The sequence below is a fragment of the Schistocerca piceifrons genome, unplaced genomic scaffold, assembly GCF_021461385.2.
Source record: "Schistocerca piceifrons isolate TAMUIC-IGC-003096 unplaced genomic scaffold, iqSchPice1.1 HiC_scaffold_839, whole genome shotgun sequence".
Lineage (NCBI taxonomy): Eukaryota > Metazoa > Arthropoda > Insecta > Orthoptera > Acrididae > Schistocerca > Schistocerca piceifrons.
The window spans coordinates 738,336-810,424 of record NW_025729101.1 but is presented as its reverse complement, the minus strand read 5'-3'; the positions used below and the strand labels follow the sequence as shown (position 1 = coordinate 810,424).

Sequence of the window (72,089 nt, the reverse complement as noted above, 5' to 3'; positions counted from 1 at the left end):
ATTTAGACGAGGGTGTCGAGATGGGAGAAGGTGAAATAGGGCTGATTATGGGAGTAGGTGGCATACATGTTGAGGTGGAAGATGGATCGGGTGGCGAGGGATATCTGCTGGAGGGTATGGGGGTGCTGGAATGGGTGGACATTCTGGAGGACGACGGTTAGGAAGCTGAAGATGTCCTCAGCATTGGGGGGGAGGGAGGGGGGACGAAGGGAATAGCCAGGAGGGGTGGGGGCGTCCAGAGGACGGACAGGGATGGTGAGTTCCGGAGTGGTGGGTGGGGGGGGGGAGGGGGGGAGGGCCTTACGTTTTTGGGAGTAGGTTGGATGTGGGAGGCTACAGGTGTTTCAGGAGGGAACGGACTGTAGGTTGGGGCACTGCCGGAGGAAGTGCACCTGTTTACAGTGTGCGCAGACAGGGGCCTCGTAGCACTCAGATGTAGGATGTGCATTATAGCGCAGATACCTCTGGCAGTGGAGGTATTGAGGAGGGGAACGGGAGGTGTCGACCTTGTACCGTTGGTGGAAGAGAGGGCACCCTCCTTCAGGAGACAATCGAAGGAGGTGGCATGTTCTGAGAACACCCACATAAGGCAGGTGGGGCCGGTGGGGTTGAAGATGCGGCTGACTGCCCCTATTTGTAAGGATTGGTGCGCCTTAAACTCCACCAACACCTCCTCCTCCGTGATCGTCAGACTAAGCCGAGTGATCACGGTTAACATTGGTTATGGTGACACATTTTATTTGTAAGGCAGCCAGAGGTTTGGATGAAGTCAGAAAATGGTATTCTGGCTGTGAGTGCACAGTGCCCCATATCACTTAAGAAGAGTGCATTCAGCATGCACTACTACAGTCAACTTTTGCCAATCTACACAACCCTGCCCTCCGACATGCCACAGAACAGTTTGTTATTACACACATACGTCAACAAGTATCATAGCATCACCTACGACATCTGTTGTCCAACAGAAATACTATTTATGTGGTTACCTCTTTTGCCGTAAGGGTGGCCGATATGTTTCTTACACGATGTGGGGTGCTGTCAATGAAAGTGTGACATTTCTTTTTATATTACTGGTACAGAACAGAAAATAAAGATATTTTATTCTTATTTTTCATCAGTCAAAATTTATTGTGAAGTCCCCAGTATATGGGAATTAAAATTTTCAACAGACTGAAAGATGAGGACATTCTCAACAATAAACTCCGTCTACCGAAAAAGAAACCAAATGAGACTCTTGATACCAAAATTTTACCATTCAATGCATGAGTTCATGAAGGATAAACTGCTAAATCAAGTAGGATGTCACTGGTCAGTAGCCTTATTATGTAAATAAAACTCTTTATTAGGAAAAAGAATTATCAGTTTCAGAATACTGCTCCATATCATTATTTATACTTTTACATGAGTGAATTATTTGTATATGCTCCTGGACCATAATAAGATAATTAATAAATATATGTATTAGACAAATAAACCACTGTTCAGAGCACCATTAGATATTTGGTGATCGTTCTCCAGATCATGCTAATGCAAAAGCATAATTCTGTGTGGTGCAATATTGCATAACATGGCAGAAAAAACTGAAACTTCCCAAATAGAAAACAGTAATTTGTCTTTAAATGTAGATTAATTAGCTAGACTTAGATTGAAACAATGTTCATGTATTTAATTTTTTGCTAATATTGTGCTTATGTTATCTTAGACCTGTCCAGTCTGTCCTGTGTTAAATTTGGATCAGGAAGTTAGTACACAGCAGAGCCTGCCAGAGGCTGCGTCACACCATTGGCTGCATTATGGAATTCCACAGCAGCAGACTCAATGATGAAATTAAACTGTACACGGGCAGCGAAATGATAAAACAGAAAACAACAATTTTGTGTAAAATTCCTTGGTTTAACCATTCAACGCAATCTGAAATGGGACATGCGTGTTAGCTTTTTAGTATATAAGCTATCTATTAGTGAGTTTTGCAAAGATACTGTTGCTCTAAATACTGTATACCATGATTAATTTTTCTTGTACCTGAAATATGAAATTATAATTTGGGTATGATAGCTATGCACATGTACAGGCATGCGTAGAGGCCCAAGTATTATTACACACATATTTCAATACATTTATATCTAGATGGTATCTATGGTTAATAAGAAGATGGAATTTAGGACGAACTGTCAAATTCCTGTGCACAGTATTGGAAACAAAAATAATTTCCATATAGATTATGCGTCATTGCCTGGCCATCAGAATGGAGTTTTATATTCACGCATGAAATTGGATGCCCCCAAATATTTGAGACTGAAGTAAAAAGACTATGGTACCAGTCACTCCTCCCACAGTTTTCCATAATAGCTGGACTTAGGTACACTGTCATCATCGTCATCATGATCATCATCATCATCATCATCATTGTTGTGGGGGCTTCAGTTTGAAGACTGGTTTGGTGCAACTCTCCATGCTACTCTATTCTGGCAAGACTCTTCATCTCCGAGTAACTACTGCAATATACACCATCTGAATCTGCTTACTGTGTTCATCTTGTGGGGTCCGTATATTATTTTTTTCCCCTCACACTTCCCTTCAATACCAAATTGATGATCCCTTGATGTCTCAGAATGTATCCTACCAACCAACCCCTTCTTCTAAGCAGGTTGTGCCACGAGTTTCTTTTCTCCTCAGTTCTATTCAGTACCTCCTCAGTTACATGACCTACCCTTCTAATCTTCTGCACTTTCTGTAGCACAACATTTCAAAAGCTTTTATCTTCTTGTCTAAACTATTTATCACCCCTGTTTCAATTCCATACATGCCTACATTCCATACAAATACTTTCAGAAAAGGATTCCTGACAAGTCTGTACTCAGTACTAAATTTTCTTCTTCAAAACTGGTTTTCTTGCCATTGCTAATCTACATTTTATATCCTCTCTACTTCGACCATCATTACTTATTTTGCTCCCCAAATAACAAAACTCGTCTACTACTCTAAGCGTTTCATTTCCTAATCTAATTCCCTCAGCATCACCTGATTTAATTCACCTACATCTAGTTATCCTCATTTTGGTTTATGTCCTCCTTTCAAGACACTGTCCATTCCATTCAACTGCTCTTCCAGGTCCTTTACTGTCTCCAACAGAATTACAGTGTCATGGGCAAACATCAAAGTTTGTATTTCTTCTCCATGGATTTTAATTCCTACTCCAAAATTTTCTTTTGTTTCCTTTACTGCTTGCTCAATATACAGATTGAATAACATTGGGGAGAGGCTACAACCCTGTCTCACTCTCTTCTCAGCCACTGCTTCCCTTTCATGCCCCTTGACTTCAAACTGCCATCTGCTTTCTGTACAAATTGTAAGTAGTCTTTTGCTCCTTGTATTTTAGTTCATAACCAATAAAAAGTGGTCATAGTCCATATCTGCCCCTAGAAATGTCTTACAATTATATAATCAGTGTGAAACCTTTTGGTGTCTGTAGGTCTCTTCCACCTGTTCACCGTTCTTAAACCAAGTGTTAGCTACGATTAAAATATGCTCAGTGCAAAATTCTACCACGAGGCCTCCTCCTCCATTCCTTTCCTCCAGTCCATATTTCCTTTTTCTACTATGGAATTCCAGTCCCCCATGACTATTGAATTTTTGACTCCCTTAACCCTTTCGTGGGTAAAATTATTGAGCAGTTTTTTTTTAATGAATGGAGAGCAGGTAGTAGTTAACAGATAGATATATTTATCATACAGAATATCATATTTGCTCCAACTGTGAAAGTGAGGTCACACAACAAGGTGGGAAGTATTCTTCCCACTGCCCTTCCTTGGAGTTAAATGACAGAAACAACTTTTTCAATATACGTCATATTTATCTGATAAATTTACTTCTCTTGTTACAATGATGGTTCACAATTACTTGCCATGAAAGTTTCTGAAACATGGGTCTATGCAAAGTGGTATTTGACAATATGTACAAACACAGCAAGTGCTCTTTTTGGCACATCCAGTAGGTTCCTCCTAAAATGGGTTGATGCTCCCCAACAGCCACATGACGAATATCTTCAGGAACTTTACCCCATTTTGCCAGAAAGACAGGTTTTTGCCCACGCCTTTTTTGGGATGAGAACCCAGCGATCAATTATCTGGCTAGATGGATCCCGTATGTGAGCTGATCATGCTGTCCACTTTCTCTTTTACGTATTTTCCTCAGGATAAAACTGTTCACTGCAACAATGTCCATCAGGAAATAAAATATTCTGTGCCACCATTTTACAGAACGTCTGCCAATAGCATACCTTTCTCGTAATTGATCAAACTTATTGACACCACCCATTATTTTGTTGTATTCTGCCACAACTTCAAGACAAGAAATCTCTGTACTAGTACCATCCTTGTTTTTCCTTTTCACTGTGGTTGTTTCTCATGGGTTATGAATTGAGGGCAGGAAAGTGACTGGACCGTTATCCATCCATTTTACCGCAGAAATGGCTCCTTTTGTTTCAAACTGGAATTCTCCTCGTTCCAATTTTACGTTTTCCTTCATAAATTTGGGTACCCTATACTATAGCTTTGAGGAAAAAATCACAAAATGTCACGCAAACAGCACTGAAAGGCTGCTCCACAGAGCAACACTCAGCTATACAATGCCTCTGCGCGAAGGTACAGCAAAAATGGCGAGAACTCCCGATTGGAAGTTGTACCCTATACTGTTCACTAGAAGGTAGCACCATACGGAGGTGGGGACTCTGAATCCCATGGGATTAGGAGCGAGTTCATTGTAGTGGGAAGCATGTTTCCCATGGCTCACGAAACGGTTAACTATCTGAATAATTTCTTTTATCTCCTCATACATTTCCTCAATCTCCTCCTCATCTGTGGAGCTAGTTGGCATATAAACTTGGCAGGTGTGGGCTTTGCGTCTATCTCGGCTGCTGTTTTTAGCAGCTAGTATTTTTCATTATGCAGCATTAGGTTGTGCCCATATGTAGACAGCTAATTGTGTTTGGTGTTCCATCACATAACTTCTTCACTTGAAGATTTACAGAAACATAGCAGCCGAATAATAGTGCGAGAGGACCAGGAGTGGTGGAGGGATCAGGACTATAGGGCAAGTGCCTACGTGTCTCCCACTCGATGAGGCTGGCCTTCCAGATCGACCGGCATCTTGTGTCAAATCGAGACCGGCACAGAACGCTGCACGCTGTTCCACACTGGTGTTTTGCGGCAGACCTACCCTGCACACATTCTTCATTCTCTGATGGATGTCTGCATGTGTTTGCCCTCCAGTAGCCAAGAAAAGAGCAGCATCATGTCGGTCCTGTCTGTATGAATTTTGTAATAACATCACCATAATTCACATTCAGAGGTAATTCTGACATTGCGGTTATTACCGGAAGCAAGACTAAAGAAAAATCAAGACACGTTCGTAGGATTTGTCGACCAAGAAAAAACGTTCGACAATGTAAAACGGTGCAAGATGTCCGAAATTCTGAGAAAAGTAGGGGTACGCTATAGGGAGAGACAGTCAAGAACGAAGTGCTCGTATTTAAAAGGGTGTAAGACGAGGATGTATGCTTTTGCCCCTACTGTTCAATCTGTTCATCAAGGAAGGAATAATGGAAATAAAAGAAAGATTCGGGAGTGGAATTAAAATTCAAGGTGAAAGGATATGAATGATACGATTTGCAGACGACATTGCTATCCTGATTGAAAGCGAAGAAGAATTACATGATCTGCTGAATGAAATGAACAATCTGAGTACAGAGTACAGATTGACAGTAAATCGAAGAGAGACGAAGGTAATGAGAAGTAGTAGAAATGAGAACAGCGAGAAACTTAACATCAGGATTGATGGTCACGAAGTCAATGAAGTTAAGGAATTCTGCTACCTAGGCAGTAAAATAACCAATGACGGATGGAGCAAGGAGGACATCAAAAGCAGACTCACTATGGCAAGAAAGGCATTTCTGGCCAAGAGAAGTCTACTAATATCAAATACCGGCCTTAATTTGAGGAAGAAATTTCTGAGGATGTACGTCTGGAGTACAGCATTGTATGGTAGTGAAACATGGACTGTGGGAAAACCGGAACAGAAGAGAATCGAAGCATTTGAGATGTGATGCTATAGACGAATGTTGAAAATTAGGTGGACTGATAAGGTAAGGAATGAGGAGGTTCTGCACAGAATCGGAGAGGAAAGGAATATGTGGAAAACACTGATAAGGAGAAGGGACAGAATGATAGGACACCTGTTAAGACATGATAGAATGACTTCCATGGTACTAGAGGGAGCTGCAAAGGGCAAAAACTGTAGAGGATGACAGAGATTGGAATACACCCAGCAAATAATCGAGGACCTAGGTTGCAGGTGCTTCTCTGAGATGAAGAGGTTAGCATAGGAGAGGAATTTGTGGTGGGCCCCATCAAACCAGTCAGAAAACTGATGACCAAAACATAAAAAATCACATTTCCATACAAGTGTCAGAAAGACACAAAATTCACATTTATATCATTCCTACAGGTCTGTGCTTTTATACTCACCCTGGTGTCACACTGCATCACAGCAACACCTTCAAATTTAAACTTTTTGAGCTCCCCTTTTAGCTTACCTCCTGCTAGTATTAAACCCCCCCCCCCCCCCCCCCCCTACAACCCATGAGATATAAATCCATTTCCTTTCTTTTTTAGTTAGGGTAGAGACCCTGTTCAGCAAGTGACATTCTGTTAATGGAGCAAATGGTGCAATTCATAACTCACACAACAACTGCACTGTAGCAGCAAAAGTTTCTGCTGTAAACAGAGACATCTATCTGCAGACAGCAGAAGTGCTGTAGTTGGGAGCTACACCATTAGGCCTTATACTGTTTTGAGTGTGTGAAATACAACAAATGGGAAAGCAAGATGGCAAGAATACAATTGCGCCTACGAACACTAGAAATAACACATCCAGAATTTCTGATGCCCGATAAACTTGGCAAGCTGAAAATCTGCAAATAAATATAAATGGAAGATGGTGACATACAATAAAAGCAAAGAGAACACCATGGCCATGCAAAGGGACAATTTCTAATAATTAGTGACTCGCTGCTGAAAAATATTGCTGTCCCCAACTGCAAAATTGACATCAGACTGGGAATTACAACACAACAACTCAGCAAATATTTTAAAAACATGGTAAATTCAAAGCTTCAAAGCACACAAACACAAAACCAGATTTTGGAACCGAGACTAATTACAGTGGTGTCTTTATACACTGTGGAATGAATTCATTAAGGAGCATCAGTGATGAAGAAACTATTAACAAATCAAGAAATACAATTTGTTCAGCAACAAGTGTCTGTGCGGGATCCCAGTGGAATCATACAAAGATGGTCAGTGAGTGACAAATATATTTCCAAAATAAATTATGCCATCAAAGAACAGTGTGATCATCTTGGTGCTATTCTCATAGACCCAAACAAATTTCTGAGTGAAAACTGCCTTGGAAAGAAGGGCATGCATTTAAACAGAGTACAGTCTGTAACTCTAAGCAAAATGTTTACAGGTGTCTGCAAAATAATCAGAGGAAAGGGAAACTAATATGGCCTGAGAGGGATGAAAAATCAATTGCTGCAGTTGAAAAAGCAAAATATAAGCACCACACAAAAAAGGAGGGACTACAGAATATGCTCTCAGAATGCAGCTGACAACATGTAAGTTAACAAAAGAAAATTTATATAAAAGTACTACATCAGAATGTTCAATACGTTATTTACAAGAAACTAGTAGCAGAAATGAAATACAACCAGACATACTATTTATCAATGAACATGGTGTTCCTGAAACACAAATAACTAATTGACAATAAAGGACTATATCTTATTCAGTTACTTCTGTAGATCTAAACATAAAGGTGGTGGAGTTTCCATATATATTGAAATAGGAAAGCCCTTAAAGACTGCAAACTAGAGAAAAAGACTTTTAAATTACTGGTGAAGTGACCAATGACTAGATTGTTTTGTGTGTACAGATCACCAAGTGGCAAGATTAGCATCTTTCTGGAAAAAAATGACCAACTGCCTGAAGATGAATATGAATAAAAACATTTTTATATGTGGAGACAAAATATTGACATGGGCAAAGAATCAAAACCGAGAAAAAATTTTGAACAATTTTTAATACAATCAAATATCGAGGCAACAATACCTGCACCAACAAGAATGACTTCTCAAAGTCAGACAGTTATTGACTGCATAGTTACAAATATTAGTAGGTCTAACTATGAGTCACATGTAGTCCAGACAGAAATACCTGATCATTATGGACAGCTGATCTGCCTCTGCAGAAGTAAGGACATAATATCTGAACAAAAACAAACAACCAAAGAAATCAGGAACATCAGTGAACAAAAGATTAACATCTTTAGAACAATATTAAGTGGGGAAACCTGGAATGAAGCCCTACAGGCGTGGACTGTAAATGAAAAATTTGATTCACTTATGCCCTTCTTTCCAAGGCAGTTTTCACTCAGAAATTTGTTTGGGTCTATGAAAATAGCACCAAGACGATCACACTGTTCTTTGATGGCATAATTTATTTTGGAAATATATTTGTCACTCACTGACCATCTTTGTATGATTCCACTGGGATCCCGCACAGACACTTGTTGCTGAACATAGCTAACATACTCAATGATAACTATATACAGGTGGTAGAGAATCTAAAATTGGAAAGAAATATTCCACAAAAGAAAGTTACTAAGTTATCACAAAAATCAAGCAGAACCATGTTCTTGAAACCAGTCACAGAAGATGAAATGAGGAAAGGTATACAAAAACTGCAGTCCAAGAAATCCGATGGTGATGACAAAATATCAATTCATGTAATAAAGCAAGGAAGTGAGCAAATAATCTCACCATTGCTGGACATAGCAAACAGCTCTCTCAGAGATGGAATTTTTCCAGAAAAACTGAAGACAAGCAGGGTGTACCAGTGTACAAGAAAGAGGATAAGGATGACACCAACAATTACAGGCCGGTTTCACTGATATCAGATTTCTCAAAAATCCTGGAAATGCTTATGCATAATAGACTAGTTGATTATCTGACCAAATACAACATTCCCATACCATCACAGCACAGTTTCAAAAAGAGTAGATCTATGGAATCAGCAATTGCCAGTCTGACAGAATGCATTATACAGTCCTTAGATGAACAACAAGTTGTATCTGCAGTGTTTCTGCACCTCTCCAAATCATTTGAGACTGTTGTTGTTGTTGTGGTCTTCAGTCCTGAAACTGGTTTGATGCAGCTCTCCATGCTACTCTATCCTGTGCAAGCTGCTTCATCTCCCAGTACCTACTGTAACCTACATCCTTCTGAATCTGCTTAGTGTATTCATCTCTTCGTCTCCCTCTACGATTTTTACCCTCCACGCAGCCCTCCAATGCTAACTTTGTGATCCCTTGATGCCTCAGAACATGTCCTACCAACCGGTCCCTTCTTCTTGTCAAGTTGCACCACAAACTCGTCTTCTCCCCAATTCTATTCAATACATCCTCATTAGTTGTGTGATTTACCCATCTAATATTCAGCATTCTTCTGCAGCACCACATTTTGAAAGCTTCTATTCTCTTGCTGTCCAAACTATTTATCATCCACATTTCACTTCCATACATGGCTACACTCCACACAAATACTTTCGAAACGACTTACTGACACTTAAATCAATACTTGATGTTAACAAATTTCTCTTCTTCAGAAACGCTTTCCTTGCCATTGCCAGTCTACATTTTATATCCTCTCTACTTCAACCATCATCAGTAATTTTGCTCCCCAAATGGAAAAACTCCTTTACTACTTTAAGTGTCTCATTTCCTAATCTAATTCCCTCAGCATCACCCGACTTAATTCGACTACATTCCATTATCCTCATTTTGCTTTTGTTGATGTTCATCTTATACCCTTCTTTCAAGACACTGTCCATTCCGTTCAACTGCTCTTCCAAGTCCCGGCGAACCTCAAAGTTTATTTCTTCTCCTTGGATTTTAATTCCTACTCCGAATTTTTCTTTTGTTTCCTTTACTGCTTGCTCAATATACAGATTGAATAACTTCGGGGAGAGGCTACAACCCTGTCTCACTCACTCCCCAACCACTGCTTCCCTTTCATGCCCCTCGACTCTTATAACTGACATCTGGTTTCTGTACAAATTGTAAATAGCCTTTCGCTACCTGTATTTTACCCCTGCCACCTTCAGAATTTGAAAGAGAGTATTCCACTCAACATTGTCAAAAGCTTTCTCTAAGTCTACAACTGCTAGAAACGTAGGTTTGCCTTTCCTTAATCTTTCTTCTAAGATAAGTTGTAAGGTCAGTATTGCCTCACACGTTCCAACATTTCTACGGAATCCAAACTGATCTTCCCCGAGGTCGGCTTCTACCAGTTTTTCCATTAGTCTGTAAAGAATTCGCATTAGTATTTTGCAGATGTGACTTATTAAACTGATAGTTTGATAATTTTCACATCTGGCAACACCTGATTTCTTTGGGATTGGAATTATTATATTCTTCTTGAAGTCTGAGGGTATTTCACCTGTCTCATACATCTTGCTCACCAGATGGTAGAGTTTTGTCAGGGCTGGCTCTCCCAAGACTATCAGTAGTTCTAATGGAATGTTGTCTACTCCCGGGGCCTTGTTTCGACTCAGGTCTTTCAGTGCTCTGTCAAACTCTTCACACAGTATCGTATCTCCCATTTCATCTTCATCTACATCCTCTTCCATTTCCATAATATTGTCCTCAAGTACATCGCCCCTGTATAGACCCTCTATATACTTCTTGCACCTTTCTGCTTTCCCTTCTTTGCTTAGAACTGGGTTTCCATCTGAGCTCTTGATATTCATACAAGTGGTTCTCTTTTCTCCAAAGGTCTCTATAATTTTCCTGTAGGTAGTATCTATCTTACCCCTAGTGAGATAAGCCTCTACATCCTTACATTTGTCCTCTAGCCATCACTGCTTAGCAGTTTTGCACTTCCTGAGATTGACAGGAAGTGCATTTGAGACTACTGACCATGAAATACTGATAACAAAATTGGAAAGCTATGGTATGTGAGGGCAAGCAGGGACATGGATAGTATCATACCTATGCAACAGGAAGCAATATGTACCAATAGGGGATGCATATTAATCAGAAACCAAAACCATCAAATATGGAATGCCGTAGGTATCGGTAGTGGGGCCATTGCTGTTTAATCTGTCTGTTAATGACATAGATGCTGAAGAGAAAGAAGCGAAAATATTGTATGCAGATGACATGACAATACTCAGCAATGACCAAACTATAGCATAGTGCGAGAGAAGAGGATACATACCTGCAAACACCACAGATCAATGGCTTCTGGAAAATGGACTTATCAACCTAAAAAAAAAAAAAAACAGTGTTCACAAAGAAAGAGAAGGATCTAGAGGTGGATGAAATGAGACTAGAAGAAGTAGAATCCACTAGATTCTTAGGTATTACAGTGGATAACAATCTGTAATGGAAACAACATATTAACACTGCCTGTAAAAAACTCAGCTCTGTCACATTTATAATGAGGCAGCTACAGACAAACAGCTTCTGTGCACAGAATTCCAAGGACTCTTCAAACCATACCTGCAGTATGGAGTGGAAGTGTGGGGTAAGTCAAACATTCAAGAAATAAAAAGGCTGTTCAAATTTTAAAAAAAGGCAGGCAGGCAGAATCATATTAAGAAGAAAGACTTCTGAAACATGCAGAAACTGCTTCAAAGGACTAGGCATCTTAACTTATTCCTCATTTCACATACATAAAACTGTGTGTCACAAAAGACGGTGCAGAGTGGACTACAAATGCTAGTGTACCCACCTACAATTTCCCAGAGGAAGAATGACATACAAAGAATACCCCCCTGACTGACAATGCTTGAAAAAGGACCCCAGTACTGAGGTACCAAATTACTAAGAAGTCTGCCTAAAACACTGCGTGACAACGTACACGGCACTAAGTTTTTGAAGAACCTAAAAGACTATCCGGTGAAAAGGAACTTTACAGTGTTGGTGAGAACTGCCCACATTTAATTTGTAAATATTGTTAATTATAATCAGTGATGTTAGTATTTATTTTATTTATTTGCATTTTATGGCCTTGATTGGACCACTCTAGCCAACTTTATACAAAGAAGTTTCCAGTTTTCTGTCAGCCCAGTACTTCTTCATTCTCTCGGATCTTATCCTTCTTTCTTCATCGGAAATCACCCTTCCTATTGTCTATTTGTTGATTCTCATTTGCAGTCTGGTTTGTTTGTCTGTGAGTTTCCTGGTTTTGTCAGTTTTGTTTCTTAGGTCTTCCAAAGTAATCCGTAACTCCTCCATATCTTCTTTGATTTCTGTAATCCACTTAATGCTGTACTTACTATTCCACAATTTTTGTGTTACTCTCCTGATGATACTGTTCTCTGGTGTTCTGATTAGATGCAAAAGTGTGTTTCTTCCTGATTGTACTCATTACTGGTTCTGTTACCTTGTAGTCTGTTTCATTTGTAGCTACTCTCCAGTGTCAATCTTTCTGGTACGATTTGTTTACGCACGTTCTGATGATTCTTCTCTCTCTTTTGAGTATTTTGTCTATTTGTGCATTGTTAGTTGTTTTGAAGACGGTTTCAGTTGTGTATGTTATTTCTGGTTGAGTGACTTGTAGTGTTTTAATTTTGTTGCTATTGACAGGCTCTTTTTGGTGTAGGTGTTCTTGGTGGTATACTGTGCTCTAGTCAATTCGTTTATTCTGTTATGCCATGTCAGCTTTTCATCAAGGTTATACGTTATGATTTCTCCCAGATATTTAAATTTAACTACAATTTTGAATTCTTGGGTTCCTATGGCAATTTTGTTTATGAGTGGTGGGTCAGTTAATATGATATCAGGTGTGCCGCAGGGGAGTGTCGTAGGACCGTTGCTATTCACAATATACATTAATAACCTTGTGGATGACATTGGAAGTTGACTGAGGCTTTTTGCGGATGATACTGTGGTATATTGAGAGGTTGCAACAATGGAAAATTGTACTGAAATGCAAGAGAATCTGCAGCGAATTGACACATGGTGCAGGGCATGGCAATTGAATCTCAATGTAGACAAGAGTAATGTGCTGCGAATACATAGAAAGAAAGATCCCTTATCATTTAGCTACAATATAGCAGGTTAGCAACTGGAAGCAGTTAATTCCATAAATTATCTGGGAGTACACATTAGGAGTGATTTAAAATGGAATGATCATATAAAGTTGATGGTTGGTAAAGCAGATGCCAGACTGAGATTCATTGGAAGAATCCTAAGGAAATGCAATCCGAAAACAAAGGAAGTATGTTACAGTACGCTCGTTTGCCCACTGCTTGAATACTGCTCAGCAGTGTGGGATCTGTACCAGATAGGGTTGATAGAAGAGATAGAGAAGATCCAACGGAGAGCAGCGCGCTCCGTTATGGGATCATTTAGTAATCGCAAAAGCGTTGCGGAGATGATAGATAAACTCCAGTGGAAGACTCTGCAGGAGAGACGCTCAGTAGCTCGGTATGGGCTTTTGTTGAAGTTTCGAGAACATACCTTCACTGAGGAGTCAAGCAGTATATTGCTCCCTCCTACGTATATCTGGCGAAGAGACCGTGAGGATAAAATCAGAGAGATTAGAGCCCACACAGAGGCATACCGACAATCCTGCTTTCCACAAACAATACGAGACTGGAATAGAAGGGAGAACCGATAGAGGTACTCGAGGTACCCTCCACCACACACCGTCAGGTGGCTTGCGGAGTATGGATGTAGATGTAGATGTAGAAGACTGCTTCTTCAAAGGATATTCCAAGACTAAATTTCTGTGCTATTTCCTGCAGTGAGACAACTTGTTTGGTTTCCTGAATACTGTTGGACAAGATAGCAAAGTCATCAGCCAATCCTAGAAAATTTGAACTCATTTTGTCTTTGGGTCTTCCAATATGGATGTTTTCTAGGTTAATCTTGTACCTTTCCCTCGTGATGTATTCTAAAGCACAGTTCAACAGCAGGCGTGCCAAGCAATCTCCTTGTCTTAAACCTGTTTTTATGATGAACGGCTCAGAGAGTTCCCACCTGAACTTGACTTTCGATACAGTGTTGGTTGAGGTGAGTTCTATCAATTTGGTTAATTTTGCATGGAGCCCAAAATTTCTTAAGATTTTTAACACTGAAGGTCTATGGATACAGTCATTGCTTTTTTAAAGTCCACAAAGGTTTTTACAAGAGGTTTATTTCATTTCTTGTAATATGCTATGGCTAATTTTAAAGTGATGATCTGTTCTGCACAGCTTCTCCAAGGTCTGAAGCCTCCTTGGTATTCACCTAATTCTTCCTCTAGTTGCTCTTTGATCCTCTTGTGTAGGATTCTGGAGAAAATCTTGTATGTGCAGTCTAAGAGAGAGATACCTCTGTAATTATCTGGGTTGCTTTTATCTCCTTTTTTGTGGAGTGGATGGATTATGGCTGTGGTCCAATATTTGGGAAACTTTCCTGCTATCCAGATTTTTGTTACGGCTGTGTGTAAGGATGTTCAAACTATATCACTGCCACATTTCTGCAAAAACTTGGTGTTCTCCACATGCCTTATAATTTTTCATCCCTCCAAGTGCTGTTTCCACCTCTTGGGTTGTTGGAGGGTTTATGAGATCAGATGGAGTCTTGATGGGTGTACATGTATTAATTACTAAAAGTTCCTGGGGTTCTTCACAATTCAAAAGTTTACTAAATGCTTTTGCCATGATTTTAGCATTTTCCTTGTCATTATGTGCCATTTTTCCATCTTCCCTTTACAGCATTAACGTGGGAGGGGCAAATTTTTGTAATTGTCTTCCAAACATTTTGTAAAAGTCTCCGGAATTGCTTTTATGGTAATTTTCTTCTAAGGAGTCGATTAGATTTTTCTGTGATTGACTATTGGTTTGCCTGATAATCTGTGTGAACTTTTTCCTGATATTTATGAGGCTGGGTGCATTTTCTTCTGTTTTGTGTGTTTGAAATTTTATCCATGCATGATGTCTTTCTTCACGAATTTTGTCACATTCTGAGCTCCAGCAGAGACGTCTTTATGTGGGTTCAATGGGGCTAAATTTTCTGCTTGTTGCGTGAGTGTCTGAACCAGTTCTTCTAAATTATCTGTCAGTTTTATATTTTGTGTGTCTTCTCTATATTTATCATTTCTAATTATTGGTGCGGATCGAAGTTCCTCTTTCATTTATTGCATTTTGGTTTCTTTTTTAGTGGTGTGAACTTAATTTTGATTTTGACAATTTAATAATCTGGACGTGCATCTACCCCTCTTAATACTTTAACATTGTAGATTTCTCTGTAGAAGATTTTGTCCATAAATACATGATCCAGTTGCCATTCTCCTTTTCTCAAATCAGGATGTTTCCAAGTTTTAAGTTTGTTTGGCCTTCTTTTGAAGTATGTGGACTTTGAGATCAGTTTGTGTTCCCTACAGAGTTCAACAAGTCTTTGACCATTCTTATTTGTTTGTTTATGTAGAGCCCATTTTCCAATGATATCCTGGTATTTCTTTTCTCTTCCAAGTTGGGCACTTAAGTCCCCTAACAGGATCTTGACATTGTTAATATTTACGTGGTTTATTGTTCGGTCAATGAGATCCCAAAACTTTTCTACTCCTTTCCTAGACATTGTTAGAAAATTCTTTTCATTAGTAGAGGCATGGGCATTAATGATGGTATAAATTTGGTTGGATGCTTTTAAACTCAAAGTTGCAATTCTAGGTGAGGTGGTTTGAAAATCAATAATTGAATCTATTATTTTCACATTTACTATAAACCCAGTTCCAAATTGGGAACATTCTTTCATAACCCTTATTCCAGGTTTCCCATTGTAAATTCTGTAGCCTTGTGATTCGAATGGTTCTTCTGCAGTATTTCTCATTTCCTGTTTATCTAATTCATCTGTCAAATTCTTTAGTTTTCCTGCTTTAAGTAGAGAATTAATATTATGAGTTGCAATGTTGTTGATCTGATCTTGTTTGATCCTGTACTTATGAGCTGGCATAAGATTGGGCGATTGACAATGGTCCGACTCATTGATGCCTTCTAGGTGGCTACCCACCGAATCCGATGTAGCCTTCTTGGACAGGACAGTGGAAATTTTTTCCTAAATGACCTTTCGATGGTCAACTTTCGAAGGTAGTTAACCTTGGGTGGGGCAAGTATAGTTAGTATAGTAAGGAAGTATGTGATAGTGAAGGTTTTTGCATTTTTTGAAATTTTCTATATTACATGTACGTGCACTGTGCACCATGTAATCCTACAGGAACAAATAAAATTCAAAAGTTATTGCAGTTAAGGGACAACCCTGTGCCCTGTGGAAGGTCCAGGAGCAAGACGTGCCCAATCCACCCTCCCTATTCCAGTCCTTACCCAGTCCATCCCTACAACCCTTCCAATCCCAACCCCTTGCCACAGGGTTCATATCCACCAACCTGCTGTCCACCATTATTAACAGCCACCAACAAACTGTGGCTGAGAGCCAAGTAGACCACTGTGTGGCACAACATGCCCCTAAACATTACATGCCAGATTTCAATGGCTTCTTCACTACCCGAGCCACCTGTACCAACACCAACTCAAAGGAAGGCCTCGGCGCTTGTTGGTGACGTCACTAGGCACGGCGAACGCCAGGTCTGTTGCAGGCACAAACGCCTGGGCATGCTTATCACTATAAATCTCTCATTTTTGGACAAAATGTTTGGTATTGTTTTGGATTCTACAGTTTTATTTAGATGAAAGATTTTCTTACTATCGTAAAGCTACAAATGAAGATCATAGTACTGTATTACTGAATCCCGTCGAAACAAACGTAGATGAAAATGAGAAGATGCTTTGCCCCATTGCAAGCTTCAGAAATTTTACATTCAAGTAACTATATTTACTTGATCCATTTTGTTACCAAAACTTACCCCAACCCCCTTACAATTAACTTGTTTCTTCTATTTATTCATTTTTGTTTGACATTGTCACTGGAAATGTGAACTAATTTACATGTGTAAATGTCCAACTGTTGCCAGTCATTAGATTACAGTCGTTTTCAATGAAAGGAATTCTAAACAGGAAACAAAATAGCTTCATACATCGAAAATACTGCTGAGCGTAAACTTTTTTAAACATGCACATTAGAAAAGATAAATATTCCCCTATTGCAACTGAAAGGAGAAACTTTATAAGATAAAAAAATTTTATTTGATCAAGCAAGTATCTCTCTTTGCCTCTTCTTCAGTCCCCCACCCCCTCCCCCAACATGTACAATGGCAAGATATTTCGTTAACATTCAGTGCTCCCCACCCCATAGTCAACCAAGATACCTAAAGAAGAGCACCAATATGTTCACAGTTTCTTGTAAAAGCAACTCAGTACAAACGTAACTTCCTCGGATTTACAAATAAGGTAAAGAAGCACGAATTCTGTTGCTACTGGACCGTGAAGTTGTTTTTTTATGTCAATCCTTAAAACAGGTGGAAATTTAAGTTCAGGAGTACACTATTTGTTAAGAAGTGTAATGAATTGCACAATTAATTGATTGCAGAAATCTCTCAGAACAATGTGTGTTGGTCAACTACCGCCAATAGTTTCACATTTTCCTGTGTCAGAGAGGGAGACACCACCATTATGAGTATGCCTGCAACAGACCCGGCGTTCGTCGTGCCTAGCTGACATGACGTCACAAACAAGCGCCGAGGCCTTCCTTTGAGTCGGTGTTGCCTGTACCCTCGTCTCCACAATCAGATTTTCTGAACTGTGCAGATGGGCATTATCCTCACAACACGTTCTCCACTCCTGTAATTATCCCAGCCTCAAGCTGCAGTAACGTTCTGTCCCCACACCGTTCACCCAAAAGTTTCTATTCCCTCAGTCCTTATCACCTCCTCCCCATTCCCATCTCCTAAATTGTTTTTGCCACCCTCTGCCCATCTTCCCTGCTCGTCTCCTTTCTTCTCTAACTCCCTGCCCTACAAACTCCTGATGCTGCACCTGCTAGCACTATAGTACCTACACACACTGCCCAACGGCATTCCTCACCCGTACACTGCTATCCCTTACCCTTCCCCACCCTCCTCGAGATGTCTGCAACCGTACTGTGTGATAATTCCATTCCTGAGCTGCCGGAGATGGCAGTCTCATGTGCATGAGATGTGCTCCTTCGTGTGAATGCTTCTCTTTTTCCAACACAGGCTGTGGTCGGAAGCTTACGTGTGTCTTAATTGTGCGTCTGCAGCTTACTGTGTTATCTTTACAGTAAGAGACTATCTTTTCCTAGCTTGTTGGTATTCCTCGTACCTGAAATTAGTATTCAGGTACTTCTGTGATAAAGTGACAATCTTGGAGCTCCCCAGAAACTGGTGCCCATTCTGCCAAACACGTCAATACAAGAGCACCGCCCATAAAGGATGTTCTCATTTACAGTGATACTTGTCAGGCAGAACAGGAATTAGGACATCGACAATTTTTATGTGAGAAAAATAACATCAAAATCTTAGACCAAAAAGTTCATCACAAGTGGTCATTCCTATCTCCCCTCTCGAGGTGATTTTGCTTCAATACAAAACTACAGCGTTTTGTCCCATTGACTGATACATTATTGTTGCCAAGTCGAGGGGGGAAAAAAATCTCAAGATAATGTAATGATAAAGACTTCCTTGTCTGTGGAAAACTTGAATTCGGTCACCAAAAGGAAGACTGACACTGAACATTAACTAGTGCGGTGGCCAAAGATGTGGTGGATTCAGTATCAAAAGCGTAATCCGTTCACACTCGTCTCCGAGGAATCTCTTTGACTGCATGTGGAATTTTACTTCAAGCTGAAGTCTAAAATAGGTCACTCAGTTACTCTGTCCAAAATTGAACAATTTCATTGTTATACTTCAATAAAAGCTGTACACAGGACCACAGGCTATAATTGAAAGAAGAAAAAAAAAAGGAATGCGGGTGAACTTTTGCCCTTGTTTCCACCTGTTCATCACCACTACTTCCAGAATCTTCTTCCTTCCGTCACTGCTGAAGGCACTGGGCCACCGAATGGCAATGACAAGAGCGATGAGCACCAACAGAGATCTTGCAAATACAACATTGTTGACTGTCATGTGTATTTTCATAGAAAATAAAATATCTGTCTGCATAATAAGTGGTGTAACTTCCTGTAGGCCCTTGTCCTTATAACTTGATAAAATTTACTGCAATTGTTATGTTCACTTAGAAAAAGCTGTTCCCATAACATATGATAAAAAAGTTAAAAATTGTATTGTTGAATTTCCTACAACAAACCTAGTAAATCCCTTGACACCTCAGACCAAGACGTGGGGTTTATAGGGGGAGGGGGGACTAACACACATCTTGAGGTAATCCTCATAACTATCAGTCTGAGTCAATTAGTGCAATTCACAAGTTGTTAGCCACAGTGGCTGCTGTAAGCTCTGCCATAGAATTTTTGAAACATAAGATGTGAGTGAGTGAGTGAATGAATGAATGAAATAATAGCATTTCGTATTTTGGACTATTGCTCTGCTTGTTACTCTTACAGAAGGCATAGGGAGGGGGGAACATTTGGTGTTAGCAGAAGAGCCAACACCGTGTTGCAAGTGGAGACTGAAATGCAAGCGTTTTAGCTCAAGCAGCTTAGCATGAGGGGGGAAGAACTATACTGACGTGAAGTCTGGATCATGACAAGGAATGAGAATTCAGAAAGCGGACGTAATTAGTTTGATACTTAACTTTAATCCATTAATGATGAACGTCGCTCTGGACGGTACATGAGTCACAATATTATCTGTTCAGAATACATTCTTGAAGATAGTACTTATACGAGGGCTATCCGCAGAGTACATTACGTTTTGGAATTAAAAATAAATAAAGTATTGGAAATTTTTTTTATTATATACAGATGAAAGCCACACTTAAAAACTACTTTTCTACATAGTTGCCGTTTAAATTAAGGCACTTATCGTAGCGATGGACGAACTTGGAAATTCCTTTGTCATAAAATTCGGCCGCCTGCGCCTTCAACCACGTGGTTACCTCTTCTTTTGGGACAGAAACGGTGTGATTTTTGTGGATTTCCTGAGAAGAGGCACTACAATAAACTCTCAAAGGTATTGCCAAACTCTGCACAACCTCAGAAGAGCAATACAAAACAAGCGCAGGGGAAAGTTGGGCTCAAAGATCTTGCCGATTCACGACAACGCCTGGGCCCACACGGCAAATGCCACTCGTGGAGTTCTCGAATCTTTTAAGTGGGAGTTGTTTCTTCATCCGCCGTACAGTCCCGACCTGGCACCGAGCGACTTCCACTTATTCTCAGCAATGAAGAAGTGGTTGGCTATGCAGCGTTTTGATGACGACGCACAGCTTCAAGAAGAGGTAACCACGTGGTTGAAGGCGCAGGCAGCCGAATTTTACGACGAAGGAATTTCCAAGCTCGTCCATCGCTACCATAAGTGCCTTAATTTAAATGGCAACTATGTAGAAAAGTAGTTTTCAAGTGGGGCTTTCATCTGTATATAATAAAAAATTTTCCAATACTTTATTTATTTTTAATTCCAAAATGTAATGTACTTTGTGGATAGCCCTTGTAGTAACTGAATATGGTGCCTTGCTAGGTCGTAGGAAATGACTTATCTGAAGGCTATGCTAAACTTTCATCTCTGCGAATGAGAGTGTATGTAGACAGTGAACCATCGCTAGCAAAGTCGGCTGTACAACTGGGACGAGTGCTACGGAGTCTCTCTAGACTAGACCTGCCGTGTGGCGGCGCTCGGTCTGCAATCACTGATAGTGGCGACACGCAGGCCGACATATACTAACTGACCGTGGCCGATTTAAAGGCTACCACCTAGCAAGTGTGGTGTCTGGCACTGACACCACAGAACAACACATGTGATTTTTTATATATAAAGTTTCACCAACTGACAACCAGTCCACTTTCCAACCTAACCCCAGACCTTGGACTATGCCACAGATCTGTCTGTAACCTCAAATGAGATTCAGAATTTCTAAGGAAATTATTGACTTATTTCTGCATAACTAGTAAATGGTGAAGTAATCATTATATATCACTTACAAAGATGTTGATATGAGGCAAATGCCGCAGGCGTCCACACACCCATAATCAAATAGCTATGTCTGGTTAGTATGTGACAGCCACATAGAAGGTATTCAAAAGATAAATTTGAAGAAAAATAAAGAAGGGTATTCTTAAGTTCATCATTTAATAGTATCCAGGTGTCTTCATCATCAGACCGAAAACTGGCTTTATACAGCTCACCATGCTAGTCCATCCTGTGCAAGCCCCTTCATTTCTACATAACTACTGCAGCCTGCATCCGCTCTAACATGCTTACTTCAGTCTAGCATTTGTCTCCATCTACAGTTTTTAACACCACACTTCATTCTGTTATCTAACTAGCTGTTCCTTGATTCCTAAGCTAGCATTTAGTTTTTATGAAGTGATCAAAGCACAGTGGAATGGAAGAGAGTGCACATATGACAAGGGCAGTGTGTTGGCACACTCTCAGTACAGTGTTCACACCGCAGTAGTGAAATATCAAAAGCCGAAGCAAGATCATTATTCTGATCTTTGCATAAAGATATAAAAAGAAACTAAGTTCTCCTGGCGATATTTGGCCCTTATAAAATAGCAGGTATTCTGATCCCAAAGCTGTATTTCGTTTGAGTCCCTGAACAGTCCACAAAAAAAGGTTTGTACAATGCAGAATTGATAAGACATACGTACATTAACACTAAATGTCTAGGAAGACCTGTATCATTGAATTTTAGTTTCTTTAACTACCTTAGACTATAATTAAAAATAAATAACTATATAGCACAAGGGTGCAGTTGCTTCTACCAAGCAGTGAGAATCTTGTGTCTTGCTATCACTTTGTCAGTAAATTTTAGTGACTGTGTGTATAGATGGACATCAGATATCTATTCAGAGATAGCTACCCATACTGATCTCTGAAATATAACAGCATCACCTGCTGCAACTTCACCAAGGAAAGGGAAGGAATGTAGAAAACTGGGGAATGTTGATGATCATTTCAATATACTGTAAACACTTAACTGCATTCACCAGTAAAAACAGGTGATATGGAAGTAAAAGACCTATACAATAAAAATTTGTTATAAAATAGAATAATAAATAGCATATTAAACAATACCTATTCAGCTGCAGTTTAGCACAGGTCGAGGATTATTTGTAAATCTTTAATAACATGAACTTGGGGAAGATGACAGCATGTGAGCCACAGCCGTCAGGTAAGATAGGCTGTCCTAACATAAGTTCTAGCTACAAAAGGGAGTACACTACCTTGAGGATAGAAAAGTGGTTGAAGGGTAGAACGCTGCTTCACAATTAATGCCCCACAATACGATTCAGTTAGGTGGACTCAATATATACATTGGGCAAGAAGTGAAGGAAACAAAAGAAAAAATTTGGAGTAGGAATTAAAATCCATGGAGAAAAATTAAAAACTGATGACACTAATTCTGTCAGAGACTACAAAGGACCTGGAAGAGCAGTTGAACTGAACGGACAGTGTCTTGAAAGGAGGCTATAAGATTAACATCAACAAAAGCAAAACGAGGATAATTGAATGTAATCTAATTAAATCAGGCGATTCTGAGGGAATTAGATTAGGGAATGAGACATTTAAAGTAGTAGAGGAGTTTTGCTATTTGGGGAGCCAAATAACATGATGGTGGAAGTAGGGAGGATATAAAATGTAGACTGGCAGTGGCAAGGAAAGCGTTTCTGAAGAAGAGAAATTTGTTAACATCGAGTACAGATCTAAATGTCAGGAAGTCTTTTCTAAAAGCATTTGTATGGAGTGCAGCCATGTATCAATGTGAAACAGGGACAATAAGTCGTTTAGACAAAAAGAGAATAGAAGCTTTTGAAATGTAGTACTACAGAAGAATGCTGAAGATTACATGGGTAGATCAAGTAACTAATGAGGAGGTACTGAATAGAATTGTGGAGAAGAGGAATTTGTGGCACAACTTGTCTAGAAGAAGGGATCAGTTGGTACGATATGTTCCGAGGCATCAAGGGATCACCAATTTAGTATTGGAGGGCAACATGGAGGGTAAAAATTGTAGAGGGAGACCAAGAGATGAATACACGAAGCAGATTCAGAGGGATGTAGGGTGCAGTAGTTACTTGGAAATGAAGAAGCTAGCACAGGATAGAGTAGCATGGAGAGCTGCATCCAACCAGTCTCAGGACTGAAGACCACTACAACATGCCATCGAGGTAGGACCTATACCGTAAAAGAAGTAAAACGAGATAGAGGAACAATACCGCTGTAACAATTTAGAATTGTGGTGTTAGTATTTTTCTGCATGATTTAGTGTGTTCAACTGTTTTACAATGGTAGGATTCCATTATTTGAAGACTCACACTGAGATAGTAATGCGGAAGAATTTATCTGGATAGTGCAGCTCCTTCAAGTTACATATTTGGCGAAATGAATGAAAAACGGAGAGTGCACCTGAGTTTTGTTGTCTACATAAGACATAGAGAACACAAGTATCGAGTAAGGAGCAACAAAGAATTACAAGTCCCTCTTGGTCTTCAACTCCGCACCAAAACAATTTACGATTATGCAAGTATAGTCATGTACGTAAAACTTGCTTGCTTACAGCTTTAGCATAACCAAGAGTACTTGTTAGATGCTATAAAATCTAGAAGAAGGGCACATATTTACAGATAAGCTTCTGGATGATGAAATGCATGTATCCAGGCTTAGCAGGTTTTCACAAGCTAAATTAATTGTTAGTAATCGCAGTTTCGAACATTTTTATACGAGTGCTGAACTACATGGTTTGGTTTGTAAATGTTCTTATGGGAAGGTCTTTATTTTGATGTAATTAGTCTCTCTGCAATTCCTCTGGCCTAATGGCTCCAACCAACGTGGATTAATTTTCTATGCTGAAGAATGACTTACCTGTTTCATGAGTAACAACGATTAGCAGTAATTAGTCGAACACGGAATGTACTTTATGGTACAGACAAACGTACGTACGTACGTACGTGTGTGTGTGTGTGTGTGTGTGTGTGTGTGTGTGTGTGTGTGTGTGTGTGTGTGTGTGTGTTTTGCACATATTCCTGTTAATAAATTTAGAAGAGAACAAGATGGTATGAAGAAGATTAGTGTGAAAACAGAATTCTTCTGACTGGATTGAAAGTTAAATCCACGGACTAATTTAAGCCCATGTACACTTAACAGTTTGAAACAAACCTAAGATGGGTTGAAGATCTTTTAAAATATAGAGACTAATTCGCTGCAAGGTAAGGTGTTATGAATTTTAATTATACGTTTGGAACAGAATACCGAAGGAGCTACGACTCCCATAGCATCATCCATCTCAATGGGGAACTATTAAGTGTAACAGATTTCTACAGTGTAAAGTGATATGTTATGACACACACACACACACACACACACACACACACACACACACTCTCTCTCTCTCTCTCTCTCTCTCTCTCTCTGCACCTATAAATGAGAGGTCAAATTAGGGGTTCAATGAGAAATCGTTCAAATATCACTTGCAGAAAACATTCTTGGCAGATTAAAACTGTATGCTGTACTGGAACTTGAGGCCAAAACCTTGCCATCACGAGCAATACTCTTACTTATTCAGTTTTGTAGTCACGACTCTTTCTCCTCTTGTACTACCATCCAAATATCGCAGATATTCTTCTGCATACCTCACAGGACTAGCAACTACTAGAAGAAGTGAGACTTTTGAGAAACAGATTAGCCAAAGCCAAGGTGTAGTTTCCAGAGTTAAGTGTTCACTCAGCAGTTCAGAGGTTCTTTTTGTAAATGGTTTCCCTCGACATCTTTTTTCTTAGGTGTGCTAGGCCAGTAAAGTATGCAGGGAAGTCCTTTTTAACTTTGGATGGTAGGAGAAGTGGTAGTGGCAGAAGTGAAGTTGTGTGGGATATTCTGGAACGTGACTGGAGAACTCACAAAAAGTGAGGTTCGAGTTTGTATCCTGACATGGCACACAGTTTTAATCTGCCAGTAAGATAGAAAAAGGTGCACACACACTACTACACAGGGAAACATTTATTGAGCAAATGAACATACGTGGCAAATAAATATACATCAATCTATACAGGTGTTGACACCTCTGCTTAGAAAAGCTCGTGTAACAGAAGTTTATACAAAGCAATCCGAGCAATAGATTTTTACTTGGGGCATACTCAATCGGATGACTTCACTGGTAAAGTTGCACACTAAGTGGTGACATACAAGGAGAAAGGTTCAAATTATTCAGGTGTTCAAGTTCCCAACGGGCATCCACCTCCAACCCGTAAACTCAGAAAAGCAACAAAGCGCAACGTTGCGACCACTGGCTGAGGGACCTCCCGGCGGCGTCCTGTACGTAGGCCAGCGACAGAGTGTCCAGTCGCGGCAGTGACGACACCGTTCCGGAGAGTACGTCCACATCGTCCCCGCACCTTCTCGGACCAACGTCTCGAGCCGCGTCAGATTGCACGGGCTCGACAGTTCCGACGTGTCGGGCCAGGTAGAGTTCTTGAGGCAGAGGCGGCGCAGTCTGCGACAGTAGCGGAGGAAGCCCAGTTGGACCAGCTCCGTGTTGCAGAGGTTCAGTTCCTCGAGCAGCCGCAGGAACGGGAGCACCTCGGAGAGTTCGTCACCGGTCAGAGCGTTGTTGACGAGGCAGAGCGAGCGGAGTCCGGTGGGCAGGTGCTTCAGACCAGTCAGCACCACGTCCTCGGCCTCGACGCGGAGCTCCCGCAGCTGGCTGCAGAACCGCAAGAAGGACAGGTCCGAGAGCATTCCGCAACGGTCCAACTGCAGCTTCTCGAGAGACCTCAGACCTGCCGCGGCCACCTCCATATCCGCTCCCCCCACACGGCAGTCTCACAGCCGCAACATCTGCAGTTTCCCTAGGTGGCGGAGCTCCGCGTACGCAGCCGACGGCAAGTCGTCGCAACTTTCCAGTTCCAGTTCCTCCAGTTTATCCGAGCAGTGCCGTAGGAATGTCAGGTCGTTCAGACTGCGGCAGTGGATTCTCAGAACCTCCAGCCGGCCGAGCCCTTCCAGAGAGTCCAAGTAGTTCGCCGACAGGGACTCTACGTCGAGGCTCAGCTCTGTGAGAAATGGGCACAGCTCCAGGGCAGAGATGATGGCACATTCCGCCCTAGTGCCCGGCTTGAAGAGTGTCAGTGTCGGGTTCCCTCTGACGATCTTCAGCGTCCGGAGCGCCGTAAAACAGATAGGCGAACGAGAAGAGAAGACGATATCTGCTATGCTGAGATCAGTTGTCACGTGCATAGACCCTAGTCTCTGACAGTCCTGCACAGCTCGTATGTCAGACATGTTTGTCACTGACAGAAACAACTGCGGGTAGTAAATTTTCACCTCAAACATTTTGGCCACCTTGATTTCGATTTCCTGCAACAGCGGTACGATGGACAATACGGCGCACGTCTCGGCAGATTCTCTCGGACTTCTATTGCTGACGTACCTTTTCCCTTTCCACAGGTGGGTGAATCCTGTCACAATTTTGTACCACTGCTTGCACACAGTAGCACATCGGACCAACTCTGGGATGGGCAGATAGGCAAAGACGCAAAACAGTACGTCGTCTGGCGGGTTGCAGGCGAGTGTTGGCGATTCCATTTCTGTGGACAGAAAGTTAACAGTTATTTGTTAAGTATCGCTAAAGATTTCGTGCGTGTCACTTTTATTTAAGGTATGTAAGAGAATGTCAGGCAGGGCAATTTCATGTCAAATTATACAAGCCACAATAACTCAATCGTGAATTTCTGTGGAAAAAATGTACGTCAGACCTCTGTATCACCTGTGTTAATAAATAAACTATTTTCATTTTAAACTCATAAAAACTGCAACATATTCTTTGCTTAATGTCTTAGTAGTTACTGCAATCAAAGTGGGCAATATTTTTTTCTGTGTAAAGTGTCAGAAATTTTTCAACATTCTGCATATTTCACATCATTGAATTTCTAATGTAGAACATGCATATTGACAGTACTGTTTCCATCTTTCTTCCACTTATAACAAACGAATGAGAACTTGCACATGAATTGTTCTGCACAGAGTTTTGTTTTTTTGTTTGAACTTTTTGTCAGATACGATGTCAGAGAGGGAATACAGGAATGAAAGAATGATGTGTGCGGAAGATGAAGAAAGACAAGAAGATAGTGTTTGAGAGAGTGAAAACGCTTCCCAATTGTTGGAAATCTGTCAGCGGTGTTGCAGAAATACCTCGGTCCTGAACTAACTGTGTTACCATCACACCCGTTGTGCAGGAATGGTTATACTCACTACAAAAGAAATTTCACTGAACTTCTTGTTGTAGGCTACCTGAATAATCATCATCCCTGGAATGTGATCTGAGGAAGACAATGCAGATGTTTATATTCCTGAGTGTGAAGTAGTTGATGTGTTGAATGTTAGCATATCTTATTTAGCCTCTAATAGGTCCCCTTTTAAATGGCGAGGTAAGATAAGAAGCACAAGAACACAACAGTATGTAGAAAGAAAAGTGGAAGAAGTTGCACAAAGTTTTACAGAACCAACATCTACAATATTTACTGAAGTTTATAATGAGGAGGCACTTGATGCAGAACCTAAATATAGTGACAAATGCACTCAGTGCAATATGTGGTTTCAAAACCTAAATGCTACTATTTTATTACAATGAAATGAACACCCTCAGCTGCTTACAGGCGTTGACATATGTCAACTGGCACAGATGAAACTGTGTGCCCCGACCGGGACTCGAACCCAGGATCTCCTGCTTACATGGCAGACGCTCTATCCATCTGAGCCACCGAGGACACAGAGGATAGCGCGACTGCAGGGTTTTATCTCTGGCACTCCTCCCACGACACCCACATTCTCAACGTATTGTCCCACACTATATTCGTAGTGCCCCCGCCCATTATATTCATTACTTGCGGCACGTTGCCAATTCCCGTAAGAGTTCGGGCACTGTCTGTGCATTCAATGTTAACAAATTTCTCTTCTTCAGAGATGCATTCCTTGCCATTGCCAGTCTACATTTTATATCCTCTCTACTTCGACCATCATCAGTTTTTTTCTCCCCAAATAACAAAACACCTTTACTACTTTAAGTGTCTCATTTCCTAATCTAATTCCCTCAGCATCACCTGACTTAATTCGACTACATTCCATTATCCTCATTTTGCTTTTGTTGATGTTCATCTTATATCCTCCTTTCAAGACACTGTCCATTCCGTTCAACTGTTCTTCCAAGTCCTTTGCTGTTTCTGACAGAATTATACTGTCATTGGCGAACCTCAAAGTTTGTATTTCTTCTCCATGGATTTTAATACCTACTCCAAATTTTTCTTTTGTTTCCTTCACTGCTTGCTCAATGTACAGATTGAATAACATCGGGGAGAGGCTACAACCCTGTCTCACTCCCTTCCCAACCACTGCTTCCCTTTCGTGCCCCTCTACTCTTGTAACTGCCATCTGGTTTCTGTACAAATTGTAAATAGCCTTTCGCGCCCTGTATTTTCCCCCTGCCACCATCAGAATTTCAAAGAGAGTATTCCAGTCAACATTGTCAAAAGCTTTCTCTAAGTCTACAAATGCTAGAAACGTAGGTTTGCCTTTCCTTAATCTAGCTTCTAAGATGAGTCATAGAGTCAGTTTTGCCTCACGTGTTCCAACATTTCTACGGAATCCAATCAGATCTTCCGAGGCCGGCTTAACTACTAGTTTTTGCATTCTTCTGTAAAGAACTCACGTTAGTATTTTGCAGCTGTGGCTTATTAAACTGATAGTTTGGTAATTTTCACATCTGTCAACACCTGCTTTCTTTGGGATTGGAATTATTATATTCTTCTTGAAGTCTGAGGGTATTTCACCTGTCTCATACATTGCTCACCAGATGGTAGAGTTTTGTCAGGACTGGCTCTCCCAAGACCGTCAGTAGTTCCAATGGAATGATGTCTACTCCGGGGGCCTTGTTTCGACTCAAGTCTTTCAGTGCTCTGTCAAACTCTTCACGCAGTATCATATCTCCTATTTCATCTTCATCTACATCCTCTTCCATTTCCATAATATTGTCCTCAAGTACATCGCCCCTGTATAGACCCTCTATATACTCCTTCCACCTTTCTGCTTGCCCTTCTTTGCTTAGAACTGGGTTTCCATCTGAGCTCTTGATATTCATACAAGTGGTTCTCTTTTCTCCAAAGGTCTCTTTAATTTTCCTGTAGGTAGTATCTATCTTACCCCTAGTGAGAGAAGCCTCTACATCCTTACATTTGTCCTCTAGCCATCACTGCTTAGCCATTTTGCACTTCCTGTTGATCTCATTTTTGAGGCATTTGTATTCCTTTTTGCCTGCTTCATTTAATGCATTTTTTTATTTTCTCCTTTCATCAATTAAATTCAATATTTCTTCTGTTACCCAAGGATTTGTACAAGCCCTCGATTTTTTACCTACTTGATCCTCTGCTGCCTTCACTATTCCATCCCTCAAAACTACCCATTCTTCTTCTACTGTATTTCTTTCCCACATTCCTGTCAATTGTTCCCTTATGCTCTCCATGAAACTGTGGTTTAGTCAGTTTATCCAGGTCACATCTCCTTAAATTGACACCGTTTTGCAGTTTCTTCAGTTTTAATCTACAGTTCATAAACAATAGATTGTGGTCAGAGTCCATATCTGCCCCTGGAAATGTCTTACAAGTTAAAACCTGTTTCCTAAATCTCTCTCTTACCATTATATAGTCTATCTGATACCTTCTAGTATCCCCAGGATTCTTCCATGTATACAACCTTCTTTTATGATTCTTGAACCAAGTGTTAGCTATGATTGAGTTATACTCTGTGCAAAATTCTACCAGCCAGCTTCCTTTCATTTCTAACCTCCAGTCCATATTCACCTACTATGTTACCTTCTCTCCCTTTTGCTACACTCGAATTCCAGTCATCCATGACTATTAAATTTTCGTCTCCCTTCACTACCTGAATAATTTCTTTTATCTCATCACACATTTCATCAATTTCTTCATCATCTGCAGAGCTAGTTGGCATATAAACTTGTACTACTGTAGTAGGTGTCGGCTTCGTGTCTATCTCAGCCACAATAATGCGTTCACTATGCCGTGCTGTGCAGGTACTGCGAACAGCTGAGAGCAAGGGAAAACTACAGCCGTAATTTTTCCTGAGGGCATGCAGCTTTACTGTATGATTAAATGATGATGGCGTCCTCTTGGGTCAAATATTCCGGAGGTAAAATAGCCCCCATTTGGATCTCCGGCAGGGACTACTCAGGAGGATGTTGTTATCAGGAGAAAGAAAACTGGCGTTCTACGGATCGGAGCGTGGAATGTCAGATCCGTTAATGGAGCAGGTAGGTTAGAAAATTTAAAAAGGGAAGTGGATAGGTTAAATTTAGATATAGTGGGAATTAGTGAAGTTCGGTGACAGGTGGAACAAGACTTCTGGTCAGGTGAATACAGGGTTGTAAATATAAAATCAAATAGGGGTAATGCAGGAGTAGGTTTAATAATGAATAAAAAAATAGGAGTGCGGGTAAGCTACTACACACAGCATAGTGAACGTATTATAGTGGCCAAGATAGACACAAAGCCCATGCCTACTACAGTAGTATAAGTTTATACGCCAACTAGCTCTGCAGATGCCAAAGAAATTGAAGAAATATATGATGAGATAAAAGAAATTATTCAGGTAGTGAAGGAAGACGAAAATTTAATAGTCATGGGTGTCTGGAATTTGACAGTAGGAAAAGGGAGAGAAGGAAACATAGTAGGTGAATATGGATTGGGGCAAAGAAATGAAAGAGGAAGCCGTCTGGTAGAATTTTGCACAGAGCATAACTTAATCATAGCTAACACTTGGTTCAAGAATCATAAAAGAAGGTTGTATACATGGAAGAATCCTGGAGATCCTAAAAGGTATCATATAGATTATGTAATGGTAAGACAGAGATTTAGGAACCAGGTTTTAAATTGTAAGACATTTACAGGGGCAGATGTGGACTCTGACCACAATCTATTGGTTATGAACTGTAGATTAAAACTGAAGAAATTGCAAAAAGGTGGGAATTTAAGGAGATGGGACCTGGATAAACTGACTAAACCAGAGGTTGTACAGAGTTTCAGGGACAGCATAAGGGAACAATTGACAGGAATGGGGGAAAGAAATTCAGTAGAAGACGAATGGGTAGCTCTGAGGGATGAAGTAGTGAAGGCAGCAGAGGATCAAGTACGTAAAAAGACGACGGCTAGTAGAAATCCTTGGGTAACAGAAGAAATATTGAATTTAATTGATGAAAGGAGAAAATATAAAAATGCAGTAAATGAAGCAGGCAAAAACGAATACAAACGTCTCAATAATGAGATCGACAGGAAGTGCGAAATGGCTAAGCAAATGTAAGGATGTAGAGGCTTACCTCACTAGGGGTAATATAGATACTGCCTACAGGAAAGTTAGAGAGACCTTTGGAGAAAAGAGAACCACTTGTATGAATACCAGTTCTAAGCAAAGAGGGGAAAGCAGAAAGGTGGAAGGAGTATATAGAGGGTCTACACAAGGACGATGTACTTGAGGACAATATTATGGAAATGGAACAGGATGTAGATGAAGATGAAATGAGAGATACGATACTGCGTGAAGAGTTTGACAGAGCCCTGAAAGACCTGAGTCGAAACAAGGCCCCGGTAGTAGACAACATTCCATTAGAACTACTGACGGCCATGAGAGAGTGTAATGGTACTTTGACTTCCGCAAAGTTATAATTTACGATCGCGCACGCAGAAGAGCGCTGCGCCAGCGACCAATTTTATAAATAATTTTTTTTTTTTTTTACTTTTGCGTAGTTTTTTTGTTTTTAAGAACTAATGGAGGTCTCTCTCTCTTGTCTTGATACGAAAGACGTGTATTTTTCCGTGATGTGTTGAATGTGCTTTTGGTGAAAATTAAAATTACATAGCAAAGCGATGTTGTTTCAATAGCTAATGAGGAGAAGATAATAAAAGGTAACACTACAATTGGCGTCCTGGTGACAGGACTTGCAATCTTCGGATTTGATACAAGTGCAGTTTGGATTGATACAAGTGCAGTTATTATAAATTTTGGACATTTTGTCTAATTTTAACCACTTAACAGCATCAGAAAATGAATTTGGACTAAGTCTCATTCATTTCAATTGTAATGTTACGTGCATGAAATTTACAACAATATTGTTTTCCCTGTTATTAATGTGTGTTAATTTTCATTTTCATGCTGAGAAAATTAATTTGGTAAAAAAAAAAAAAAAAAAAAAAAAAAAAAAAAAAAAAAAAAAAAAAAAAAAAGGGAAAGGATAACGTTCCATAAAATAATTTGCACGGACGCGAAAGAAAAATTTTGGATTGAAAACTGTATAGTTGACGCTACATTTGCAACATAAGACTGAAAAAACTTGGTGAGTACAGAAATTTACATTTTTTTCCAGTTTCAAACAGCCATCTGTACTTCCTTTATTCCGATCCATTTATTTCGAAATTATTTTTTCAAATTGTAGTTAAAATTGATTTACTACTATTATTGGAAATGGTAAGTGTAGAGCATATTCACAGTCATTTATTTGTGAGAGGGAAATTTCAGTACCAGTTTAATAATTCAATTTCTAATTAGAAATCATATAGAAATATCCATTTCCATAAGAGAAATTTCAGATTTCAACATATATTTAAATTTTTATTTTTTTTTTACCATTGGAAAATTTTATTTGCAATTAATTATGAAAATCGCAAGATGGACGCTAGACGCGTAGAAATTGTTTCCGCGGACGAGCTTAGTGAAAGTGACACATTGCAAAACATGTCCGACAGTCAAATGAATATTGAACTTAATAGGGAGGATGTTCCAGACATAATTTTACCGGATCGATTAAGACAACAACCCCTATATTTAAACAGATATACAGGCGAATGGAGAGTGAGTACTACGCGACAAAACGTGACACTGACAACGTCAACTTCAGAACCAGACATCAATCAGACACGAAAAAATGACGAAACTAAGACACAGGACTCTGACATGCTCAGCCAGATTCTGAAGTTACTTGGTGACCAAAACAGAAAATTTGACAAAAGATTTGACGCTTTAGACGAGAAAAATGAAAATTTAAAACGTGACATTGGGAAATTTGACACTAAATTCGATGAACTGACACGGGACATAAAACAAAATTTTGAAAAACAATCAAGACAAATTGCCGACTTGACAGAAACCACCAGTAGTCTTGGAAGGAAATTTACTGACTTATCAGACAAGGTTACGAGACAAGAAAAGGTATTTGTGGAATTCAGTGAAGAGACAAAAACTGACTTACAACAATGTAATGAGAAATTGTTAACAGTAGTTTTTGAACAACAGAAAACCAGTACCCAAGTTAACGAATTACGACAGTCACACAATTCCGTAAAAACAAACCAAGAACGCTTAGACCTGACGATTACAGACCTTTCAGACAGATTAAATGATGTAACATTGGAGCAGAAATCCTTACAGGAAAAGTTAGAAAAGCTTGAAGACAGAGCAGATGTAGCATCTTTAAAGAATGACACAACTCTAGCAGAAAAACTTGTACATGAATGCAAATTATGTGATGATTATTTAGATGAGAAGTTTGAGACAATGACACAGATCATTTTTGATAAGACAAAGGAACAAGTAAAGGGAGAAACAGATAATATTCAGAAAGAGGTACGTAAACTTAAAGAGAATGTAATACCAAGTTCGTCAGTGATACCAAAACCCATAACAGACAACCAAAACATAAATGAGAATCATAATAATGCTAGACCCAGTACACAGTCGAAAATAGAATTACCAATGAGTGACACAAATCCCAATGAACCATTTTCAATGCTACCACAAGATCAAAATTACTATCAGACATCACCACATACTATGCACAGTTTGACACAAAATACAGGACCCATAATACCATCAGGAGTAGCTGATGAAACATTAGTACGACATGGATACTTTCAGACATTTTCATGTGATGAGAAAGACAAAGTGCATCCAATTGTTTTCATCCGCTCTTTTGATGGTATTTTCCCGAGACATTGGTTAGGAGCCGATAAAATTCGATATGTTACAAATTTGTTACGTGGAAGAGCAGCTAAGTGGGGAGCAGCAATTAAAAGACGATGTTTAACATTTGAACAGTTTGAACAAGCATTTCTTGAGGAATTCTGGTCGATCACAGAACAGCAAAGTTTAAAACGAGAAGTATACAATCCAGAAATTTACAACCCGAAGAAAGAGACTTTACGACAATACTTTGAACGCTACCTAGACAAAACATTATATTGGACAAAACCAGCAGATTTACCAGATGTAATTAGAACACTTAAAAGCCACTTACCATTTCCTTACCATGATAAATTAATAGGAGTGTCCGAGGACAACATAAAGAATTTTTTCAGTTATGTTGATGAGATAGATGTTGTTTACAGAGATGAGATCAGGAATTTCAATCAATTGTATCCAATCCATCCAAGCAATTCGCACACGCACAACAGAAATGACAGAGGCTATTGGAATCCGCCTCCGACACCACAACAAAACACTCAAAGAAACAATTCACACTACAGTGGGACAAATCCATTCAATATTAGGAGAAACAACTCACAACATTGGCAAGGAAACAGTAATTATTACTATAATGGTTATCCGAACAGTAATTACAATCAGAACAATAACAGTTATATTCAAAATAACAACAACAGAAGAAGGAACCGAAATTATAGAGATCAAAGAGGAGAGGATAACACGTACCATCCAGGATATTTTCAGAGAAACAACATCCAACAACATCCAAACATGTATTGCAGGAATAACAGTAATGACAATACCAGTTACAGTCATGGGCGAAATAATGTATGGGGAAATCACAATGGACAACCGCCACGACACACGCAATACAGCAACCCTCAATTTGTACCTAACGGAACACCCGATGCGACGCGGAGTAATGTCAACAACCAAACAGCTGATACTTGGGTGACGCGCGACAGAAATGCAAATATTATTGAGTTGGGCAATGAACCCAACCCACAGCAACAACCAAATTTGCCAGAAAACGAACGACGACCGAGCTAAGCGCTCGAGTTACGGTCAATAGGGAGCAGAGCGCAACGGAACCGACGATTTGTTTTCTCCGATATGATGACAGTAAGAAAATAGAAAAGGAATTATATCAGGATGTAGATTTTAATAGTACCAGTAAAACAAAGAAGATTATTCAGGCTATAACACGAGTTATCATTGGTAGTTATGAAGTGGAAGTAATGTTAGATACAGGAGCAGCAGCAAGTGTCATTTCAATGTCCTTATATAATGAACTCAAACAAATAATGAACATACAAACAGTGCCAGTCCAGAATTGTCACATTATAAGTGCCACCGGTAACAAATCAAAGAATGTGAAATTTCAAGTGCTAATTAACTTCACATTTTCAAATATACCACTCAATTACAGTTTTCTGGTAGTAGACAAATTAGTTATGCATTGCATATTAGGAATTGACTTTTTGAATGAATATCAAGCAATCATAGATTTAGGAAAAGGGAAATGTCATTTAACCGTAAACCAACAACAACTGACAATAGAGTTAACACAGGGTAAAAACTTAAACAGTAAACAAGGTAAATTTGAACAGTTACATTTTGTGTCTCCACCAGCAATAAACATATGTGATTTAACTTTTAATGAAGCTGTATCTCAGGGAATTAAACCTAATGATTTATATGAGAAATGCACAGAATCTGAATATCTGACGAAGGAACAACAACTTGAATTACTTGAAGTTTTGCAGCAATTTGCTGAGGAATTTGTGGAAAAACCTGGAATTATTAGAGGCTATACTTATGAGATGGATGTTAAACCACACAAAACATACTGTAGAACATATTATAATATTCCTTGGTCAAAGAAACCCGCAGTTTTGAAAGAGATTGAAAAAATGCAAGCTTGGTGTATCATTGAAAGGTCACATTCACCATATTGCAGTCTGATACTAGCAGTTAATAAAGAGGATGGTAGTGTAAGGTTAGTGCTGGACGCACGAGAAATTAACAAAGTTATAATTCCAATCAAGACACGACCTATTAATTTGGAAGAACAACTTCTAAAATTTCATAATGTACAGTATTTAACCAATATCGACCTCCGCTCATCATTTTGCCAGGTGAACCTCCATAAAAACAGTCGTAAATACACTGCATTTCTATGTGAGGGACATAGTTATCAATTTTGTGTTCTGCCCTTTGGTCTACGAGTGAGTGCTGGAGTATTTATTGAAGCCTTAGATGCTGTTCTTGGACCACAATTGTTCTCGCAAATCACAGTTTATGTTGACGACATTGTCATTGCAACCACTACTTGGGAAGAACATGTAAATCTTTTGAAGCAACTTCTGACTAAATTTTCTGACGCAGGTGTCACTATCAATTTATCAAAGACGACATTAGGGAGGAGAGAAATCAAATTCCTTGGTCACATCATATCAACTGAAGGCATTTATCCAGACTCAAGAAAAATTGATGCAATAAAGAATTTTCCATCCCCACAGAATCGTAAACAACTCAAAGCCTTTCTTGGTCTATCTTCATTCTTCAGGAAATTTGTACCCTACCACCTTCTTAACAGTCCACATCTTCTATCTTTACTCAAAAGAAATAATATTTGGAAATGGACAGAGTTCTGTCAGACAGATTTTGAAGCGATTAAGAATGCTTTAGTTAATGCACCGTTGTTATGTCATCCTGACATGACGTCAGACTTTTGCCTAGTAACAGATGCAAGTTCCTATGGGCTCGGAGCATTTTTATTCCAAATTCATGTAGAAAATGAACAAATAGTCATCAAACCTATAAATTTTGCTAGCCGCACGCTCACTGAATGCGAAAAGTCATATTCAGTGACCGAGCGCGAAACACTTGCCATAGTATGAGCATTTCGCAAGTTTCGCTACTTTCTATGGGGAAAACGTACTAAGCTTTATACTGATCATCAAGCTCTTTCTTTCCTGCTATCATGCAAGTTATTACATTCACGTCTTGCACGCTGGTGTGCATCACTACAAGAATATCAATATAATGGAAGGAAACATTCCACGTGGGAAAAATTATATATAAAAACAAAGATGAGGTGACTTACCGAACAAAAACGCTGGCAGGTCGACAGACACACAAACAAACACAAACATACACACAAAATTCAAGCTTTCGCAACAAATTGTTGCCTCATCAGGAAAGAGGGAAGGAGAGGGGAAGACGAAAGGAAGTGGGTTTTAAAGGAGAGGGTAAGGAGTCATTCCAATCCCGGGAGCGGAAAGACTTACCTTAGGGGGAAAAAAGGACAGGTATACACTCGCACACACGCACATATCCATCCACACATACAGACACAAGCAGATATTGATATTATATACATAAAAGGAGAATCCAACATTATAGCCGATGCTCTATCTCGTTTGCCACAAGGCCTACAAGAATTTTCAGATGTGACAGAACAAACATCAGATTTCAAAATTTTACTCATGTATGACGGTACATTTGCACCTTACTACAAAAACATGTGCAGGAAGTTAGCCATATTGCAGGACAATGATCCCAGGTGGATCCAGATAAAGAATAAATTACGTGCAGGAACAGACCCACATCTTGAAAAATATTACACGTTACACAAAGAAGTATTATTCCACCCACGAAACCCTGAATCACAGCATTGGTGTATTTGCTTACCTGAAGCTCATGTTGATGATTTTATTTTATTTACACACAGAACTTGGGGACACTATGGTGTAACCAAATGTACAGATAAGATTATACAATATTGCTATTTTCCAAATTTAAGGCGAAGAGTATTGAGTAATATTAGGAAATGCATCATATGTCAGAAAGCCAAATATTCTAATCGCACAAGCATGAATGAATTGCACCCAATCACACCTAAGAGGCCATTACAGCTAATTTCTTTAGATATTGCAGGACCCTATCCACAAGCACGTGGAGGAATGAAATACATCCTTGCTGTGTTAGATGTTTTCACAAAGTATTTAAAATTATATGCTTTACGTTCAGTTTCTACCACTGCTATTACCAGACGTCTATTAACAGATTATTTTGTAAGAATAGGAAAACCTGAAGTTATGATCATGGATAATGCAGCATATTTTACCAGTTTAAAATGGAAGACATTTATTGAAGAACAGAATGTTAAACATATTTTAATTTCAAGATTTCACGCAGCAGGAAACCCAGTAGAAAGAACATTTCGAGAATTTGGACAGTTTATGAGAACACACACACCAGTGAAGCACACAAAATGGGTAGAATATCTAGCACCATTTGAACAAATAGTGAACAATTTAACTCACAGTTCTACTGGATACACACCAACTGAATTAATTATGGATAAAACAGAAAGAAATGAATGGACAGACCCTCTACCTAAATTTACAGCAACAACAAATCATGTTAGTTTAGAAGAAAAGGTAAGACAAGCTTACACAACATTATGTGACAAAGAAAGCAGAAATATGACAGAGGTGTCAGGAAAGCCCAAACATTTCAAGTTGATGAGTTAGTTTTACTAAGAACACATCCTAAACCCAAAAAAACTGAAACATTTAAACAGGAAATGGCAGATCTTATACTCTGGACCATACCGAATTGCAAATATTCCACACCCTGGCTGTTATTCATTAGAATATCCATTAACACATAAACCCAGAGGTCTACATCCACACAGACATTTGAAAAAATACATACAGTAAAATGTTAGCTACTGAGGAGAAGATAACTAATATGATACACAGTTATGATGAGCCTACATTTAAGTTATACAGATACTTACAATCTAATGAATGCAGGTAAGTCTAGAAAGCAATGTGAACCATCCAATAGCTAATAAGATATTTGGTTATAAGAGGAGTTGCTACTGAGGCATATACACATTAGAGGAGGCATATACACATTAGAGGAGGCAGAGAATTAAACAGAATTATTTTCTTTAGGAGGCATGTGATAATAGTAATGTTGATATGAGTGATGTGAGTGACTGAATGAGATGAGTGAATGTAATTTTAGTTTAATAAGAGGACAAATAGTAATATGGAGAGAGGTAAATGGTATATAAGATGAGAAAATGGTATTATTATTATTATTATTATTGTTGTTGAAGTAAAAAGTAAGTGGTGATGAATAAGAGGAAAATATATATATAATGCTGAGGAATAAGTAGCCTATATGTTATTTTGTGAAGAATGAATAATGGATAGGTGAGAATGTTATGAGTAACTGTGAATATGTTGAGAGGAGAGAAACTAGATTTGAATGCTATATCACATGTACTCATGGAATACAGAATGAAAGTAGTGGAAAGAATATTATTTATTGAAAGATTGGTATGCCTGAGATAATAACTTATGTGGTGTCTTATATATTCTTATAACTAAAGGTGAAAGAATAGATTTATGTGGAAAGAATTATTTACAGCAGCCACTGTTGGAAATATACCAGAGGATTTAAATCTATAACACTTTAACACTAATCTAATGGGAACTTGTAATGAAATTTTTGGAGTTATGTAGGCTTGGACACTTCAGATTGGAAGAATTATTTAAGAGAACATATTTAGCAGTCATCTAATGACATAATTAAAGCTCATCTACTGTACTGAACTAATGCACCATTAAATAGAAAGGAGAATAAGGAGAAAACAAAACGTCAGTCCTCTGTTGCGGTTCATACTCTCATCCCTTCCTTAGAAAAATTTATACATGTTGATGAAATATTTGACATTATATAATTCATGATTATCTGACAGTATGGAGAGACATACACACATATTTATTTATGAATAGAATTTTACAGGTACCACAAGGTAAATACAGAATGGATATACAGCATGGAACGCAGCAGCAATTATCTAAGAAGATTTATTTATTTATTAAGTAAAACATTTATTTATATTGCTTGATACTCATGAAAGGAAGGAGATGAACTATACAAACTTTATAGGAACATGATTGACTTGAACTATATATATATATATATATATATATATATATATATATATATATACACTTACCACACTGATATACATACCTGTAGGATCCTAAGATATTTAGAGGGGCACCACTCTTAGAAACGGTAATAGAGGGGTACCACTCTTAGAAACAGCAATAGTGGGGACACCACACTTAGAAACGGTATTAGGTATAGGAACTTTTACGTTATATTAAGTTAACATGAATTTTATTTATCATATTTTATTTTGTGTAGTCCACTGTAGGGTATGACTTTACTAGTATTTATAAAGTAGTTAGCAACGATCCCATGAACCTATCCTCCTACAGAGGGCTGTCTTGAAGCTTGAAATATGTGTAAATTTTATTCCAGGGTGCGAGATGAATTTTAAGTTGAATATTCTAGCGAGTTGTCACAATTATCTTCAAATGTTGCAAGTGTAACGGGGAAATAAAAAACTAACAAATAAAATGTATATTTCAATCTGAATGTAATGTAATTCACATGGCAGCACAATGATATTGAATGTAACGTAAAAAATTTACTATATTTTTCATTTAATTCTGTATATGTAGTATATGACAATGTAACTATCTCATGTAATGATTAATTGTAAATATTTGTATATGTACTTACTATATCAAGAAATGTATTTTAAGGAGATGTTAACGAGCTGCAAAGGACTTGTGCATGTAGCACATGATTCATATAAATGGAACTGAAAATGCAAAGAAGAAACCAACGTGATGGAACACTGGTCAAGCAATATTTACGTAGTGTCAATATGCTTTGAAGTGTATGGTGTTGTGGAAGCCGGCAGGTCTTCAGGTTGGTGTAAAAGACAAGCTCATCACCTGTCGTAGGCAGTGAGGTGTTTCCTGTGCCCTCATTGACCATTTATACCCCGGTAAACGCCACCAAAATTTGACTGCTGGAGATCACAATTTCGTGTTGACACATTGAACAAACTTTGGATTTTCTTCAAGTCACACGCACGAGATCCAGGCAGTACACACACACTCAGAATCCGATACTACGTTTAAAGACATTGGAGCAATATAATAGAAACATTTACTGTTCGAATTAATTCCATTGTAAACACGAATCATGTGAACTGAATTCAAACGCTGTGCTAAGCAACGATAATACGCTGCAATTCAAAGACATTCATGTTACGACTCCTAAAGAAGATACACACCAAAAAGACGGTATACAAAGACCGATATGCAAAGTGCATTATGCTAAGAAATATTTTTTGTAATATGTAAATTTCTTATTTTCTCATATATGTATGTATCTATGTAAATTTTCTATACTGTATCTATGTAAATTTTCTATACTGCCACACTTTTTTTTTTACTTTTGCGTAGTTTTTTTGTTTTTAAGAACTAATGGAGGTCTCTCTCTCTTGTCTTGATACGAAAGACATGTATTTTTCCGTGATGTGTTGAATGTGCTTTTGGTGAAAATTAAAATTACATAGCAAAGCGATGTTGTTTCAATAGCTAATGAGGAGAAGATAATAAAAGGTAACACTACAAGAGCCAGTCCTGACAAAACTCTACCATCTGGTGAGCAAGATGTACAAGACAGGCGAAATACCCTCAGACTTCAAGAGGAATATAATAATTCCAATCCCAAAGAAAGCAGGTGTTGACAGATGTGAAAATTACCGAACTATCAGTTTAATAAGCCACAGCTGCAAAATACTAACGCGAATTATTTACAGACGAATGGAAAAACTGGTAGAAGCCGACCTAGGGCAAGATCAGTTTGGATTCTGTAGAAATGTTGGAACATGTGAGGCAATACCGACCCTACGACTTATCTTAGAAGAAAGATTAAGGAAAGGCAAAACCTACGTTTCTAGCATTTGTAGACTTAGAGAAAGCTTTTGACAATGTTGACTGGAATACTCTCTTTCAAATGCTAAAGATGGCAGGGGTAAAATACAGGGAGAGATAGGTTATTTACAGTTTGTACAGAAACCAGATGGCAGTTATAAGAATCGAGGGGCATGAAAAGGAAGCAGTGGTTGGGAAGGGAGTGAGACAGGGTTGAAGCCTCTCCCCGATGTTATTCAATCTGTATATTGAGCAAGCAGTAAAGGAAACAAAAGAAAAATTTGGAGTAGGTATAAAAATCCACAGAGAAGAAATAAAAACTTTGATGTTCGCTGATGACATTGTAATTCTGTAAGAGACAGCAAAGGACTTAGAAGAGCAGTTGAATGGAATGGACAGTGTCTTGAAAGGGGGATATAAGATGAACATCAACAAAAGTAAAACAAGGATAATGGAATGTAGTCGAATTAAATCGGGTGATGCTGAGGGAATTAGATTAGGAAATAAGACACTTAAACTAGTAAAAGAGTTTTGCTATTTGGTGAGAAAAATAACTGATGATGGTCGAAGTAGAGAGGATATAAAATGTAGACTGGCAATGGCAAGGAAAGCGTTTCTGAAAAAGAGAAATTTGTTAACATCGAGTATAGATTTAAGTGTCAGAATGTCGTTTCTGAAAGTATTTGTATGGAGTGTAGCCATGTATGGAAGTGAAACACGGACAATAAATAGTTTGGACAAGAAGAGAATAGAAGCTTTCGAAATGTGGTGCTACAGAAGAATGTTGAAGATTAGGTGGGTAGATCACGTAACTAATGAGGAGGTATTGAATAGAATTGGGGAGAAGAGGAGCTTGTGGCACAACTTGACTAGAAGAAGGGATCGGTTGGTAAATCGTAGAGGGAGACCAAGAGATGAATACACTAAGCAGATTCAGAAGGATGTAGGTTGCAGTAGGTACTGGGAGATGAAGCAGCTTGCACAGGATAGATTAGCATGGAGAGCTGCATCAAATCAGTCTCAGGACTGAAGACCACGACAACAACAACAACATCTTTTTTAAAAAATACTAATTCCCATCGAATGCTTACTCTGAAATTTTCTAGCTCATCTGGGATGTCAACAGTGGATCTTTCAGTTATAACATCATATGTATTAATATGTATGGAACGAAAGCTTCAAAAACAGTGAAATCGAGAATGCGATGGGTGCGCTTTTGTCACACAGCCTAAGTGCAGGGCACGTGACGTCCTTAGCCAATCAGAACACAGAACAGACTACATTACACGTTGTGTAATCAGCCAATCACATATTCAAGCTGCGAACACCCAAACGAGACCAAATTTTAAGCATGAAGCTTGAACAGACATTGGAAAGTAATGTAGAATGTACGCAGTAGCAAACCAAGTGATGCTGTAACAAATTTAGTTTTGAGGAAGTTGGATATATACGTTTCGCCGAAAGGCACGGAGTTTTTGTTGCCAGTCATGCTTGCAACATTCTTCAAAAGAATTATTGCATCACAGTTCCGCCGGACAGGTAAAGTTTACCTGCTTCAGCAAAAAAATAATTTACAGTAAAACTTAGTTAACACGAATCCGAAGGGACCGAAAAATCAGGAGTTCGTGTTAGAAAAATCGTGTTAAGTGAAAAACACAAATTTTAATACGTATACATGTACAGCAGTACACTAATGTGTAATACACTACTCTATGAATCACTTTATTGTAGACTTATAACACTATAAAGTGATTGTAAAATTACAAGTACTCACAAATTATGTACATTACTTTCTTGGAAAAAATTCGGTCATGGTTCGCTGACGTTCATGGGAACGATAATATTTTGTAATTTCACAACCAATTGTAACGATAGCGTCCGCAAACCCAGAAGTGACGTCGGATGTTAAAGCGAACCGTTATAAACAGTCCAAGGCTGTAAACGTCTCCTGACGGGTAGGTGGAATGGTATATGTATTCTCTTCCTCTTCACTTTCTTCTGATGGCCCTTCTTGCACCTCGTTCACAGCTTTTGGCACATCCGATTCCACAGAAGCACATACGGCAACATCGCCGTCTACACTAATGAATTCTTCGAAACTAATCCCAGGGTTCACAACGTCCTGCAGAACTGTCCGTTCATCAGGTGAAGTGGCATCTTCTAACTCGTGGACATCTTCAGAGTTACTACGTCTCCGAGCTCTGTTAAAGCATTTCCCTGTATGATGTGGCGATACTGAGTTCCAGGCTGCTGCGATGGGATTTTATTGCGTCAAGCAGATTCCAATTTGGGGTTGCACCATTGTTTTCAGCAGCACGAATTGCAGCTCTTACAAGTCGCTTGCGATAAGCTCTCTCTCATAAAGAGAGTATGCCTTGGTCCAAAGGCTGAAGGCGGCTTGTGGCGTTGGGTGGGAAAGACTGAAACTTTATGTTGAATAGGTTTAGATCATGAACGTTATGGGCAGTACATCTGTCCAATGTACGAAGAACATGTCTATTTTGAGCAACCATTCGACTTTTGAAACGAAGAAGCCACTTGCGAAATGATGTGCCATCGATCCAAGCTATCTTGTGGTGAGAGTGGATGCAAGGTAAAGTGTCCATATTTATGTTTTTTAAAACAACGTGGTTTCTCGGATTTACCGATAACCGAAGGACGAAACTTCTCCCTGCCGTCAGCATTACAGCAAAGTGCCACAGTCACACGCTGTTTGCTTCGTACTCCACTGTCACACTTATCACATTTTATCCCCAGGCTGTGATTTGGAAAAAGATTGTAGAAAAATCCAGTTTCATCCATGTTAAACAAATCACACAAGGCATACTTTTCCCTCAATCGGTTGAGTTAATGCAACCAGCTGTTCGCACTTTCTTCATCAAATTTATCTGCTTCACCACAAATGTGTACAGATGAAATTGAATGTCTTTTTTGGAATCGATACAACCAACCAGCAGAACAACGAAAGTCTTCGGTGCCCATATCTTTAGCAATATCATTTGCTTTTGACTGAATCACAGAGCCAGTTAAAGGTATGTTAGATGCAGTGGCGTAGCATGAGGGGGGACTTTGAGACTTAGTTCAAATGGTTCAAATGGCTCTGAGCACTATGGGACTCAACATCTTAGGTCATAAGTCCCCTAGAACTTAGAACTACTTAAACGTAACTAACCTAAGGACATCACACACACACCCATGCCCAAGGCAGGATTCGAACCTGCGACCGCAGCAGTCCCGCGGTTCCGGACTGCAGCGCCAGAACCGCTACAACACCACGGCCGGCTTGAGACTTAGTGCTTAAAAAAGATGCAACAGTAATTCATAACAAAAATATAAACAACTTTCTACTAAGAGCACTAAATGTGCGAAGACATGTTTTGTAGCCCGCGCCGCCGCACCCTGAGTATTGGTGTATCTGCCTGCTTGAGACTCGAATGTAGACTTGGCCACTGTTTCTATACAGTGTATCGGTACGTGGAACTGTTTCAGTGTTTCGGAATGGTTGTGGTTCACTGTTTCGAAACAGTGGTGTTTCATTCTGCCCCTGTCTCGGACCAGATTCGATCTCGAGCCAGACACAGAAACTGTATCGTTGTTTCAAAATAAGGCTGTTTCAGTCCACCTGTGCCTGGAACGGACTAATTGTATCGAAACAGTGATGTTTCATTCCACTCTGTGTCGGACGAGATTCGGACTCGGCACAGGTACTGAAACACAACATACTACTTCATGAAACTCTTTCAAGAGTGTCGAAATCTTTTTGACAAGCAATAGCATGAAGCTTAAGATATCCGAAAATAAAGCTTCGTTTCTAGCTGACTGTCCTGTTTCGAAATGGCGTAACATCTGCTTTATAAACACTAAACAAACAATAAAACAACGCATACTATTCACATTCAAAATAATAAATATGTGAAAATCATTCAGTTAAATTACACTTTTTTTATAACATACGCTTCTCTGTTCATGTACAGTAATCATATTAAGAAACGCAAGTAAGCCTACAACATTTTGAATAAAAAAGGCGTAGAGAGACAGTTATTAGACATATACATAAATTTGATGTAGGTATAACTGCAAGCAATCTGTTTGACATATCACTGATAGTGTAATGGTGTACGGGAAGGGCTGGGAAGCATGGTGAATTTATAGTAATGGTTCGAAACACCTTGAAAGACAAAAAAATTTCTGTTATATTTTGTTATTTATTCGAATTATTTGGCGTTATTTGTGAGTCTATAGTCACTGTGCCTATTATCCACAGTGATTCCCTTTGTGTAGATGGAAATTAGCAGGATGGGTATATTACCCATACTAACGGAATGTGTGTTTCTGCAGTTTGCTCCCACCTGCAGTTCCGTTCATGGTGGTTCTTCTGTCTTCAGCTATGGCTGTCCTCAGCCAATCGAAAAGTATGAAAGTCACGCGACACGAAAGCAGCGCATTTGCTGCAGGAAGCACGAAACTGCCAAGACGCCTAAGTGATAGTTTCATACTTTCTGCGGCATGATTAGCGCTCTCGCACCTCATTTGTGTTTATATGGACATACTTATACAGTAGACATTCAAGGTGATAAAATGTGTAGGTTTATTAGAATACAAAACACAAACTGTTTCACTGTTTCGAAACAACGTATCGGAACATTACATTGTAGTGTTTCATTTGTTTCGAAACAATTACGTGTTTCAGTTTGCCCATCTCTACTCGAATGCTCTCAGTCCCTGCAACGATCTGTCTGCGCAAATGTCTGCGCACATCACATCTGCGCAGACAGATCGTTGCGTGTGGACAGAAGATTTGCACCAACCTGAGGTGTGTGCAAACCTGCAAGTTGGAGTTGGAGGTTTGAGCGAAACCTCTCAAATCTGTGGGTTCAAAGCACATCTGCGCAGACAAGTTGGAGCGTGTGGAAAGGAGATCGCCGCAAATCTGGCGCGAAACAGCTGTTTGCTCAGTCTAGTGTTTGTATTTGTGCGCACAGGGCCTTAAAATGGCTGATACTCGTCAGTGTTCTCGAGAGTTTGTAAGTGAATTCATTGAAATATGTAGAAACCACCCATGTTTGTGAAAGATTAAAAGTAAAGAATATAGTGACCGAGACAAAAAGACACCAGCATACAATGCTCTAATTGAAAAATTGTGGGCAGTTGACGCCTCGTCAAACAGAGAAACAATAATAAAAAATATAAATTCGTTGCGAACTGGCGAAATTGTTTGCGGATGGATGTCGAAACTTATAATTATCTCTTAAAGCTTGAAACCCCTCATATTATGAGAAAAAATACTTGTCTGAGAAGGGCAATTTCTCCTCTTGAACGGCTGGCGGTAACATTAAGATTCCTAGCAACAGGAAGGATCTACAAGGATTTGGAATTTTCAACTGCAATATCGAAACAAGCGTTGAGTGAAATAATACCCAACACATGTGAAGCTATTTACGCTGTCCTGAAGGATGAGTTCATGAAGGCAAGTCAAGTAAATTAAGTCTGTCAGCGAACTGTTTACCGAAAAGAGTTATCCAAAGTTCAGAAATCTAGAAGATCTGGTATAGGAGTAGATCAAGTATACCAGCCAACGTTATGGTATTTTGATCTGATTGGCTTTCTTAGGGATCAAGAAACACCAAGACCAAGCAGGAGCACAATTAAAGATGAAATTGGAGTGTCAATGTGCGAGGAAATGGAACACGAGGTAATGTAAAACACAACAAGTTCGCCCTGCAACTCTCGAAGTAATTTACGTGAGAAAACTGCTTTCGCTTTAGCAGCCACTATCTACACCATTTTGACCGCTTTCTCTGTTTCCTGCGGTTGGTCTGAATGTTTTTTGCAACACAAGTTGCCAACACAGACCACAACAGAACTTCCTCTATTTCTATATTTCAAAATAACTGAATTAAATTTTTGACGTTTACGGGGAGCGTAGTCGCTAGCCATTGATAGTTTTTTTCTACACCGATAGATGGCGGGCGAGTAGTAGATTGGGGTTTGTGTCGTGTGAACACACTACATTTGCAGTGATCATTTGCATGTACTGACATCTGCGCCGATGTCTGCGCAGGCAGATCGTTACGTGTGGACCGGGCTTTAGTGTCATTCTCGGCTCCCCCTCCCCTCCCCCCTGCCCCTTCCACGAAGGCCGGTGCGCTGCACTTGCTAGTAGAGATGGGCAAACTGAAACAGATAACTGTTTCGAAACAAATGAAACAATACATACATTCGAGGGTTGGATTCCCTCTCTTCTTCATCGAAGAGTTTCACTGCCTGGGCTACTCTCAGGGTGCACCTTCGACGTGGAAGATTCCCGCCGTTTCCTTGCCGTGTCGTCTGCTTGCCGTCCATACTGCTCGCCGTCCGGCCCTCCTCGCCGCCGCCTGCCGGTGCTCGCCGTCGCCGCCGTTTGGTCGCCGCCTTCCGGTCCTCGCCGCCGCCGCCGCCGCCGCCGCCGCCGCCGCCGCCGTCGCCGCCTGCCGGTGCTCGCCGCCGCCGCCGCCGCCGCCTGCCGGTCGCCGCCGTCGCCGTCTGCGCCGCCGTTTGGTCGTCGCCTTCCGGTCCTCGCCGCCGCCGCCGCCGCCGTCGCCGCCTGCCAGGGCTCGCCGCCGTCGCCTTCCGCCTACCGGTGCTCGCCGCCGCCGCCGCCACCGCCTGCCGGTCGCCGCCGTCGCCGTCTGGTCGCCGCCGCCGCCCTTCTCTCGCGCCGCCGCCATGTCCCAACCCACCACCACCATCACTATCATTTTCACCTCTCCCTCCGCTGCTCCAACCACCATCACATGGAGCTCCTCCTCCACCCCACTTCCCGTCCTTCCTTCTCTCCCTGTCTACCCCACCCCTGCACCACTTTCGGCTGTAACCACCCCCAACTCCTCCTCCCCTATCACTGTCACCCCATCGACAGCTACTGACTTTCAGCCGCTCCCCGCACCGCCTCCGACAGGCTCCAAGCCAGCACGGATCTCTGCTCGACGTTCCACAGTCTCAGTGACAGCCACGCCCCCTCCGTCTGCGTCATCCGCTGCTCAGGGTGGTCATGCCCCCCGCCATATCCCCCTGCAACCCGTACCCCTGCCCCCTCTCCACCCAGTCGTGCCCACGAAACCTTCAAAGCGCCCGAATGTTGACCCTTCCCCCGCAGTCTCCTCCAAAAAAACCCCCAACCCCCGTGACCCACCCACCCCCATGGACGCGGCTCCGACCCCCGCCCCCGCCCCGCCTGCCACCCACACCTTTGTCCTCTCCAATCCTGACCCTCAATTCCTTGATGCCCACTCCCTCACCCTCGCCATCTGGAAATACTACCCCAATGCTCCCATCTCCCAACTGATTCCTCGCAAGGACTCGCTCCTCATCAAATCCCCCAGTGCTTCCCACCACACCGATCTCCTCTCCCGCATCCCCCGTATCCAATTTGGCCAACGTGCAACCCTCACCCCCTACCACACCCCGTCCTCTCCCCGTCAGCCTCAACCTCTCCGGCGTCCGCCTACCTTCACCGCTGTGATCACGAAGCTTAGCCCCGTGATCACGGAGGCTGAGGTGTTGGCGGAACTCAACTCCCGGCCCGACATTGAAATCCGCTCGGCCCGTCGCATCTTCAATGATGGCGGGCCGACTTTTCTCATGCGGATATTCACCGAATCCTCCTCCTCCATTGACCGCCTCCTCACCGAGGGAGCCCTCATCTACAATCAGCGCCATAAGGTGGACCCCTCCCGTTCCCCCGTCCAATCCTACCGCTGCCAACGCTGTCTCACCTACAACGACCACATTACCTCTGCCTGCAGGAACCCCCCTACTTGTCCCCACTGCAAAGCTTCCCACTTCCTCAAGCATTGCCCCAACCTCACCTCTCCCCCCTCCTGCAACACTTGCAACGAACCACATCCTACCTACTCCTCGAAGTGTAAAGCGAAACCTCCACCAGTAACCCCTGAGCTCACCGTGCCTGTCCGTCCTGTTGATGACCCCATCCACCCCAAAAACTCGCTCCGCCCTCCCCCTACTGCTGAGGACATCATCCGTTTCACCACCATTGTGCTCCAAAACATCCACCCCTTCCAGCGCTCACACACTCTTTCCCAAATCGCCCTCGCTGCCCGTTCCATCTTCCATCTTACCACCTATGCCACATACTCCCACAACCAGGCCCACTTCACCTTCACCCCCCTCACCACCCTTGTCTAACTCTCCACTCCCATGGTACAACAACCGTATCGTATCCTGTACCACAACATTCGCTCCCTGCCCACCCACAAACTCCTCTTCCTCCACACCCTACGTCAGCACCGCGTGGATGGCTTCGTCCTAAATGAAACCTTCCTTCAACCCCGTATCTCCGTCTCCATGGCTCCTTACACTCTACACCGCACCGATAACCCGTACCCTCTCGCGCGTGGCGGAGTTGCTATAGGCCACCTCAAGCACCTCCCTGTCCGGCCCCAACCTCTCCTTAACAATCCTGCCGAGCATCTCACCCTCAGCCTCTTCTTCCCCACCCTTACCATCACCTGTGCCACCACTTATGTCCGCCCTCGCACCCCCATCCCGTACGATTTCCTGGCCCACATTGACCGCACCTTCTCCACCTACGTGATTGCTGCCGACCTCAATATCCACAGCCGTGATCCTGCCGACATCCGGCGGTGGCATCAGTTTCTCACCACTCTCCAGGGAGACCTGGTTCCCCTGCCTCAGCACACCCAGCCCGAATCCAACACCACTCCTGATGTGGTCCTTGCCTCTCCAAACCTCCTTGGGCGCATCACCGCGGATGTCCTTGACCTCATTGGCAGTGACCATGCTCCTGTCCTCCTCACTATCTCTAACGGCCGCCATCCCCGCCACACTCCTCGCCCTGCCGTCCCTCCTAAACTTGTCCATGATTACTCCCGTGCCAACTGGGATGCCTACCGGGATTCCATTCACACCCAGGTTGATGGCCACGACCTTACCCTCCAGTCTCCTGATGACATCGCTCGCGCTGCTGCCTTCCTGCACCAGACATTGTCTGAACCGTCACCACCCATATCCCCACCAAAGCCATCCACCCTCACTGCCCCGCCCTGCCTCCACAGGTCGTCCTTCTCCTTCGAGAGTCCCGCCGCCTCTACCGCTCTTTTCTCCACACTCGTGACCGGGATACACTTACCCGCCACCGGCAATTACAGCGACACATCCGCAACCAGCTTGTTCGAAGAAACGCCGAGCCTGCCGCCAGACATGTACACAACTCAACACCATGCTCCCCATCAACTCTTCCAAGTATTGGTCTGCTTTCCACCGCCTTACTGGGAACCGCCCCACCCCCCAGTACCCTCTCCTCCTTAATGACCGTCCCTTTCCTGACAACCTCAGTAAGGCCAACCACTTTGCCTCCCACCTCTCTGATGTTTTTTCCCTCCCAGATGATCCCCACTTTGATTATTCCCTCTTCCCTGATGTCATGGACCGTAGGAATACCTCTGTTCCTCCCCTTGCTCTTAGCTTCCAGTACTTGGGCCACACCCCACCTTCTGCACTTAACACTCCCATCACTACACAGGACATCAGCCTCACACTCCACACTAAACGCAACACTGCTCCCGGCCACGACTGCGTTACCTGCCGCCACCTCAAACACTGCCCTCCCTCCTTCCTTTCCCTCCTTGCCACCCTCTACAATGTCATCCTTGCCACTGGCTTCTATCCCGACCGGTGGAAAACCTCCCGTATCCTGATGTTCTCCAAACCCAATAAGCCTCCATCTGATGCCTCTTCCTATCGTCCTATCTGTCTCACATCGGTGTTCAGCAAGCTCTTGGAATCCATCCTTTCCCGGCGCATCCATCTCCACCTCCACCAAAACCACCTCCTCCCAAACACCCAATGTGGCTTTCGACCTTCCTTCTCTGCTGATGACCAACTCCTCCGCCTCACTCATCTACTCTCCCTCCAGCTTAACTCCCGTCGCTCCGCCATTTTTGTCTCACTTGACCTCGAAAAGGCCTACGACCGTGTCTGGCATCCCGGTCTCCTGTTTAAACTCCAAACCTACGCCCTTCCTATCAACTACATCCATCTGGTGGCCTCCTTCCTCTCCCACCGCCCCTCCTATGTTACCATCCATCATGCCACTTCCCACACCTTCTACCCCTCTGCCGGTGTGCCCCAGGGCTCTGTCCTCTCCCCTCTCCTCTACCTCCTGTACACGGCAGATATGCCCCAACCCCCCCCCTCCAGTACACCTCTTGCAATATGCTGATGACACCGCATTCCTCGCCCTCGCTCCTACCCTCCAACGGTCCCAACGCCTTCTCCAGAATCACCTTGACCTTTTTGCTGCATGGTGTAACCAATGGCTCCTGAAACACAATCCTTCCAAGACCCAGGCAATCATCGTAGGTCGTACCACTCGCTCCTTCCGGCTCATGGATTTCTCCCTTACTGTCTGCGCACATCCTGTCCACCTCACCCCCACCCTCACCTACCTTGGCCTCACCTTTGACCATCACCTCACCTGGATACCTCATCTCCGCTCCATCCAATCCAAAGCCCACAACCGCCTCCGACTCCTCAAACTCCTCTCTGGCCGGACATGGGGGTTGCACCCCTCTACCATCCTCCACACCTACACATCCTTCATCCGTCCCATCCTCTGTTATGCCAGTCCTGCCTGGATATCTGCCCCCCCAAATTCTATCAGTCCCTCCAGATCCTTGAGCGTCATGCACTCCGCCTCGCCTTCCGTATCCGCCTCCCGTCCCCCACGCGGATCCTCTATGATCTCATTCCTTTCCCCCATCTGCTCCTATTCCTCGAACATATCCGCATCCTCTACACCTCCCGCCATCTCGAACCCCCTCACCCCCTGGTTGCTCCTCTCCTCTCCCATCCCCGCCCCCTGCCACGTCTTCACCGTTGTGTCCCCCCTACCCTCCATCTCTCCACCCTCCATCTCCTTTCCCAAGGTGGCTTCCGTCACCTCCCCCTCCCGGATGATGCCCTCTCTCCCTCCATTTATCCTTCCTTTCAACTCTGATCCTCAATCCCCCTCCTTTCCTCTGTCCTTTCCCTGGGCTCCCTCTTCCCCCTCCCCTTCCGTCCTGTTTTCTCCCCACTAACCCTCTCCCTACCTCCCTTCTCCCCCCCCCCCAGGCCTTTTTTTTCCCCTCCTCTGCCTACCCCACTCCCTGTCGCGTCTGCCCCCCCCACCCCTCTTATTGGTCCTCATCCTCCTTCAGCTCCTTTCCCAGCTCCCCCCTTCGCTTTTAATCTCCTTTCCCCCCTTTTTTGTTTTCCCATCTTCTGTCCAGTTTCCTCCCACCTGCTCTCGACTGTGGTGTCACATTTGCCAACTTTTTAGTGCAGTGTTCCAGTGACTATTCAGTGTTGTTTGACTTTCTCGTGTTGCGAACAGAAACCATGCTGTCGCTGGGTGTGAATTTTATGTCCTTTGCGAACAGAATCCAGACTGTCGCCGTGTTTTTTAATTGTCTATTGTTTTCCCTGTCTGCTTCGTATGTATTTTTCTTAGCATCATCATCCCTCTGTTGTTGTTTTAAGTTCCACGATTTCTTTTCGCCTTGTTACTCTCTAAGTCTCCGATTTTATCGCCTGTTTTTTACTATTTGTTCTCTTGATCTTTGTCACAAAATCTGTCGGCTGAAGAGCGGCATACTAAGCTGCTGCCAGCCCGCCCCCATCGGGGGGAATTGAAATTCAATAAATAAAAAAAAAAAAAAAATGAAACAATACAATGTAATGTTTCGAAACGCTCTTTCGAAACAGTGAAACAGTTTGTGTTTTGTAATAGTACTGGAGGCGGGAGCAAACTGCAGAAACAACGGATACGCTACTGGGATTCCCAAATTTCGTTAGTATGGATAATATATACCCGGCCTGCTAATATTCATGCACACATTTGGAGAATAGGCACATTGACTATAGACTCATGAATAAAGCCACATAATTCGAAAAAATAACGATATATAAGAGAAAAAAATGTTTGTCCCTCGAGGTGTTTCAAATCATTATTATAAATCCACCATGCTTCCCAGCCCTTCCCATTCACCATTACATCATCAATGATCCGTCAATCACATTGCTTGAAAGTACATCCAATTTACGTATATGTCTAAAAACTGCCACTCTACGCCTTTTCTAATTCAAAATGTTGTAGGTTTACGTGAGTTTTTTTAATGTGATTACTGTACATGAACAGAGAAGCATATTTTATAGGACATGTGTAATTTAACTGAATGTTTTTCACACTTTTATTACTTTGAATGCGAACAGTGTGCTTTATTTTATTGTTTGTAAGTGTTTATAAAGCATATATTACGCCATTTCGGAATAGAGCAGTGAATTAGAAACGAAACTTTATTTTCGGAAATGTTAAGCATCATGCTGTTGTGTGTCAAAAAGATTTCGACACTCTTGAAAGAGTTCGATGAAGCAGTATGTTAAACGTATTTCCGTATCTGTGCCGTGCCTGAATCTCGTCCGAGACAAAGTGAAGTGAAGCATCACTGTTTCGATACAGTTAGTCCGTCGAAGCACAGGTGGACTGAAACAGCGTTATTTTGAAACAACGATACAGTTTCTGTGGCTGGCTCGAGATCGAATCTGGTCCCGTTATCCGACACAGTGCGGAATGAAACACCACTGTTTCGAAACAGTGAAACGTAGCAGTTTCGAAACAGTTCCACATATCGATACACTGTATCGAAACATAGAAACAGTGGCCAAGCCTACTTGCTAGCAGGTATCGAGACTAGTCTCTGCCGCTTATGCTGGCTTTTAACACGGAAGTGAACAGTCGCACGGTTTGTGTTCATAGGCATTCTTGAGTGATTGTAGTGCATATTTGCGTTGTGTCGCCAACATGAGTGAGCCAGCAACTGAACACCTTATAGAACTTTTGTTAAAAACGCCTTTTTCTACATTAATGCACTAAAAAAAGTGCGAATTGAAGAACAAATGGCCTCCTGTATTTTTTTAGTGAAGCCAAACAAGAACGCACTTTTCAGACAGCCTGGTACGAAAAGTATGCTTGGCTGACTGCGAATGCAGTTAATAACATATTATATTGTTATACGTTTCTTCTGTTTGGTGGTGAATGATGCAATGAGGGCATTTTTACAATAAAGAAATTTTACAGGAAAGCACAAAAGCATCAGATATCAAAACGTCACCTGCAGAACAAAGAATCATTTCAGTTATTGGACAAAAGTAGAATTGAGCACGCCCTTTCTGAAGCCGCTCGTCTGACAGCAATAAAATTCAACAAACAAGTTGCACCCAGTAGGAGAGTATTGGCTCGTCTTAGTCAGGCAATTGTATTTCTTTGTAAACAAGAACTAGCGTTTCGCGGCCATCGAGAAGACGAATCCTGCAGCAACAACTGTAACTATCTGAAATTGTTGGATTTACTAGCTCAAGGAGAGCAGGTAATCCGAGACCATCTATCATCGTCTTCAACCTTTAAAGGAACTTCTCCAGATATACAGAATGATGTAATGGAAATGATAACTCTGGCAGTTAATGAGAAAATAAAATCTGAAATTCAGAACTGCAATTTCATTTCGATTTAGGCTGATGAAACATTAGACGTGTCATGCAACAGTCAAGTGAGTATAATATTCAGGTACTGTATTGCAGACAAAATTGAGGAAAGATTCGTTGGATTTTACGATGTTTCTGGAGATAAAACTGCTGAAGGTTTGTCAAACATTATTCATGCAGTGTTGAAAGAATGGAATGTGGAAGGAAAAGTGGTTAGTGAAACATATGATGGCGCTTCAGTAATGGCAGGCAGAGAAAGAAGACTACAACAATTGGTGAAGCAGTTCTGTCCCTATGCACTGTTTATTCATCGTTACGCACACCAACTGAATTTGGTACTGTTACATTCCTCCGAAATCATACGAGAAGTACGTATCTTTGTAAGTGATCTTACTGCATTCCATTCGGTTTTCAGCAAATCATCAAAACGAACTGTATTGCTAACTGAGAAGTATTTAAACTGCCACATGCGAGCAACACTCGCTGGAACTTTCGTTCCAGGGCAGTTTCAACAACATCTAGTCATTTTTCAGGGCTATAAAGTGTTTTTTAATTATATATTTTATGATACAGACTCTCTGTGGGACCCTGAATCTTTGAGCTGTGCTGTGGGAATGAAACAATGGATGGATGATCCTACTTTTGCCTACTTGCTTTGCTTCTACCGAGGGTGCTTGGTTTATGTTGATCATCTCTTTAATGTTCTTCGGTCAAAATCTGTCAGTATAACTGCTTGCCAAGATGAAATAAGAATTGTTTTGAGAAACTTACGACAATGAAGAACAGAAACAATCGTTGATGAATGCATTAAATGCAGCTTGTGTTTGAATGGCAACTTATCATTCTGTGACAGTCAAAAGACATCTCTCAGGACACTAACTTTTGAACGAAAAGTGTTTCCCGAACAATCAAAAAGAATTCCCAAAGTTGAAACTGCTTCAATTATTAGAACAGTACCCTTTTTTCAAACAAGAACAACTTGAAAATGAACTGTGGAACATACACGCTGATGAGAAAATACACTATCTCCAAGAATCCTCTTAAAGTACATTGTCAACAATGATTTAGACTCCGTTTATGAAGTAACAACGAAGTATCTGCGTTTGGTTTTGACCCTACCTGCAACTACAGCAAGCAGTGAACGAATCATGAGTACTCTTAAACGAGTGAAGAATTATTTAAGGAATTCACTGTCCAACATCCGGCTACGAAAAAACAATTTGTGAAACTGTACCACGTTAACCAAACATTTGACGGTGTATAGATCTAACTGCCGTTTTCGTCACAGGCGTCTAAAGCTGGCGAAATGAGGGATGCTCAACTACCGGACCTACCGATAGATGGCTCTACCAGATGATTACTGTCGTCTGTATTGCCCGCCATATTCGAATTTGGCAAGAAGTTTCTCTCGGTCTGTACGGTGTATAAGGAATTATGGATTATCGAAATGGTGATTTCTTGTTCTGCTTTCAATTGTACGAAGCGGTGGAGTAAGGAGAGTGACTTACCATTTCACAGGTAATAGGACTACGGATGCAATGCGATAAAAATACAGACTTAGTGCGTTTGCTAATTCGATGTTTTTGACCAGGTTTCCTCTAAAGCACCCAGAGCTACTAAAGACGTGGATTACTTCCGTGAAGCGGATGGATTTTAATCCTACGTCTTGCAATTACTTTGCGGAAACCATTTCCGACAAGATGATTACGTAGTGAGCCCTGGAACGTGGAAGAAACGTCTCAAACCCGAAGCAGTGCCATCAGTTTTTGACTTTCCGACACATTTGATGCCACCAAATAAACAGCCATGACGACATGTTGTTAGGATTTTGAGTGACAACGATGATTCTCCATTTGAGGTAGCTAATTAATTTCCTTGCTATGTGTGTGCTTTTTACTTTTGTGAATTTATTTCGTACGCTACATAGGTCTAAGCAATATTGTAATACAGGTCCATATTTTTGTTTTTAGCGTTCTGTCATAGAACCCGTGCTCGATTTGCCCATTGCAGATGCTACTGATTGCGGGGAGAAATGTTGTCAATGAGAATTCTTCTGTGGAAAGCATGTCCCACTTATCCAATGCAGAAGCTGCGAATTGTGTCGAAAACGTTAGTATAAGGATGTTTTCATACCCCCATCGTTTTCTTATAATATTTTTTCATCAAGCCTCTTTTTTTTTTTTTTTTTTTTTACTTTATTGTTATTTTAAAACCTGTACAAATCAGGTAGGCTGGCAGCAGCACACTACGCCACTCTTCAGCCATAGCGTTTACAATAGTATAAGAACGGAGAATGATAATGAACAAAGTGACGGGCAAAAGAGAGAGGTCACAGAGACACAAAAAACACGGAGTCGTTCACACGTGACGATAACAACACTGAAAACACGTTGGCACGGCGCACAGAACACTGATGAATCTGACGGTACAAGTGAACGTAGTAGTGGGACGGCGGACACCTAAAACACTAACGACGTCACACACACGAGACACAGAAGGCGATGATCTCCGGCGCGCGAATGTTCACTATGCGTGTGCGAGTCCGGGGATCCGCCAAGAGAGAAGGAGGAGGAAGGGGAGTGGGAGAGCGAGAGGGGAGAGCAGGGATGCCACGGGCAGGGGAGATAGGGGGGGAGGGAGGAAGGGGGAGAGGAAGCCCGGGGGAAGAGGGGGGAGAGAGGGTACGGGGAAAAGGGAAAAGAAGGGAAGAGAAGGGAGGGAGGGTGCCGAAAGGAAAGGACACAGGAAGTGGGGGACGGGGCAGGGTCAAAGTTGATAGGAGGGGTAGATGGAGGGGACGAGGACATCATCAGGGAGAAGGAGCTGGCGGAAGCCACCTTGGGAGAGGGTAAGGAGGGTGGAGAGATGGAGACCGGGCGGGACGTGGGAACACAGGCGCGGCAGCGGGCGGGGGTGTGAGAGGATCGGGGATACGAGCGGGTGAGGAGGATCAAGTTTACGGGAGGTGTACAGGATCCGTATCCTTTCAAGGAAAAGGAGGAGGTGGGGGAAGGGGATGAGATCATACAGGATCTGCGTGGGGGAGGAGAGATGGATGCAATAGGCGAGGCGGAGAGCGTGGCGTTCAAGGATTTGGAGGGATTTATAAAAGGAAGGGGGGGCGGAGATCCAGGCTGGATGGGCGTAACAAAGGATAGGGCGGATGAGGGAGGTATAGGTGTGGAGGATTGTGGAGGGGTCCAGACCCCACGTATGGCCGGAAAGGAGCTTGAGGAGACGGAGTCGGGAACGTGCCTTGGCTTGGATTGTCTGGAGATGGGGAGTCCAGCAGAGGCGACGGTCGAGGGTGACGCCAAGGTACTTAAGGGTGGGAGTGAGGGCAATGGGACGGCCATAGACGGTGAGATAGAAATCCAGGAGGCGGAAGGAAGGGGTGGTTTTGCCTACAATGATCGCCTGGGTTTTGAAAGGATTTCATCAAGCCTTGAGTTATTTCAATCATATATAACGAAATTATTTCTTTATTTCAGAGTGCAGTTGGTTCTTCAGTAATTGATTGTGGTATACCATCGAAAGTAGAAATGGAAGACATGGCGACGGAAACTCGCATTATTTTTTTTCCCTCAGATATTGTGCACGAATTAAAACGTAAACTAAAGTGTGTCCGTGAAAAACTTCGAAGAAGAAAGTGTTTTCCATGGATGACATCATAAGTTCATTGAAGGAGAAGGGGCATCTTCCTGAGAAGTTACATAACTTCCTCAATCATCAGAAACGAACACAAGTGGAATTAGTGTGCAATGTAGTGAACATCTCTCTCTCGTCAAAGGGTAATAGATATACAACAAATGTGAAAATGTTTGCTATGACTGTGTACTTTTATTCACCAGCAGCATATGAATACCAGCAAAAATTAATGCCTCTGCCCCATACATCATTGATTTCCAAATGGGTGGCAAGTGTAGACTGTGAACCTGGCTTCTTAAAAGATGTTTTCAAGTACATTGATTTGAACCCAATTGTAAGGGACCAGTTCAGCGATTCATGTCTAATTGTAGACAGTGTGGGAATTAGGAAGCAGTTGGTATGGGACCAAGGAACTAAGCAGTGCACAGGTTTTTTAGACTTTGGTGGGGAAGTGCCTCAGTCAAAAGAAGTAATAGAGGCATCTGAGGCTCTGGTTTTCATGCCTGTCTCTATTAAACGCAAATTTAAATGCCCGATTGCATATTTCTTTATCAATGGTGTACAGGCAAATAATCAGGCCACACTGATAAAATCTGCTTTAGAGAGGCTGCATAGTTCTGGCATTAGGGTTTGGTGTGTTACATGTGATGGCTGTAAGGTAAATATAAGCACTTTACGTTCACTTGGCTGTACTTTAAATTTTTCCAAGGGTGATTTTAAAAGCTACTTTCCTCACCCTGTGGAAAAATACAATGTTTATTGTATCTTGGGCATGTATATAATTAAGTTTGCCAGAAATGCTCTAGCAGAAGTATCTGCTATTGAGTCTCCAACTGGCATTATTAGATGGCATTTCATTGAGAAATTGAACAAGGTACAACAAGAAGAAGGTATGACATTTGCCAACAATCAGGACAACGTATAAGTAGTGTAAATAGAAAAATGAATGTTTCATTAGCTGCACAGACCTTTGAGTTCTAGCGTGGCAGATAGTATATAGTTTTTGAGGAGGGTTGGTGATCCAAATTTTAAAGGAAGTGAAGCAACAGTAGAATTTTTGTATTATATTAATAGGATTTTTGATATTCTGAACTCCATAAATCCATTAGGTAAAGGGTATAAGAGCCCCCTGAGACTTGACAACAAATCTTATTGGCTTGGTATTTTCAGAGACACTGAAAATTATATCAAAAGCTTAAAAATCATTGGTGTTCCATTGCTGCTCCATGCAAGAAATACTTTTTCTTTTGGGATAATTTTCAATATCTAATCAGTCAGGCACATAGCCCTGGCAATTATGCTTTGTGTTGAATCTCCTCTGAAGTATTTGCTAACTTATAAACTGTCACAAAACCACATAGAGCTTTTTTTTCCAGCATTCAGTCCAGAGGTGGTTGGAACAACATTACAAATGCATACCAGTTCAAATGTGTCATGAGAAAGTTGCTCTTGAGTAACCGTGTCACTGCAATGAATGGGAATTGCTCAAATTTTAATGTGTGTTGTTTGCCACCTGTTTATGATTTTCATACAAGAAAGCATGTAGTTCAAAATGGTTGAAATGGCTCTGAGCATTATGGGACTTAACATCTATAGTCATCAGTCTAATGAACTTAGAACTACTTAAACCTAACTAACCTAAGGACATCACACAACACCCAGTCATCACGAGACAGAGAAAATCCCTGACCCCGCCGGGAATCGAACCCGGGAACCTGGGCGCGGGAAGTGAGAACGCTACAGCACGACCACGAGCTGCGGACAAAGCATGCAGTAGAAAGTGATGAAAGTGCTGCAGAAAATGAAGTAGAGAAGTGGTGTGCAATTCTTGATGATAAGATTAAGTTCTCATTTTTCAAGCAAAACATACTCTATTATATTGCAGGGTATGTGTCATTGCGCCTTTCAAGGCAGATCACATGCAAAGACTGTCTTCACATACTGAAGCCATCAGTAGTTAAATCTGCATTAGAATGTATTTATCTCTATGCTTTTCCCAATATGGCCAATAAAAATGCATTTGTAAATTTTGTTAACTGGGGAAAATTGGTTAAAACAAGTGACTGCGTGTACTCTGTTGTAGAATACTCAGAAACTGTTTCAGATGTTTGTGATTGCTGGGGATATGCGACAGAAATATATACAGGCCAAGATTTTGCATTGTGTTAAAATTAAATTTGTAGATTACCCATCTCCTGCTCCTGCTCTTGGTCATGGTTACCATTATGAAATTGGGATTGAGGACTTACATCAGACTCAACTTGTTTGTAAGATTGCCCTGTACTCCTGTATACACTTAAAACATATGGAAAAAAAAGCCTGCTGAGAAAATTTTAAACAACAAATCAAGTATAAGGCAGAAGTTAAATAAACTCATATTGTTTAATCATGTATAGTGCTCAAATTGGAAAAGATTATGTATTGGTACATTTCATGCAGATGGGTGTGACATTTTGACAGATTTTTTAAAACTATTTTGTCCATAGATTTGTTGTTGTATAACGATGAACTTCAAAGGATGAATCAAATTGAAGTAAAATTAACTCTTTACATACTATGTAGATATTGTAACAAAATTATAATTGTTTATTATATAAGCTTATTTTAAGATGTTTGGTGTTACAAAACATGCACTTGCATTAAAAACAGGTGATTTGTGTGAAATTAATGAAAAAAAAGTTCTGACACTTATTTGACAGATAGCTTTCAGTGTGAGAAAATATTTCCCTCAATAACTATGTTAACTTGAATTTTTCACTTTAAGAAAACATTTTAATCACAGAATGGGTGTGATCTAATGGAGTATGCAGTGGCCCTATGTTTCAAACAGTAATGTTTGTGGATACTCTGCAACATAAGAGCAATAAAATTGTTATTCTCTTAATTTTTGTTTTAATACTTCCTAGAATGAACCCATTATTCCAATTGATCGTAAGCATTCTTATTACTTTAGAACCATTCTAGAATAAGGGGGCCTGATTCAGGCAAAACCTAATTTTCTGAATTTTGTCTTTATTTTGCTAGGAGGTCTTTCTATTATATTTTCCTGTGTTGGGGGAGGGGGGAGGGGAAGAGAATGCAAATAATCATATAGAATTATCTTTCTAGCACTACAAAGTACTGAATACAGTGATTACAGTTACACTTGGAAATCTAGGAAATTTCAAAAAATGGTTCAAATGGCTCTGAGCACTATGGGACTTAACATCTATGGTCATTAGTCCCCTAGAACTTAGAACTACTTAAACCTAACTAACCTAAGGACATCACACAACACCCAGTCATCACGAGACAGAGAAAATCCCTGACCCCGCCGGGAACCGAACCTGAGCGCGGGAAGCGAGAACTCTACCACACGACCACAAGCTGCGGATTAGGAAATTTCAGTATTCATGTTACATGCCTAATTTTCATCAACATTTACCTTAATTATACAGTTAGACTTTTTGCTGATTTGAACTGTGTACTACATGTTAAAAAGATTTTGTTTGGTCATGGTAATAACAGCATTTCATTTTTGTAGGTCATATGTCACATATGGAACTTAAATTATCAAGTTACGATGACAAAGGAAGGAATTAACATTAAGGAATCTTACTTCACAGAAATTATGTAACAATGGTTACACTTTTTGCAAGTTAACTTTAACATAAACCATTTAGCTTTCCATTAAGAGTGAAAGCAGTTGCTCGAGTCACGTAAAGAACAAAGTTTCCCATAGGGAACTAAGGTATTTTACGTTTCAGTTATTGCAGACCCAAAGTATTGTGATCTTCATATTTCTATTTAAAAAAGTTTGTAACTCAAATTCACAGACATTTTGGAATCTGTACATACATGTGTGTAACAAGGTACTTTTCATGTGTCATGTGGAACCTATAATTTTCTGGTTTAAATATAATTTATTTCATGAATTACCTTTAATACCAACAATGTCTGAATGCAATATTTACCATTTAGAAGAATAAGTATTAGTGTACAGAAAAATGCGAGAGATTGTAATGTACAGAACTTGGAATAGCTCTTTATCAAGAGCAGGTAAAAAGAAGGCTTCTATTAAATGTTCAATGAAACCAGTCAGTACCTCTTAATTCACCATAGAGGTGATACAGTAATAAAAGAATTTACTTTTTTCAGAATTTCTGCTAAGTATTAAAAGTGTGAAGACCTATTCAATAAGTATTTGCTTTACCAACAACCTGTAGTACAAGCACATGTATAAGCAGGTAATTAAGGGAGTCAAGACTTATGCTAAACTTAAAGATACTGACTGGTATTACTTGCTCACAAAACATTGTAGTTGCTGTACATTTTATGCTATAAGTGGTGTACCCAATGTGATTCCTGGAGGACATAATATTCTGTTATCCTATGGGAATGCACTGCTACCACACCTATTGAAAGTAACTCTTGCTGTGGAATAGTTGTATCAGACGTCTGTACCAGAAAACAAATGCGTACCATCACGTTTCCGACTTTGATAAGTGTCGGATTGTAGCCTATCGCAATTGCGGTTCATCGTATCGCGACATTGCTGCTTGCATTGGTCGAGATCCAATGACTGTTAGCAGAATATGGAATCGGTGGGTTCCCAACAGCCTCGTATCACTAGCAGTCGAGATGACAGGCATCTAATCCGCATGGCTGTAATAGATCGTACAGCCACGTCTCGATGCCTGAGTCAACAGATGGGGACGTTTGCAAGACAACAACCATCTGCATGAACAGTTCGACGGCGTTTGCAGCAGCATGGACTATCAGCTCGGAGACCGTGGCTACGGTTATCCTGCATCACAGACAGGATCGCCTGTGATGGTGTACTCCATGATGAACCTGAGTGCACAAATGTCAAAACGTCATTTTTCGGATGAATCCTGGTTTTGTTTACTGATTCGTGATGGTCGCATCCGTGTTTGGCGATATCGTGGTGAACGCACATTGGAAGCGCGTATTCGTCATCGCCATACTGGCGTATCACCTGGTGTGATGGTATGGGGTGCCATTGGTTACACATTACGGTCATCTCTCGTTCGCATTGATTGCACTTTGAACAGTGGACGTTACATTCCAGATGAGTTACGACCCTTCATTCCATCCCTGCGAATCCCTACTTTTCAGCAGGATAATGCATGACCGCATATTGCAGGTCCTGTACGGGCCTTTCTGGACACAGAAAATGTTCGACTGCTGCCCTGGCCAGCACCGTCTCCAGATGTCTCATCAATTGAAAACGTCTGGTCAATGGTGGCCGAGCAACTGGCTCGTCACAATACGTGAACTGTGATATCGTGTTGAAGCTGCATGGGCAGTTTCACCTGTACACACCATCCAAGCTCTGTTTGACTCAATGCCCAGGCATATCGAGGCCATTATTACGGCCAGAGATTTGTTTGTTCTGGGTACTGATTTCTCAGGATCTATGCACTGAAATTGCGCGAAGATGTAATCACATGTCAGTTCTAGTATAATATATTTGCCCAATGAATACGTGTTTATCATCTGCATTTCTCCTTGATGTATCAGTTTTAATGGATAGTAGTGTAATAAATGTTAACAAGTGATTCTACACATTAATCACCCAATGTATTGCTTCCTACTACCCATCTGTGTAACAAGGTCTGCCTATGACACTGTTGAGGGGTGTGATAGGGAAGTAGTGATTGAAAAGGGGATGAGACAGGGTTGTAGCCCGTCCCCAATGTTATTCACTCTGTACATTGAGGAAACAGTTAAGAAAACAAAAGAAAAATTTGGAGTAGGAATTCAAGTTCAAGGAGAACAAATAAAAAGTTTGAGGTTTACCAATGACATTGTAACTCAGTCAGAGGCAGCAAAGGACTTGGAAGAGCAGTTGAACAGAATGGACAGTGTCTTGAAAGGAGAATATAAGATGAACATCAATAAAAGTAAAACAAGGACAATGGAATTTAGTCGAATTAAATTGAGTGATGCTAAGGGAATTAGATTGGAAAAAGAGACAGTTAAAGCAGTAAATGTTTTATTATTTGGGCAGCAAAATATGTGATAGTAGCTGAAGTAGAGAAGATATAAAATCTAGACTGGCAACAGCAAGGAGATCATTTCTGAAGAAGAGAAATTTGTCAGCACTGAATATAGATTTAAGAGTTATGAAGTCTTTTCTCAAAATTTGGAAATTTGTGGTAAGATACTATGGGACCAAACTGCTGATGTCATTGATCCCTAAGCTTACACACTACTTAAACTAAGTTATGCTAAGGGCAAGACACACACCCATGCCCGAGGGAGGACTCGAACGTCCGACAGGGTGAGCCGCACGAACTGTGGCAAGGCGGCTGAGACCGTGCGGCTAGCCCGCACGGCTCTTTTCTTGAGAGTATTTGTATAGAGTGTAGCCATGTATGGAAGTGAACAATGGATGATAAACAATTTAGACAAGAGGAGAATAGAAGCTTTTGAAATGTAGAGCTTCGGAAAAATGCTGAAAATTAGGTGGTAGATCATATAACTAAAGAGAAGGCACTAAAAGAAATGGGGAGAAAAGAAATTTGTGGCACAGCTTGACTAAAAGAAAGGATCAGTTGATAGGACACATTCTGGGACATCAAGGGATCACCGATTTTTTATTGGAAGGAAGTGTGGGGTGAGGAGTGGGGCTTAAAATTGTTGAGGGACACCAAGAGAAGAATACAGTAAGCAGGTTCAGAAGGTTGTAGGTTGCAGTAGTTTTTCAGAGATGAGGACACTTGCACGGGATAGAGTAGTGTGGAGTGTTACATCAGTGTAGGCTTTGGGCTGAAGACCACCACAATAACAACAACAATTACTACTACATGGAAGCTTATAAACAGTCATTTTTGCTTTGCTCCAATTGCAAGTGGAACAAGAAAAGGAATGACCTTATGGTGGTACAAGGTACCCTCCATCACCTAGAAGTGCCGGAGGGTTGTAGATAAAATGGGTCTATACAGACAAACAACAACCAGAAATTATGAGTGAAAATAGCAGTTCACAGAGAAGGCTTTGTAAGATCTTAATAAATTTTCGGATATGTTGTCATTTAATTGTTCACATAATTTTATGTTCAGTCTCAATAATATGAACCTCAATGACTTAGCATCACCAAGAACTTCTCTTGGAGAAAAAATGCTTACTGAGAAACAGTAATTAGTTCAAAATGAGTGCATTTTTTGATATTTTTCTGCAGTGTGGTATATAGAGATCATGACAAGTTAAATGCACTCATTAGATTTATTATTTCTTTTAGCACAGGTCCAGGTTTACCCATCCAGTGTGACAGTAAAACAGAATTGCTGAAGGATCTGAATCGACAGGTAATTAAGCAATTTATGTGACTGTAGACTATGAGGCTTTGTTGTACTGTGGCACAGTTGCGGTGAAAGTAATGTGATGGATAGCCACTATGTGTCTCCTCATAACAACATCGAGAATTCGACTCTGGTGGGTACACAGATGACAGATTCACAGTTGCTTAATGTTCCCCTAGAGTAAAATGAGAAAATGCAGGCAAGGTACAGCATTTTTAGGCTTTGCACTAAATAATTAAAGTATTACCACTGAGCAGGTGAATATGAGCATGAGTCAAATAAAAACCTTAAATATTTTTTAAAATATTATTTATTGTGCAGAAGTGGTACAAAGCTGTATCACTTTTCAACATAATCTTCCCTACACTCAATGCAAGTCCTCCAGCGTTTACAAAGAGCATAAATTCCTTTAGAACAAAATTCTTTTGGTAGTCCACGCAACCACTCATGCACTGTGTGGCGTATCTCTTTATTAGAACGGAACATCTTACCTCCCATTGCGCCTTTGAGTGGTCCAAACATATGGAAATCACTTGGGGCAAGGTCTGGTGAGTATGGTGGATGAGGAAGACACTCAAAATGCAGGTCTGGGATTGTCGCAACTGTTGTACAGGCAGTGTGGGGCCTTGCATTGTCATGTTGCAAAAGGACACCTGCTGACAGCAATCCACGTCGCTTTGATTTGATTGCAGGCCGCAGATGATTTTTTTGCTCGCTCCCTTCGGTTCCGGTTGGTGGAAGTGAACCCAGGTTTCGTCCCCGGTAACGATTCTTGCAAGGAAGCCATCACCTTCTCGTTCAAAGCGCTGAAGAAGTTCTTCACGAGCATCAACACGTCGTTCTCTCATTTCAGGTGTCAGCTGCCGTGGCACCCATCTTGCAGACACTTTGTGAAACTGGAGCACATCATGCACAGTGTGGTGTGCTGACCCATGACTAATCTTTCACTATGGCTTCAGTGCTGCAATGTTCTGTTGAGTCACAACTCATTGCTCCTGACCTGGACGAGGAGCATCTTCCACTGAAGTCACACCAACTTCCTACTCCATTCGTAGACTTGCTGCTGTGACAAACATGCATCACCGTACTGAACCTTCATTCGTTGATGAGTTTCAATAGGTTTCACACCTTCCCTATGCAAAAACTGAATAACAGAACGCTGTTCTTCCATGGTGCAAGTTGCAAGTGGGGCGGCCATCTTTATACTATAACTATGATGGAATGCGTGCATCTGCACTATGCTGCCACCTACAGGCCATTCTCCATGCTGTTTGTGGCACGCTTACCAAGTTGCAGGACAACGGAACGAAATTTCGATTTGTTATTACAAATTTAAGGTTTTCATTTGACTCACCCTTGTAATTCTACAGTATATATTTGTAGAACAGGTGCGGTCAGCACACGAAGAATGCTTACTTGTTAGCTGTGACATTGGCTGTTGCCTGGGACAGACAGGCTGGTGATCCTTCTGGAACACCTGGAAATCTCAGGGAATTACATATTAACTGCTAAAATCTGGGAAACCTGAGGAAATTTCAGGACTTTCATAAAATCTCACAGTTATTGAGTTTTATCAATCATAAATTTTAAAATTCAAAGATGTTGTAACTTACCAAACAAGAAAGCGCTGGTAGATAGACGCAATAAAAAACACACAAACACACACACAAATTTCAAGCTTTTGCATACCAAGGTTGCTTCATCAGGAAAGAGGGAAGGGGAGGGAAAGCTGAAAGGATGTGGGTTTTAAGGAAGAGGGTAAGGAGTCATCCCAATCCTGGGAGCGGAAAGACTTACCTTAGGGGGAAAAAAGGAAGGAAAAAAGAATCCCAAAAGTGCCCCACTTGTGACAGGATACTTTCCGGGACTGGATCAGACTCTGAATGTGGCTCTCCACCAGGGATATGATGACTTCCTCAAATCCTGCCCTGAAATGAGATCCATCCCTCACGAAATCCTCCCCACTCCACCAAGACTGTCTTTCTGCCGTCCACCTAACCTTCGTAACCTCTTGGTTCATCCCTATGAAATCCCCAAACCGCCTTCCCTACCCTCTGGCTCCTACCCTTGTAACCGCCCCCAGTGTAAAACCTGTCCCGTGCACCCTCCCACAACCACCTACTCCAGTCCTGTAACCCGGAAGGTGTACATGATCAAAGGCAGAGCCACGTGTGAAAGCACCCATGTGATTTACCAACTGACCTGCCTACACTGTGAAGCTTTCTATGTGGGAATGACCAGCAACAAACTGTCCATTCGCATGAACGGACACATGCAAACAGTGTTTGTTGGTAATAAGGATCACCCTATGGCTAAACATGCCTCGGTGCATGGCCAGCACATCTTAGCACAGTGTTACACTGTCCGGGTTATCTGGATACTTCCCACTGACACCAACCTGTCAGAACTCTGGAGATGGGAACTTGCCCTTCAATATATTCTCTCTTCCCGTTACCCACCAGGCCTCAACCTCCGCTAATTTCAAGTTGCCACCCCTCGTACATTGCTTGTAATTCAACAACATCTTTGCCTCTGTACTTCCGCCTCAACTGACATCTCTGCCCAACCTCTTTGCCTTTACATATGTCTGCCTGTGTCTGTATATGTGTGGATGGATATGTGTGTGTGTGTGTGTGTGTGTGTGTGTGTGTGTGTGTGTGTGTGTGTGTGTGTGAATGTATACATGTCCCTTTTTCCCCCTAAGGTAAGTCTTTCCGCTCCCGGGATTGGAGTGACTCCTTACCCTCTCCCTTAAAACCCACATCCTTTCGTCTTTCCCTCCCCTTCCCTCTTTCCTGATGAGCCAGCCATGGGTTGCGAGAGCTTGAAAATCGTGTGTGTGTTTGTGTGTTTTTTATTGTCTCTATCTACCAGCGCTTTCTCGTTTGGTAACTCACAGCATCTCTATTTTTTTCTTATATATATGGAACGCTGCATATCCCTCCCATCCCCCCCCCCCCCACTCCACCTCCCCCCATCCTCAATTTACCAGGAACTTCTTAATAACACCTGGAATTCTCAGTGTAAGAGTGGGTATGCTGCCTAGACGGGAGTTTGCCTCTTATTATTAACCATCCTACCAAAAGGCATATCCAATATGTCCTGTTTGTTTTCGTTTGTTCAGGAAACAGTGCAGGTGTTGAGGAGCTATGACTTTGAATTAGCCTATCGGGCAGCAGTTCACAAGACACTGGCATGGAAAGGTAAATTGTTGACCTTTAATTTGTCGCATAATTTAGGTACTGTCAGGGCGCACTCTGCCCCGGTGTCAGTTACCCCCACGTGATCTACACTATCATTTTTCGTGATGTGGTAAAAGCCTAAAGGCCCTTTCAATATTGTTTACCTTTTTTTGCAGGTTCTATGGCAGAATATCGACTGTTTACTATGGAGGATGAAATCTGTGAAGAACTGTTACAGCAACAGGCTGAAGATACAGGTCGAATGCAAAAGTATCGGCAGCTGGTGTAATGAGACGAGCAATGGAATCTTACACGATGAAGATGATCTGCAGATTTTTCTGGAGATGAAACTTTTTCCCCGAGTGACTGTGAAATATAGAACTCAAGTGAGATTTTAAAACTATTTATTCTATGTATGTTTGTATTTATTCCACTAAAAAATGTAATTACCCATCTTCCTGGACATGAAATCAGGGCAAAAGGCCTTGCCAAAGACAGTGAAACCTTTTTGCTATTTATCACTGAGGGAAGGACTGACCTATCGGTGAAATACACCGACGAAGAAACTGACTGTAAAACAGAGAAGTACAAGATATCATTGTAGGACATTGGTAGAAGTGAGTCAACAGAAATCAAAGCTGTTGTAGGCTTGTTGTTCATGTCTGGGGTTCTTAAATATTCTAGATTGACTTTAACAGACATGTATTCTCCAGTATATAGCTCAGCTGTATGGAAGTCGAAAAAAAACATTAATTTCTACTCGGAGCAGTACATTTTGATACAAAAACTACAACGGATCTTAGAAAAGAAAGCGACAAATTTGCCACATTCCTGGAATTTTAAAATTTGTTCAACCAGAATTGTTCAGAATACTACAGCCCTTCAGAATATTGATGCGACCCTTTTGAGCTGTGGCAGCACATACCCTTATATATCCCAAATGCCTCATAAATATGGTCTTCAGATCATTGCAATATGGGATGCGCGAATGTTTTATTTTTGCGGTGGGATTCCTTAAGTTGGCAGGGAGAACAGACCTGAAAGTATCTTGCTCTTGCTAACACAGAATGTTCTAAAGCTTACTGAGACACAGGCAGGAACCAACAGCACCAACAACTGGTTATCCTCTTGCGAATTCATTGAAGAATTAAATAAAAGAAAACTCACTTTAGTGAGTACACTCCAGAAGAGCAAAAAATAACTCCCACCATCCATGATAAATCCAAAGGTCATAATAAGAATTCTTCAAAATTTCTGTATAATGATCTGAAGGTACTTGTTACTTTCTCTCTGAAGAAAAATGAAATTGTAGTCCTCATATCATCCGTGCATTCCACTGACGAAATTTACGAAAAACAGCCAGAAACCTGCCGTAGTTGAATTCTATAATTGGACTAAAGAGGGCATGAATGTTTTTGAAAAGTAAAGTTATACAAAATCCATCAAAACAGTGGGCAAATCACTGCCTTATGCGATACTTCTGTGGCATTTTAGATGCAGCAGCAGTAAATGTCTACATAATCTATAAGCTAAATATGCCATGAGAACATAAATGCAAAAGACACTTTCTTTTGCATCTGTTATGCCACATGTGAAGAACATGATGATAAATCCCCACATTAGTAAAACACTGAGAGGAGAAATATACACCACATTATGTATAGGAATGGCCTGAATATGCACCCCTGCAACACCTGCAAGGGCAGGGAAATTTTACTTTTGTGTATGGAAAAATAATCAAAGAGGAAGTCCCTATGCACCCAAGTGCAAGGAAAGTGTTTGTGGTGGGCATAAGAAAGTGATTTGTCCATCATGTATGTGTTTAAATAAATACAAATAACAAAATTGTTTTTAAAAAATAAAACAAACAGTTTCCTCCTAATTAAATAAAATTTTGTACATTATGCAAATAGACATATTTTCTTTAACATCTATTTATGTATGTAAACCAAATGGGGAAAACAGTTTTTTAGCCAAGTGTCATATATGACATGGTCTTGTACCATGTGCACTGATATTACACCTTGCGGAAGGAGAGTTAATTATGTCCTCCACAGCAAGATTGGTGCAGTACTGTTCTAGGTCTTTAGCTTCAAAACTACAATCGAATGTTGCTCATACCAAATGAGTGACTACTCAAGGAAGTAAATTAACTGAGTGGAAATTTCTTCATTGCCTAAACTTAAAACTGTTGCCAAAGTTACAGAACCTTTGATCTTTTGCTTTGTGCTATGTGATATAGTTTAGCAGTACAAGGTTTTTTCATGCCAATCTTTGTTCACTAGAATTTTTGACAGTGATTCCAATAATGATTTTTGGTGGTAATTGAAACATAATAAGTGCAATAATAAGATTAATATTTATTATTTATTTCTTGCCTTCCATAAGTTAAAATTCCCAAAAT

The 72,089-nt window shown here is 41.1% G+C and overlaps 1 protein-coding gene and 1 non-coding gene across 2 annotated transcripts; both read right to left on the bottom strand.

The window, feature by feature from the left end:
* Positions 1-25,123: 25,123 nt before the first annotated feature.
* LOC124770917 lies at positions 25,124-41,051 on the bottom strand. Its single transcript, XM_047249233.1, has 2 exons — positions 41,017-41,051; positions 25,124-26,724 (listed from the first exon to the last, which is right to left on the bottom strand). The coding sequence occupies exon 2, from the start codon at positions 26,720-26,722 to the stop codon at positions 25,961-25,963; it is 762 nt and encodes a 253-aa protein (XP_047105189.1). The 5' UTR covers positions 26,723-26,724; positions 41,017-41,051; the 3' UTR covers positions 25,124-25,960.
* On the bottom strand, positions 27,830-27,903 carry Trnat-ugu. Its single transcript has one exon. It is a non-coding gene; the product is annotated as a tRNA-Thr (tRNA).
* Positions 41,052-72,089: the final 31,038 nt, after the last annotated feature.

Excerpts from the sequence above, each read along its gene's own strand:
- LOC124770917 (XM_047249233.1), bottom strand. The coding sequence starts at position 26,722 with ATGGAATCGCCAACACTCGCCTGCAACCCGCCAGACGACGTACTGTTT.